Source organism: Arachis ipaensis, chromosome B9, assembly GCF_059453495.1.
Source record: "Arachis ipaensis isolate K30076 ecotype BB chromosome B9, ASM5945349v1, whole genome shotgun sequence".
NCBI classification, from domain to species: Eukaryota; Viridiplantae; Streptophyta; class Magnoliopsida; order Fabales; family Fabaceae; genus Arachis; species Arachis ipaensis.
The window spans coordinates 78,380,201-78,452,289 of record NC_142444.1 but is presented as its reverse complement, the minus strand read 5'-3'; the positions used below and the strand labels follow the sequence as shown (position 1 = coordinate 78,452,289).

Below are 72,089 nucleotides of genomic sequence, written 5' to 3'. Positions count from 1 at the left end.
CATATCTTGGGAAGAATCTCATCCAAGCTTGGTGGAATTGGTTGGAAATTCTGACAACCAATTGAGGAGCAAGCATTCTTGGAGGATCAAGGATGAGTACAAGCACAAGCCACCGTAACAAGGAGCTTCCCAAATGTCCAACTTAAGGACTTAAACTAAAAGTGCTAGGTGGGATACACCCCACCATGGTAAACTCTTTCCATTCTCTTTTAGATTTGATTAATAAGTGATTGGAGTTTCCATTATAGGTAGTTCTTCTTATTTTCTATACTCCTATGCATTTTGCTTTTATTGATAGGTTGTTTGTTGCATTCATGCTTTGATTAGTCTAGTTATTGTTGAATTGTATTTTACTTGTAGTTTAAGTTTTGTTTTTAGTATGTTTGAAAGTTTTTCAAAAACTTAAAGATTTTTGTTAAATTTGAATTTTGGTTGCTTTGGAATGTTTATAGGTTAGAAGAGTGTTAAATTCTGTTTTTATGCTTCTTAAAAAAGAAAAAAAAAAAAGGGCATCGGCGCCCAAGCGCGCAGTGCGCGCGCGCGCCGGTGTGGTTTCACAACTCCTAGTACTAAAACCCGAGAGTTGTGCCCACTTTATGCCTACTTTGTGCCAGGCGATCCGCGCGTAAGCACGCATGGCGCGCGCGCGCCGATTGTCCCTATCGCATCCGTGCCCTTGCACGCATGGCGCGCGCGTGCGGATTGTTTTTACTGCATCCGTGCCCAAGCACGCATGGCGCGCGCGCACGGATTGTACCTGCTGCATCCGTGCCTAAGCACGCATGGCGAATATGCACGGATTTGCACACTGTTTTTCCCCTTTCTCCTTCTTTCTTCCTTTCTTCTTCTTTCTTTCTACTTTTTTTTTCTTTTTCTTCTTCCTCTCTTGAAAAAAAAATTTTTTTCTCTCTTTTATAAAAAAAAAAAGAAATAAATTTTTTTTCTTCCATCCTCTTTTATTGCATTTGCTTCTTTTCATTCATTGCATTTTAATTTTGTTTTTATAGTTTGTTCTTATTTTCTTTTCTAAGTTTCTGATTTTAATAATGGTGTTTTATTCTCTTACTCAATTGTTGAGAAGTCCTTGGATTATTTTGGTGCTTCGTGACTTGTTTGGCATTAATTGTGATAATTTTTCCACACACAAGATTAGTGCTTTAGTCCTTCCTATCTCCTTATTCTTTGTTTTTGTACTTCATTACCATTGAGTTAGGATCAGACCAATTGCTCTCATGCCTATCACTAACCTTGTTTGTGTCCACTCTTTCTAGCTAAACTTGATGCTTTTGAGTGTTCTTCATGCTTTAACTTGTTCTTGCATCAAGTATTAGTTAATATTCCTTTGCTTGAATTGCTTTCTCACTCACATGTTGTAGCTACGATGTAGTAGAGAACCATGCTCTTATTTGGCATTAGCCCCCGTCTATGTTCTACTTGCTCTGATATCTTTGATGTAGGCTTAATTATCCTTCTTTCTCTTTCCTTTTAGGTTGAACACCAAGAAGGAAAGGGATGAAAAAGCGTCTAAATGGGGCAACAAACAAGTCCACCCGCACAACATTTTGAAGGAGCTCATCAATTGTAGCAACCCGTCCACCTTTACTCTTCTTTGCATGCACCGAGGACGGTGCAAATTTCTAAGTGTGGGGAGGTCGTCCGACTGATCTCCATGGGTAACAATTTCCTTTTTCAACACCAAATTCTTAATTTTTGTCATTGTTAGTTAGTTGTTGCATTGCATGATAGGTTGCATGTTAGTTAGAATTTGTACATATTTTTACCACTTCCTTTTTATGTTAGGACTACTTGGTTAGGGTGATGATTTCTTTTCCAAGAAATTTTTTTAGGGCACCCTACCAATTTGAAAAAAATTTTCTTGTCGAACTTGCTTGAAGAATTTATTTTGGAACATGGTTTTTGAGTTAAGAACACAAGCATGTGAGTTTTGAGCCTTATGGTGTGGTTACATCTTATAACCACTTATTTTCATTCTTGTGTGCATTATTCTCTTTCTATGATTGTAATCTTTGATTTTTTGTATTCTTTATGTCCATTATTCCATGTATATATGCATTTATATGATTGAGGCCATCATTTCATTTAGCTCACTTACCCAAATAGCCTACCTTTCATCAGCCATTGTTAGCCAAATTTGAGCCTATTTAATCCATTTTGTTCTTAATTATAGCACATTACTACCCCTAAGTGAAAAATAATAAATGTCCTTAATTTGGATCTTTGACTAGCTTAGGCTAGTGAGGGTGTGTATCATTTGAGTACGGAAAACTTGGGACATTGGTTGAGGTAAAAGTGTAATTTTTATTTTTGCTAAAAATATTCGGAATTGGGTACATATTCATGCACTATATGTAAAACCATATGCATTGACATCTTTGTATATATTTTAGTTTGAAAAAAAATATATGAAAAAAAAATGTATAAAAAGAAAATATATATATATATATATATATAAGAAAAAAAAGAGAAAAAAAGAAAAAAAGAGAAAAAGAAATAAAGAGGGGACAAAAATGACCCAAAGTAAAGTTCAATAAAAAAATTAATACATATGGAATGTTAATTAAACAGAATGCATGAGTATGTGGAAAAAGTGGAAATCATGGGTAGCTAGGTTGTGTATTAGAATTGTATAGGTTGTTACATGTGTTAGGTGAGAGCTTAGGCTAATCAAAGATTCAAATTTCAAGCTCACTTGACCATATGCATCCCACCTTGACCCTAGCCCCATTACAACCTATGAATAAGTCCTCATGATAAATGTATGCATGCATTGAATAATTGTTGATTGTTAGAAGAAAAACAAATCATGGAAAGCATGAGTATAAGAGAATTGAGTGAATCGACCCTATACACTTGAGAGACTAGAGTGGATACACTTCCGGTGAGGGTTCGATGCTCAATTCCTTGTTTCGGGCTTTCATGAGCGTTCTTCTTGCAAGTCTATTTGAACTTCATTTTGATATTTGAATTGGTAGAGTTTGTGAGTCGTCTTATGACCTTTGCCCTACTTGCTTATATATATATTCTTGGAGATTGATTTACTTTTAACCAAGTAGGTAGAATCATTTTGCATTTAGTTGCATGCATATATATATATAGGTTTATATAGTTTATTTGCATTGAATAAACTTTCATACCCTTTTCTTGTCCTTCTTTATTCTTAGCATGAGGACATGCTTGGTTTAAGTGTGGGGAGATTTGATAAACCCTGATTTTTCGGTTTATCTTGTGCTTATTTTGGGGGACTTTATCACCTTTTCTCACATTTATTCAATGAAATAGCATGGTTTTGCAATTCTCCCTTGATTTGTTCTTAAATGTGAAAACATGCTTTTTAGGCCTTAAACTAGCTAAATTTAACTCACGTTAATTCCATTCGATGCCTTGATATGTTTGTTGAGTGATTTCAGGTTGATAAGGCAAGTATTGGATGGAAGAAGTGATGAGAAAAGCATGCAAGTGGGAGAACTCATGAAGAAATGAAGGAATCGTAAAGCTGCCAAGCCCGACCTCATGGCACCAAAACGACCATAACTTGAGCTACAGAGGTCCAAATGAGGCAATTCTAGTTGCGCTGGAAAGCTAACATCCGGGGCTTCAAAATGATATAAAATTTGCCATATGTTGCTTCGCGTTCAGGGGCGCGCACGCGCACTTTGCACGAACACGCCGATGCTGTCCGTGGCCCACTTTAATGAAATCGCCCCCAGCGATTTTGCAGCTCCTTTTGGGCCCAATCCAACCAATTTCTGATACTATTGAACCCAAGGATTGAAGGGGGAATGAAGCAAGTAGTCATAGTTTAGTTTTCATCATGTTTTAGGAGTAGAATTCTAGAGAGATAAGCTCTCTCCTCTATCTAGATTTAGGATAGAAATTAGGATAGAGTTATGATAATCACTCTCAAATTTCTCTTTTAATTCTTGTTTTGATTTCAATTATCTTTATGTTTTAGTGTTCTATTGTCTTTGATCTTGTAGTTTCTCTTGTTAATTTCTTGTTTTGCTCTCTTTTATGTTTCAGAACAATTGTGGATCTTGATTTCTTTTAATGCAATTTTATATTTCCATGTTCTTTTATGTTGATCTTGCTTGCTATTGTTGATTTCTTGCTATTGATAGTTATGGGTTTCCTTTAATTCCTGCATTTGATGATGTTTACTTTTCTTGCACATTAAGTGTTTGTTAAAATGCCTCCTCTAGTTTTTGAGTAGTTCTCTTGACTCTTGGCCTAGGCTAAGGGAATTGAGTGACCTTGAGTCATTGGGTCTCATTGAATTGGTGATTTGAGAACCCTTGGTGATCAATTTGATACTCATTGATGCCAACCCACTACTAATCTAATTAGTAGGTAGGTTGGGACTTATGGGTTGATGTGATCAAAGTCATTTGACGTACTTCAAGTCTAGGAGTAGATATTACGTACTTAAGGCTTTTGGAAGTAGACTTAATGAGCTTGGCCTCTCATAATTATCAATATTTGGTATGTAGACAAGGATGGTGATCTCAATTACCTATGTCTAGCCAAGAGTTCTTTCATTTCTTTTATAAGTTCTTGTTATTTTACTTTCTTGTCATTTATATTTTCTTGTCAAATTCCAAATCAAACCCCCCTTGATCCCCATAGCCAATAATTGAGCATTTCATTGCAATTCCTTGTGAGACGACCCGGAGTCTTAATACTTCGGTTAATTCTTATTGGGGATTGTTATTTGTGACAACCACTATTTTTGATTGGGAGGATTGTTTGTTGGTGTAGAACTATACCTGCAACGAGAATTCATTCATTTGAGAAAATTCTATACCAACACGACAATTTTCTTAAATCACTTTTACATCCTTGAAATGCCCCCAACAGAAAATAGAAGCTCATCCTCCATTCTACTTGGTAGACCCTTCCTCAAGACCTCTAAATTCAAGTTAGATGCCTTCACCGGCACATATTCCTTTGAGGTTGGAGACAAGAAATATCAAGTTCAATTTAGAGGAAGCCATGAAGCATCCTCCCGAAGAACATTATGTGCTCTGATGTGGTGTAATTGATGAAATGGTAGCGGAAGTGCAAGAAGAAGACCACAACAAGTTGTACTACCCTATTGTTGAGGAGGACCAAGAGGATAAACATGAGAAAGTTGTCAAGAATGAACTCCATGAGCTTGATGAAAAGGAACCCCAGCTTGAGGTAAAAAGTGAACTAAAGCCCCTTCCATCTCATTTGAAGTATGCTTTCTTAGAGGACAACCAAGGGTTTCCGGTCATTATTGCTAGTGAGCTTTCAAGTGAAGAAGAAGAAAGACTCCTATATATCCTAAGAAAGTACAAGAAAGCAATAGGATGGAGCCTAGCGGATATTGTGGGAATTGACCCCCACAAGTGCATGCATAGGATATATCTCCAAGATGGAGCTAGGCTGGTTAGGCAACCCCAAAGGAGGCTCAACCCGACCATCCTCGATGTAGTGAAGAAAGAGGTCACCAGATTACTAGATGCGGGTATCATATACCCGATAGCCGACAGTGAGTGGGTGAGCCCAGTTCAAGTTGTCCCCAAGAATTCGGGCATCACAACGGTCAAGAAGTACGACGGTGAAATGGTCACTAAAAGAGTACAAAATATGTGGCGAGTATGTATTGATTACAGAAGACTGAACGCCGCTACACGGAAGGACCATTATCCCTTACCCTTCATCGATCAGATGCTAGACCGCTTGGCAGGTAAATCTCACTACTGCTTCCAGATACATATTGCTTCTGAAGATCAGGAGAAGACCATGTTTACTTGTTTGTTTGGCACCTTTGCCTACAAAAGGATGCCATTTGGACTATGTAACGCACCCGCTACTTTTCTGCGGTGCATGACGAGTTTCTTCTCTGATCTAATGGAGAATTGCCTGGAAGTCTTTATGGATGACTTCAGCGTTTACAGTACTTCATTTTATTGTTGTCTGGAGAGCTTGGCCAAGGTCTTAGCTAGATGTGTTGACACTAACCTTGTCTTAAATTTTGAAAAATGTCACTTCATGGTACGACAAGGCATAGTGTTAGGGCATGTAGTATCTCATGAAGGCATTTCTGTAGACCCGGCCAAGGTCGATGATACCACCACTTTACCTCACCTCTCATCTGTGAGGGAGGTCCGCTCATTTTGGAGACATGCAGGATTTTATAGGCGCTTTATCAAGGATTTTAGCAAGATTGCTTTGCCATTGTCACGCCTACTCCAAAAAGATGTAGATTTTGAGTTTGATAGTGAATGTGTGAAAGCTTTTGAAGAGCTAAGGAGAGTTCTTACCACGGCACCAATTGTGCGAGGCCCCAACTGGACGTTGCCATTTGAGATAATGTGCGATGCGTCAAACCATGCTGTAGGTGCCGCGCTTGCACAGCGCGATGGTAAACTCCCTTATGTCATTGCTTACTCTTCTAAGACACTAGATGCAGCACAATCCAACTATACCACTACTGAAAAAGAACTCTTAGCTATTGTTCATGATTTAGATAAATTCAGATCTTATTTGCTAGGGTCAAAGTTAGTGGTATACACAGATCTTATTGACAAAGAATGAGTCAAAGCCTAGACTCATACGTTGGATCTTGCTTTTGCAAGAATTCGACATTGAGATTAGGGACCGGAGTGGATCTCAAAACTTGGTTGCGGATCATTTAAGCCGCATTGAGAATTTAAAATTTGATCTATTTCCAATCAATGACTCATTCCCATTGGATAGTTTGCATGCTGTGTCAGATAGCTTTCCTTGGTTTGCCCCAATGGCAAACTACTTGGTTGCAAAAATCTTCCCTCCCAACTTTTTGAAAAACCAAAGGGACAAGTTGAGGAGTGATTCTAAATACTATATTTGGGATGAGCCTCACTTGTGGAAGAGAGGCGTGGACCATGTAATTCGAAGATGTATCCCGGAATCTGAAACCCAACCAATTCTTGAAGCTTGTCACTCGTCCGAATGTGGTGGCTACTTTGGCACACAAAGGACCTCTAAAAAAGTGTTGGATTGTGGATTCTGGTGGCCAACCTTATTCAAGGATGCTAACCGGTTATGTGTGTCTTGCCATCAGTGTCAGAGGTCGGGGAAACCTATGTTGTTCTGTGAGATATTTGATGTATGGGGCATTGACTTTATGGGACCGTTTCCCAACTCTAGTGGGTATTGTATATTCTGTTAGCGGTTGACTATGTGTCAAAGTGGGTAGAGGCCATACCTACCCACCTTGACGACGCCAATGCCATTGTTTCTTTTATTAGGAATCATATTGTGTGCCGTTATGGGTCGCCACGAGCAATCGTGAGCGACCAAGGAACCCACTTTTGTAACAGGAAGGTAGAAGCATTGCTCAAGCGTTATGGAATATCGCATAAGGTTGCTACTACTTATCATCCACAAACAAATAGACAAGCAGAAGTGTCCAACCGGGAAATTAAGAGGATTTTGGAGAAAGTTGTCAATCCACAAAGAAAGGATTGGAGCCTCCGGTTAGGAGATGCACTATGGGCGTATAGAACGGCCTACAAGACTCTGATAGGGATGAGTCCCTTCTGGATCGTCTATGGTAAGGCATGCCATCTTCCGGTGGAGATTGAGCATCGAGCCTATTTGGCGGTAAAGCAGTGCAACATGGATTTAGCCAAGGTGGGTGAAGCTAGGAAGCTACAACTAGAGGAGCTTGAGTGTATGAGGAACGAGTCATATGAGAATGCCCGAATCTATAAAGAGAAGACCAAAGCATTTCATGACCATCACATCCGGAAGAAGGACTTTTAAGAAGGTGATGAAGTCCTCCTCTACAACTAAAGGCTTCGATTTATGCTTGGCAAGCTCCGCTCTAGATGGGAAGGACCTTTCAAGGTGAAGGAGATAAAGCCATATGGAGTGGTGGAGTTGTTTGATCCCAAGAGTGAATCAACTTTCAAAGTGAATGGACATAGAGTGAAGAAGTATCATGGTTACAAGCCCCCAAAAGAGCTAGAGGTGTACCTATTGGAGGATGCACCAAGGAGAGAAGAAGCTTAAGAAAAGGACCGTCCAACTTAAGGACGTTAAAGAAAAGTGCTAGGTGGGAGGCACCCCACCGTGGTAAGATCTACCTTGCTTACACCATCTCGTTTGTAACTTTCAATTTCTTGTGAATTTTGTGATTTCTTGATGATTGATTGATTGCACAGGAATGTTAGTTTTATTCTTCTTGTTGAATAGTTAGAATGTTAATGTAGTTTTCCTCATTTTGGTATGGATGAAGTAGTGAAGTAGGGAGAATGCTATGTTTTGGATTGTGAATGATATTGTGAATAATTCTCTTTGGCTACTAGCTTAAGCTCCTACCAAGAATGTGTTAGAATAGGTCTTATTATACTAAAAAAAAAAAAGATAGAAAAATGAAAAATGGGCACCGACGCGCTAGCGCAACGTGCGCGCGCGCCGGTGGCATAATTCTACCTCTTGGGCCAAATACCCGAGAGTTATGCCCATTTCATGCCCAACTCGTGCCAGGCACTCACGTGTCCGCGTACTTGCCGCCTGCACACACCATTGCAATTTTACCATCGACGCGCAAGCGCACTGTCCACGCGCGCGCCGATGGTGACATTTGGACTCCATGGTACAAAAATCAGAGAGTTATGCCACATTTGGTCCAACCTTATGCCAAAACTGATCGCGTTCGCGTCTTGTGCGTGCCCGTGCCAGCCGCAAAATCTCGCAAGCACGCGTCCACGCAAGGTGTGCATCCGCGCGCCTGCGCCATTCACCAACTCTGGTACAAAATCCAGAAACTTATGCTAACTTTGTGCCACTTCTATGCCAGAGGCACAACTCCCCTCACACATGCACGCCACTGCCGCGCACGCGTCCCTTGCTAACACCCTCACCGACACGCCAGCGCACTGTGCGCGCGCGCGCCGGTTGCGCGAAGCAGTTTTATAACTTCGCGCCCTGTTCTGTTTCCCACTTCCCAACCCCTTTTCTTTCTTAATTCCCTTTTTCTTCTTCCTCCATCACACCCCTCTTCCTCTTATTCTTCCACAATCCACACCCTTTTCTCCGGCCACTCACCGGCGATAACCACCTCTTCTGGTGGCACTACACTTCTTCTATCTTCTTTCTCATCTTCACAAAAGAAGATTCAACCTTGCTCTCTTCTACTTCTGAAGGTTTCACTTCTTTCATTTCTTTTCTTTCATTTTCTTTGCATTATTTCTTCTAGTTAGATGCTTCTTGTTGCTTCACTTAGTTTCTCATTTACTTACATGATGATGTTTCTTACTTTTTTGTGTTTGCTTATTTTTCCTTTTTCCTTATTTTTCCATGGATGTTGAATTGTGTTTAACTTGCTTTAATAGATCTTTTGTCATTCCTTTTTCTTATCTTTGCCAATGTGTGATGTCTATGTGATGATTGATGTTCCATTTTGGGATTTGAATTGATTAAGTATCTCATAATTACTCTTTGCTTAGTAATTGCACACCAAGTGTTCGAGGAAATGCATGAATACCATTTTGGTTTCTTTTGACAATGTACTTTCAATTGGATGCTTCTCCTCATTCACTTGTTATCCTCTACAAGCATTGAGTCCACTCTGCTTGCTAATTAGATACTCATTGAATGTGACTCGCTCTTTGTTATGGATGCTTGAGATTACTCCTCTCATGCCACTGCATGCTTTACTTCCTCTTGCATCTCATGCCAAGTGTTGTGACCCATGTCTTTATGGTTACTATCCTTCACTTGCATGTTTTTATTAAAATGATACTTTGGGTTTAATGTTTTCTGGTTTCCCTTCCTTTCTCAGGATGGCCACCGCGAAAGGCAAGGCGAAAGCTCCAAGGAAACCAGCCGCAAGGAGGGCACCCCAAAGATCCACTTCGAAGGCGCACTCTTCATTGGGAGCCGGATCTTTACCTAAGAAGGTGAAGACACCCGCTCCTATTGATGAGAAGGAAAAGAGAAAGCCGGCAAAAGATTCTTCAAGGTTCCACAACCGCTTCTGTGAACTTATGTTCTGATGCGTATGGAAACTGTCTCTCAACAAATTTCCTTCGGCAAGTGTATCGAATTTGTCGTCAAGTAAAAACTCACAATAGAGTGAGGTCGAATCCCACAGGGATTGATTGATCAAGCAACTTTAATTAGAAGAATGTTCTAGTTGAGCGAATCCAGAATTTGGGTTGAGAGTTGCAGAAAATAAAAAGGCGGGAATGTAAATAACAGAAAAGTAAATGCTAGAATTAAAGGACTGGAAGTAAATGACTGAAAATAAATTGCAGAGTTGTAAATGGGAATGGGGGATTTGCTCATAAAAGTAAATGGCAGAAATTAAAGAGAATGGGTAAGATCAGAGATGGGGAGTTCATTGGGCTTAGGAGATGTTGCAATTCTCCGGATCAAGTTCATTTTCATCTCTTCCTCAATCAATGCACTCATTGATCTCCTTGGCAATCTTAATTGATTGAATTACAATTTCTTGCAATTCAATCTCTCAAATCTTGATCAATAGCCAATTCCTTGGTCAATTGCTCATCAGAAGAGATGAAGTATGGTCACTGATTATACCACATGCATTTCCCAAATCAAGTATTGAGAGGGTTATAGTCACATACCCATCCAAACCCAATTTAATCCAGCATGAGAAAGCATTTCTAGCTTGATCTCTTCATTCCTCTTTCAAGGTTCAGAAGAGATCCAAGTTTGAATAGCTTCTTTTCCAAGATAACTACTCAATTGGATGAAGATCGAAAGCTTTCAAGTAAAATCAAGAGAAAAGATAGAAGAAGAATAATGAGAATTAGTATTGATCCATCAAATTACAGCAGAGCTCCCTAACCCAATGAAAGGGGTTTAGTTGTTCATAGCTCTAGAAAATGAAAACAAAGATGGAGAATACATCATAAAACTAGAAATTGCAGAAAAGGTAAAATACAGAGAGTAGTTCTCTTTTTCAAGCTTCCAGAACTCCTTCAACAATTCAAAGCTACTCCTATATATACGACTTCTCTCAGCTTCTAGTTGGCTCTTCAAGTCTTGGGCCTTTGGATCTTGAGTTTGAAGTAGTTCTCTTCTTCATTTGGGCTTGGCTTTACTTACAGAGAGAAAGTGTGAAGTGGGCAGAGACTTTAGCTCAGGACGTTAGGGGTGTTAACGTTTAGTAAAGATATGAGCTCGAGAACGTTAGTGACAATCAACTTTCTTACTAACGTTCCCAAGTAAAAGCTACGTTAACTTCAACGTTAGTGGCACAAACATTGCCTCTAACGTTGCCTCTAAGTCCTTCGCACACCTTATTGAGACTTAACATTCCCAATAACTTTGAAAAGCCCCCTTTGTTCCCACGTTAGAGCTCACGTTAACTTAGTTAACGTGACTCTTTAACGTGGGCTTGCCATCCCTCGAGAACGTTAGTGACACTCAACATTGTCACTAACGTTCCAAGGTGCCCCTATGTCTCACGTTAGAGTCCACGTTAACTAGGTTAACGTGGCTTCTAACGTGGCCATGCTTAGCCATCCCCAACGTTAGTGACAATGTTGAGTGTCACTAACGTTGGCCATTCTTTCACTCATCAACGTTAGCTTCCACGTTAACTAAGTTAACGTGGAGGTTAACATGGCTCCTTGGGGGGTTGTGTGGTTGCTTCCAAAGTTAGTGACAATGTTGGGTGTCAGTAATGTTGTCGACTACTCTTGCTTCTTACGTTAGCTCCCACGTTAACCAAGTTAACGTGGGAGTTAACGTGGTATATTTCTCCTTAGGCCAACGTTAGTAACAATCTTGAATATCACTAACGTTGGCGTTTCTTCCCCTTTTTAACGTTAGAGGCCACGTTAACTAGGTTAACGTGGACTCTAACGTGGCCACTTATGAGCATTTGCCAACGTTAGTGACAATGTTAAGTGTCACTAACTTTGGCTCAACTTCCCTTCTCCACGTTAGAGTTCACGTTAACTTAGTTAACGTGACTCTTAACGTGGTCAATGATGGCTTCGAGAGCGTTATTGGCAATCACTTTTCTCATTAACTTTGCAAGTTACCTTCAATTCCTTGCTTCCTTTGTTCCTGAAATCAAGCAATAGAGTGCATCAAAGTTCTAGTCCAAGTCATGGGTAATACAACATACAATTTGTCACTAAACTCATGCAAAATTCTCATGAAATAATGTAAAATGCACAATGTATGCTTGAATCAAGGTGTAAGTGAAAATCTATCCAAAACTAGCTTATTTCCTAAGAAAATGCATGAAACTAACCTAAAAACAGTAAAGAAAAGGTCAGTGAAACTGGCCAAGATGCCCTGGCATCATGTTCCCCTCCATAGCTGTACGGAACTATCATCCCGAGCACCTACTTGCTCCACCGGACAAGGTTGCTCCTTGTATTTTACCCTGCATTAAACGACGAGGATGGGAGTTTCTTTTGAGAAAACCAAGGGAAATCAACCTTTCTTGGGTTGAAGAATTCTACACTAACTACCATCTTTCCTCCCTTCAATCGGTATACATGCGCTGCAAGCAAGTTTCAGTTTCAGAAGAGGCTATTCAGCAAGTTCTTAATGTCCTAACGGTACCAAGTGACATGGATGGCTACCAAGAAGTCTTACGCCAGCGAGAAAAGTTTGGATTTAATTGGGACTCGATCCTTTGAGTCATTGCTGAGCCAGAGGCATTTTGGATCCAAGATAGACTCCGGATGAGACCCAAGAGCATCGACGCTCGCTTCCTAACTGTGGAAGCTAGAGCTTGGGCTCAGATCCTATATCACTATGTGCTACCTAGCACCCACAAGTCGTCCTTCACGGCAGACCTCGCCTTGCTTGTTTGGTGTGTTCTCACAGAAAAGCCAGTGAACATTCTGCTTCTTGTGAAGCAAGCGATGAGTCAAGTTCACGACCGCGGTAATTTACCATTTCCAGCATTGGTACCTGATTTAGTTGCTGCTGCGGGTCTCCCTTGGGAAGCAAAGGACAGAAAGATTATAGTTCCGGCTAAGGGCGATGTGGTCCCAACCGAAAAATACCTACATCTTCCCATGAACATCCCAAGCCTTGACATAGCACTTCCATCTACTATTCCTTCCACTTTATCATCACCACCACAGCAAAGATCCACACATCAAAGGATAGAAGATCTTCACCGGAAGCTTGATAGATATGAGCGGCGCAATCAACGCCGATATACTTACATCAAGAAGCTTCTGCGTTGTGTTACCCCTAGCATGGAGGAACCCGAAATATTCACATCCACCTAAAACCCGAGTGATGGGAGCTCTGAAGGAGAGGATAGTGACAGTTCCGGTCCCGACGGCCCTTTGCGCATTGTTTGTAGCACGGAGGACTGTGCTAATTTTTAAGTGTGGGGAGATCGTTCGACCGATCTTCATGGGTAACAATCTCTTCCCTTCAATACCCATAGATTTATCTTTTGCTTAGTAGTTAGTACATTGCATGTGTAGTTAGTTTTGCTTGTAAATACTCCTTGCATGATAGTTAGTTTCTATAGAGTTACTTGGTCAAAACAATAACTTCTTTTTCAAGAAACTATGTTTTGGGGTACCCTACCCAACCAAATTTTTTAAAATTTTTGCAGTAAACTTGCTTTAAGAATATATTTTGGAACATAGTGATTGAGCTAAGAACACAAGCATGAAAGTCTTGAGCCTATTGCATGGTTACATCTTCTAACCATTAATTCCATTATTGTATGCATATCTCTCTCTCTATGATTGTGATCCTTGCTTTGTCTGATTCTATATGTCCATTAATTTGTGTATGAATGCATTTACATGATTGAGGCCATCATTTCAATAGTCACTTTTTCCCAAATGGCCTTAACCCTCTTATCTACCATTGCTAACCAATTTTGGGCCCATAATAAACCCTTCTTTGTTCTTAAACAGAGCACATCAACAACCCTAAGAGAAAAACCATGAATGTCCCTAAATTTGGATCCTTGATTGGCTTAGGTAAGTTAGGATGTGTATCATTCAATTAGGGTATACTTGGGAAATTTTGGTAGATATATAGGTGTGTATTGTAGTGTAATTGAAAATTCTAGGATTTGGGAACATATTCATGCATTGAACGATTGGACTATATGCATTGAAACTTTTGTTCACAAGGCCCCAAGAAAAGGGGATAATAATAAAATAATAAAAATAATAATAATAATAATAATATAAGCAACAAAGGGGACAAAGAAACCCCAAGACAAAGTAATGAAGAAAACAATGCATATGGGTATGAATTAAAAAGAATGCATGAGTATGCAAGAAAGTGAAACTCAAAGGTATCTAGGTAATGTATTATAGTTGTATAAGTTGTTCTATGTGTCTAGTGGGATCCTAGGTTAATCAAGGACTCAAATTTTAAGTTCACTTGGCCATATACATCTTTACCTTCACCCTAGCCCCTTTACAACTGGTGCACGAAATTGTGATCATCAATGGTGCCAACAACTTGGTACGCACAATTGTAATCTCAACTCTTTATCACAACTCCGCACAACTAATCAGCAAGTGCATTGGGTCGTCCAAGTAATAAACCTTATGCGAGTAAGGGTCGATCCCACGGAGACTGTCGGCTTGAAGGAAGCTATGGTCATTTTGTAAATCTCAGTCACGCGGATTCAAATGGTTAATAAGGATTGATAATTAAAACATGAATAAAATATAAAATAGGATAGAGATACTTATGTAATTCATTGGTGAGAATTTCAGATAAGCGTATGAAGATGCTTTGTTCCTCCTGAACTTCTGCTTTCCTATTGCCTTCTTCCAATCATTCATACTCCTCTCCATGGCAAGCTTTATGTTGGGCATCACCGTTGTCAATGGCTACTTCCCGTCCTCTCAGTGAAAATAGTCAAAATACACTGTCACCACACAGCTAATCATCTGTCGGTTCTCGATCATGTTGGAATAGGATCCAGTGATCCTTTTGCGTCTGTCACTACGCCCAACACTCGCGAGTTTGAAGCTCGTCACAGTCATCCCTTCCTAGATCCTACTCGGAATACCACAGACAAGGTTTAGACTTTTCGGATCTCAGGAATGGCCGCCAATAACTCTAGCCTATACCACGAAGGTTTTAATCTTAGATTAGAAACCCAAGAGATACACATTCAAGCTTGTTTGCATGTAGAACGGAAGTGGTTGTCAGGCACGCGTTCATAGGTGAGAATGATGATGAGTATCATGGATCATCACATTTAACAAGTTGAATAATGAGTGTATATCTTAGAGAAGAAGTAGGCGTGAATTGAATAGAAAAACAGTAGTACTTTGTATTAATTCATGAGGAACAGCAGAGCTCCACACCTTAATCTATGGTGTATAGAAACTCCACCGTTAAAAATACATAAGAACAAAAGGGTCTAGGCATGGCCGTGAGGCCAGCCTCAAACATGAACAGGTCTATCAAAGTATGATCAAGTGTGTAAAAAGTATATGAAAGTATGAAAAATACAATAGCAAAAGGTCCTATTTATAGAAAACTAGTAGCCTAGGGTTACAAAAATAGGTAAATGATGTAAAATCCTTCTTCTGGGCCCACTTGGTGTGTGCTTGGGCTGAGCATTGAAGCTTTCACGTGTAGAGGCTTTTCTTGGAGTTAAACGCCAGCTTTTGTGCCAGTTTGGGCGTTTAACTCCAGCTTTTATGCCAGTTCTGGCGTTTTGACGCCAGAATTTCTATGCTGACTTGGAACGCCAGTTTGGGCCATCAAATCTGGGGCAAAGTATGAACTATTATATATTGCTGGAAAGCCTAGGATGTCTACTTTCCAACGCAATTGAGAGCGCACCAATTGGGCTTCTGTATCTCCAGAAAATCAACTTCGAGTACAGGGAGGTCAGAATCCAATAGCATCTGCAGTCCTTTTTCATCCTCTGAATCAGATTTTTGCTCAGGTCCCTCAATTTCAGCCAGAAAATACCTGAAATCATAGAAAAACACACAAGCTCATAGTAAAGTCCAGAAATGTGATTTTTATTTAAAAACTAATAAGAATATAATAAAAACTAACTAAAAAATACTAAGAACATACTAAAAACAATGCCAAAAAGCCTATAAATTATCCGCTCATCACAACACCAAACTTAAATTGTTGCTTGTCCCCAAGCAACTGAAAATCAGATAGGATAAAAAAAAGAGATTATACAACGAATTCCAAAAATATCTATGAAGATCAGTCTTAATTAGATGAGCGGGGCTATTAGCTTTTTGCTTCTGAACAGTTTTGGCATCTCACTTTATCTTTTGAAGTTCAGAATGATTGGCTTCTATAGGAACTCAGAATTCAGATAGTGTTATTGATTCTCCTAGTTCAGTATGTTGATTCTTGAACACAGTTACTTTATGAGTCTTGGCCGTGACCCTAAATATTTTGTTTTCTCGTATTACCACTGGAAACATAAATGCCACAGACACATAACTGGGTGAACATTTTAGATTATGACTCAGCTTTGCTAGAGTCCCCAATTAGAGGTGTCCAGAGCTCTTAAGCACACTCTTTTTGCTTTGGACCACGACTTTAACCGCTCAGTCTCAAGTTTTCACTTGACACCTTCACGCCACAAGCACATGATTAGGGACATCTTGGTTTAGCCCCTTAGGCCAGGATTTTATTCCTGTGGGTCCTCCTATCCACTGATGCTCAAAGCCTTGGATCCTTTTTATTTTACCCTTGCCTTTTGGTTTAAAGGGCTATCGGCTTTTTCTACTTGCTTTTTCTTTTTCTCTTTTTTTTGCAAGCTTTTCACTGCTTTTTCTTGCTTCAAGAATCATTTTTATGATTTTTGAGATTATCAAATAACATTTCTCCTTTTCCATCATTCTTTCAAGAGCTAACAATTTTAGCATTCATAAACAACAATTTAAAAAATATGCACTGTTCAAGCATTCATTCAGAAAAACAAAAGTATTGCCACCACATCAAAATAATTAAACTATTTTAAAATTTGAAAATCATGCACTTTTTTTTTCTTTTTCAATTAAAAACATTTTTCATTTAATAAAGGTGATGGATTAATTTTCATAGCTTTAAGGCATAGACACTGATGCACGGAAACTTGTCTCCCAATAAATTTCCTTCGGCAAGTATACCGAATTGTCGTCAAGTAAAAACTCAAAGTAGAGTGAGGTCGAATCCCACAGGGATTGATTGGTCAAGAAACTTTAATTGGAAGAACGTTCTAGTTGAGCTAAGCAGAAAGTGAGTTGAGAATTGCAGGAAATTAAATGGCGGGAAAGTAAATAGTAGAAAATAAATGACGGGAAGTAAATTGCAGAATCGTAAATGGGGAAGGGAAGTTTAGCATGAAAGTAAATGGCAATAAGAAAAGAGAATTGGTAAGATCATAAATGGGGAATTCATTGGGCTTAGGAGATGTTGCATTCTCCGGATCATGTTCATTTTCATCTCTTCCTCAATCAATGCATTCATTGATCTCCTTGGCAATCTTAAGTGATTGAATTCCAATTCCTTGGTAATTCAATCTCTCAAATCAGATCAATAGCCAATTCCTTGGTCTAATTGCTCATGAGAAGAGATGAAGTGTGGTCACTAATTATACCATATGTATTTCCAAATCAAAGTATTGAGAGAATTATATGTCACCATATCCGCCCAAACCCTAATTTGGTCCAACATGAGAAAATATTTCTAGCATGATCTCTTCATCCCTTTTCCAAGGTTCAGAAGAGATCCAAGTATGAATAGCTTCTTTTCCAAGATAACTACTCAATTGGATGAAGATTGAAAGCTTTCTAGTAAAATCAAGAGAAAAGAAAGAAGAAGGATTATGAAAACTATTATTGATCCATCAAATTACAACAGAGGTCCCTAACCCAATGAAAGGGGTTTAGTTGTTCATATCTCTGGGAATGGAAAGCAAAGATGGAGAGTACATTCTGAAAGATAAACTAGAAGTGCAGAGAAAGTAAAATACAGAGGGTAATTCTAATAATGCCCAAAAGCTCCCTTTTCTAGTTCAAAGCTCTCCCTATTTATACTACTCTTCTGATCTTCTAGTTGGCTCTTCAAGTCTTGGATATGGGCCTTTGGATCTTGAGTTGAAGCAGTTATCTTATTCAGTAGGCTCAGCTTTACTTGCAGAGAAAGTGTGAAGTAGGCAGGGACTTTAGCTTACGGTGTTAGTGGTGTTAACGTTAAGTGAAAATATGGGGTTGAGAACGTTAGTGACAATCACCTTTTTCACTAACGTTCCTAACGCAAAGTGGTCCACGTTAACTTCAACGTTAGTGGCACTAACATGACCACTAACGTTGACCCTTGGCTCTTCGCAAACGTTACTGGGGTTTACCTTTTTCAATAACGTTGAGAGTACCCCTTTCTCCCTACGTTAGAGTTCACGTTAGAATAGTTAACGTGGCCTTTAACGTAGGCTTGCCAAATCTTCGAGAGCGTTAGTGACACTTACCTTTGTTATTAACGCTTCAGAACGCCCCTACTTCCCACATTAGAGTTCACGTTAACTAAGTTAACGTGACTTCTAACGTGGTATTGATAGCCATCTCCAATGTTGGTGACAAAGGTGAGTGTCACTAACATTGGCATCATCCTCTTCTTCCACGTTAGAGCTCACGTTAACTAAGTTAACGTGGCTCTTAACGTGGCCAATTGTCCCTTTTGGAACGTTAGTGGCACTTACTTTTACCACTAACGTTGGAGTTCTACTTCTCTTCCACGTTAGCTTCCACGTTAACATAGTTAACGTGGCAACTAACGTGGGCTATGATGGCTCACGAAGGCGTTATTGGCAATCACTTTTCTCATTAACGTTGCAAGCTAGCCTTCATTCCACGTTAGTGGTCACGTTAGCTAGACTAACGTGGCTGCTAACGTGGTTCTTCCTTGCTTCCTTTATCCTGAAATCAAGCAATAAAGTGTATCAAAGCTCTGATCCAAGTTATGAGACATGCATCATTCAATTTGTCCTTTAATTCATGCATAATTCTCATAAAATCATGTAAAATTCACAAAGTTTGCTTGAATCAAGATGTAAGTGATTATTTATCCAAAACTTGCTTATTTCCTAAGAAAATGCATGAAATTACCTTAAAACCATAAAGAAAAAGTCAGTGAAACTGGCTAAAATACCCTGGTAGCACAACACCAAACTTAAAGCTTGCTTGTCCCTAAGCAAGTACTAGAACAAGAGAATGATGAATGAAATGACAAGAGGAATGAATTATTATTGTGGAAGTCATGTTCTTGGTTTTATGGGGTTTCATGCATTGCAACTTAGGTTCATTCCTTTACTGGCTTTCAGACCTTTATCATGCCTTGGAATACTCACTTGATTGCACCCTTTGAGACTTTTATTTTTTGATCCCTTTTTCTTTCCAAGGTTTATTTCTTCCTTAGGCTAAGTGTTCTGTGAGGGGGCGACTCTTTAAGATAAGCTTTCAGCCAACACTCCCGAACCAGTTGGTTCAAGGTGCTAGGTGTTGAAACACCCCTAAGGACTTACTCCCTCAAGTCTCTCTCCCCCATACGTGCACACCACAGGCACATGGTTTGTTATTTTCTTTCCTTGAGGTCTTGGTGTCCAGCACCTCTTTGGGTTACTAAATGTTCTGTAGCAAGGTTGCTCTTGATAGTGGATTTTCAGTTGATAATCCCAGGTTAGTTAACCCAAGTTACCAAGTGATGAAGCACTCCTAAGAACTTATTCATCCAAGCAGATCCTTGGTACAAGAGCACCACAAACACATCCCTCAAGATTCAAGCCCTTGGTGCCTAGCCTTATTCTTTATTAACTTTTCTTTCTTTTTCAACTCTTATTGTTCTTTTCCTTTTTCTTATTAGGATCTTATTATTTAGCTAGTCTCATGGGGTGTTTTTCAAGCATATGATTCAAGACAGATAGTTGCCTTCCCACCTTGTTGGTGAACCAACTTAGCTAAGTGATTACTACAGCACAAATTTAAGGACCTACTCCACAACATGAACATCACTCTGGTCTTTCATAACATCTCTTTTTATTGTACTTAAAAGGACAAGCATAAAATAAGCAAGATGAAAATGAAGGCAGGCAATTTGACTAGCAAGCATAGACCTAGGCAAAAGTAAACTTAAAGACAGAATTGAAAATTCCTAAGCTACTATGGAAGCATGTTCTATTTCATACATGATTTTCCTTATTTAAAAGACTTGAAAAAGAAAGATGGAACAATGAGGGAACTCCACCACCTTTTACTCATGGGGTTGTTCGCGCTCTCCTTCTTGTTTGTCCTCTTTGTGTCCACTTGTGCTTCCTTGCATACGTGGCAGTCTAGCTTTTTTCCAATCTTCAAGTGCCTTCCTTACTGATTCATGACTCATTTCTACCCTCTCTCTTTCTTCTCATGCTAATTCATCCTTCACTTCTTCATAGCTTATGATTCCCGGATGTAGTATAGGCAGTTGTCCGACTAAGTGCTATTCACAAATGCAAACCAACTGACTAATTAAATTTCCATGTATGCAACCTTGGTGACACCAAACTTAGTTTGTGGCAATGTGGTGTAAGATGATTTGTTCAAGGTGCTAAGAGTGACATGCTATGAGCTGCATTCATGTCCTCTTAGTGTGCCTTGAACACCAAACTTGTTCTTCACTATATGTTGCATAAAAGAATTTATTCAAGGATATGTCAAAGTTGATTTGCGATCCATAAACCTTGCTTTATTAACTACTTTAAAAGCATGTAACACATGGGTTGCCTCCCATGAAGCGCTTCTTTAGCATCACTAGCTTGACGTTCTTCCTTTGTCAGGGTGGTTGGTAATGCTTCAAATCTTCCCCCTTTGCAGTAAACCTGTCTCCATTGGCTTCATCAATAATCTCTATATGTTCTAGGGAGAGAACTTTGTTGATGGTGAAAACCTTAGGTAACTGAGATGGGATAGTGGGGAGATGAGGTGGGATATCTAGGAAGTAATCTAAGATCACTTTATCCCCTGGAGAGAAATCTTCTGTAGGGATCTTTTTGTTCCTCCATCTCCTTGGTATCTTCTTCTTTATTTTTCTTGCTGTTATCCTGCTCTTTGTGGTCTCTTTTCCTAGGGTGATTTTGTTGCTGGTCTCATATGATTCTGGTGGTTTTGGCTCCACTTGAGTTTCTTTTAGCTGTGACAGTTGCTGATTATTTTGTTCATCACTCAAAGGAATTCCTTAGTGTACAGCTTGTTCCTCAATGCTTGTTTCTCCCACCATCGCTCTGTCATGCTCTGTCCTTAGTTCCTTGCCTTCCTGACTTGCTTCTTGTGAGGGTTTGAAAACATTGAAGGTGAGTTGTTTGTCATGTACCCTCAGTATTAGCTCTCCTCGCTCCACATCTATGAGCGCTCTAGCTGTAGCTAAGAATGGTCTTCCCAATATGAATGGGTAAAGATGACTTTCTTCCATTTCCAGTATGATAAAGTCTGTGGGCAGGAAGTAGGTCCCAGCCTTCACCAGCACGTTTTCAACCACTCCTATTGCTTGTTTTTGAGTTTTGTCCACCAGCCTGATGACTACGTCTGTGGGTATCAGCTCATTGATTTGCAGCCTCTTCATAAGGGATAAAGGCATTAAGTAGATGCTGGCTCCCAGATCACAGAGTCCTTTATCAAACATTATTTCTCCTATGGCACAGGGGATGTGAAAACTTCCTGGGTCCTTCCTTTTTGTAGGCAGCTCTGGTTGAATGAGAGCACTACACTCCTTATTCATCACTATGGTTTTTCCTCTCTTGAGTGAGCTTTTTCTGGTCAGCAGCTCCTTCATGTACTTAATGTATGAGGGCATTTGTTGGAGGGCCTTGATAAATGGTATGTTTATATGGAGAGATGCAAATATGTCAAGAAACCTTGAGTATATTCTCTTCTCTACACCACCATTGAGTAATCAGGGAAAGGGTGCATAGAGTCTCAGCAGCTCCTTCTGTGTAATTGTGGTTTCTTGATGATTCTCTTCTTACTTTCCTGCTGATGTATTTTTAGGTTGTTCTGATGGTTTGTTCGGCTCTTCCTCAGTCTCTTTATCACTTATAGTAACCATCTTACAATCTTCCCATCTGACCTTTTTTGCTTCACCTTTCGGATTTTTTTCTGTGTCACTTGGAAAGCTATTAGTAGGTTTGGGAATCTTCTCAGATAGGTATCCCACTTGAATTTCCTGCCTCTTGATGGTGTCTCCCTTATTCTTGATATTGGCTCGCACCTCCTCTTTGAACACCTTGTTATCTTGAATCTTCTTGCATATGCCTTCAAGTAGAGTCTCAATCCTTCATAGTCTTTCTTCCGATGATGGAGAGTTGAGATTGGAAGGATGAGAAGGGCCATTTTGACAATGGTACGGATGTTGAGAAGTGTTGTTGGGTGGGTTGGTATGACCTCTGTGTGGAGTGTTGGTGAGTTACATTATTGTTGGGGTTATGGCGTCTCTGATCTTGGCCTTGGTCTTGTTGATTTCCCCACCCAAAGTTTGGGTGGTTCCTCCAACCAGGATTATATGTTTTGGAGTATGGGTCATTGTTCTGCCTAGGTGAATTCCCAATGTAGTTGGCTTGTTCCTGATCACCCTCTACTTCTTCATTCACTCCTTCTTGGGTTGCTGCTGAAGTGGTGATTGCTGCTACTTAATTCCTCTCCATCTTCTTGGTGAGGTCAGCTAATTGCTTGGTAATCATCTTGTTTTGAGCTAGCAGTGCATCCACATTGTTCAGCTCTATCACTCCTCTAGTAGTGCCTCTTTCAAAAGCATAGAAGTAGTCATTCTCTGCTACAGTCTCAATGACATCTATGGCTTCTTCAATGGTCTTCTTCTTGTTCAGAGATCCCCCGGATGAGTGGTCTACTGCCTTCTTTGATTCATACGAAAGGCCTTCATAGAAGATGTGCAACTGCACCCATTCATTGAACATATCTGGCAGGCATCTTCTTGTCAAGTCTTTAAACCTCTCCCATGCTTCATATAGAGTCTCACCATCCTGCTGCCTGAATGTTTGTACCTCAGCTCTCAACCTGTTGATCCGTTGAGGAGGATAGAATCTTGCCAACAACTTGTTCACCACATCTTCCCAGGTTGCTAAACTCTCCTTTGGAAAGGATTCCAGCCATTTAGATGCTTTGTCCTTGAGTGAGAAGGGAAATAGAAGTAGTCTATAGGTGTCAGGATGAACACCATTAGACTTCACAGTATCGCATATCCTCAGGAAGGTGGTTAGATATTGATTGGGGTCTTCTTTGACACTTCCTCTGAATAAACAATTATTCTGAACAAGGGTGATGAGTTATGGCTTTAGTTCAAAATTTTTGGCATGTATGGTTGGCCTTTGGATGCTACTTCCACAGTTTCCTGGGTTTGGGTTGATGTAAGAACCCAGAACTCTTCTCTCTTGTCCAGCCTGATGCGCTGGACCTTTTCTGCCATGGTTGTGAGCCTCTTCTTCATGATGGTTCTCCATATTCTCCTCCATGTCTGGTTCAAAGTACTCTTCCTCTTCCTCAGCACCAACTACTCTCTTTCCTTTTGTTTCCCTCCTTAATCTAACGAAGGTCCTCTCAGGTTCAGAATCAAAGGAAGTTGAAGCCCCGCTTCTTCTACCTGTCATACAACCAACAAAGCAAAAGCAAGAGAGATAGATGCAGACAGTAATTTCTACAGAAATTCTGTTAGTGTGAGTGATGCAATATATCAAACAGTTAGTGGGTTAGTGACTGAATTGTAAACAACTAAGAAAATGGGTAGGGGAAAGGGAAAAAAAATAGTTAAATAGAAAGTAAATTACTCAAATGAACTTAAATCAAACAAAATAAAAACAAATACTCAATCTAGTTATCCACCAATTTAATCATTGTTGATACAAACTCAATCCCAGGCAACGGCGCCATAAACTTGATGCACGGAAACTTGTCTTTCAACAAATTTCCTTCGGGAAGTATACCGAATTTTCGTCAAGTAAAAACTCACAGTAGAGTGAGGTCGAATCCCACAAGGATTGATTGGTCAAGCAACTTTAATTGGAAGAACGTTCTAGTTGAGCTAAGCCGAAAGTGAGTTGAGAATTGCAAGAAATTAAATGGCGAAAAGGTAAATAGCAAAAAATAAATGTCGGGAAGTAAATTGCAGAATGTTAAATGGGGAAGGGAAGTTTAGCATGAAAGTAAATGGCAATAAGTAAAGAGAATGGGTAAGATCATAAATGGGGAATTCATTGGGCTTAGGAGATGTTGCATTCTCCGGATCAACTTCATTTTCATCTCTTCCTCAATCAATGCATTCATTGATCTCCTTGGCAATCTTAAATGATTGAATTCCAATTCCTTGGTAATTCAATCTCTCAAATCAGATCAATAGCCAATTCCTTGGTCTAATTGCTCATGAGAAGAGATGAAGTGTGGTCACTGATTATACCACAAGTATTTCCAAATCAAAGTATTAGGAGAATTATATGTCATCATATCTACCCAAACCCCAATTTGGTCCAACATGAGAAAACATTTCTAGCATGATCTCTTCATCCCTTTTCCAAGGTTCAGAAGAGATCCAAGTATGAATAGCTTCTTTTCCAAGATAACTACTCAATTGGATGAAGATTGAAAGCTTTCTAGTAAAATCAAGAGAAAAGAAAGAAGAAGGATTATGAAAACTATTATTGATCCATCAAATTACAACAGAGGTCCCTAACCCAATGAAAGTGGTTTAGTTGTTCATAGCTCTGGGAATGGAAAGCAAAGATGGAGAGTACATTCTGAAAGTTAAACTAGAAGTGCAGAGAAAGTAAAATACAGAGAGTAATTCTAATAATGCCCAAAAGCTCCCTTTTCTAGTTCAAAGCTCTCCCTATTTATACTACTCTTCTGATCTTCTAGTTGGCTCTTCAAGTCTTGGATATGGGCCTTTGGATCTTGAGTTGAAGCAGTTATCTTATTCAGTGGGCTCAGCTTTACTTACAGAGAAAGTGTGAAGTAGGCACGGACTTTAGCTTAGGGCGTTAGTGGTGTTAACATTAAGTGAAAATGTGGGGTTGAGAACGTTAGTGACAATCACCTTTTTCACTAACGTTCCTAAACCAAAGTGGTCCACGTTAACTTCAATGTTAGTGGCACTAACGTGACCACTAACGTTGACCCTTGGCTCTTTGCAAACGTTACTGGGGTTTACCTTTTTCAATAACGATGAGAGTACCCCTTTCTCCCTACGTTAGAGTTCACATTAGAATAGTTAACGTGGCCTTTAACGTAGGCTTGCCAAATCTTCGAGAGCGTTAGTGACACTTACCTTTGTCATTAACGCTTCAGAACGCCCCTACTTCCCACATTAGAATTCACATTAACTAAGTTAACGTGACTTCTAACGTGGTATTGATAGCCATCTCCAACGTTAGTGACAAAGGTGAGTGTCACTAACGTTGGCATCATCTTCTTCTTCCACGTCAGAGCTCACGTTAGCTAAGTTAACGTGGCACTTAACGTGGCCAATTGCCCCTTTTGGAATGTTAGTGGCACTTACTTTTACCACTAACGTTGGAGTTCTACTTCTCTTCCACGTTAGCTTCCACGTTAACATAGTTAACGTGGCAACTAACGTGGGCAATGATGGCTCACGAAGGCGTTATTGGCAATCACTTTTCTCATTAACGTTGCAAGCTAGCCTTCAATTCACGTTAGTGGTCACGTTAGCTAGACTAACGTGGCTGCTAACGTGGTTCTTCCTTGCTTCCTTTATCCTAAAATCAAGCAATAAAGTGCATCAAAGCTCTGATCCAAGTTATGAGACATGCATCATTCAATCTGTCCTTCAATTCATGCATAATTCTCATGAAATCATGTAAAATTCACAAAGTTTGCATGAATCAAGATGTAAGTGATTATTTACCCAAAACTTGCTTATTTCCTAAGAAAATGCATGAAACTACCTTAAAACCATAAAGAAAAGGTCAGTGAAACTGGCCAAAATGCCCTGGCAGCACAACACCAAACTTAAAGCTTGCTTGTCCTTAAGCAAGTACTAGAACAAGAGAATGATGAATGAAATGACAAGAGGAATGAATCATTATTGTGGAAGTCATGTTCTTGGTTTTATGGGATTTCATGCATAGCAACTTAGGTTCATTCCTTTACTGGCTTTCAGACCTTTATCATGCCTTGGAATACTCACTTGATTGCACCCTTTGAGACTTTTATTTATTGATCCCTTTTTCTTTCCAAGGTTTATTTCTTCCTTAGGCTAAGTGTTCTGTGAGGGGGCGACTCTTTAAGATAAGCTTTCAGCCAACACTCCGGAACCAGTTGGTTCAAGGTGCTAGATGTTGAAACACCCCTAAGGACTTACTCCCTCAAGTCTCTCTCCCCCATACATGCACACCACAGGCACATGGTTAGTTATTTTCTTTCCTTGAGGTCTTGGTGTCCAGCACCTCTTTGGGTTACTAAGTGTTCTGTAGCAAGGTTGCTCTTGATAGTGGATTTTCAGTTGATAATCCCGGGTTAGTTAACCCAAGTTACCAAGTGATGAAGCACTCCTAAGAATTTATTCATCCAAGCAGATCCTTGGTACAAGAGCACCACAGACACATCCCTCAAGATTCAAGCCCTTAGTGCCTAGCCTTATTCTTTATTAACTTTTCTTTCTTTTTCAACTCTTATTGTTCTTTTCCTTTTTCTTATTAGGATCTTATTATTTAGCTAGTCTCATGGGATGTTTTTCAAGCATATGATTCAAGACAGATAGTTGCCTTCCCACCTTGTTGGTGAACCAACTTAGCTAATTGATTACTACACCACAAATTTAAGGACCTACTCCACAACTTGAACATCACTCTGGTCTTTCATAACATCTCTTTTTATTGTACTTAAAAGGACAAGCATACAATAAGCAAGATGAAAATGAAGGCAGGCAATTTGACTAGCAAGCATAGACCTAGGCAAAAGTAAACTTAAAGACAGAATTGAAAATTCCTAAGCTACTATGGAAGCATGTTCTATTTCATACATGATTTTCCTTATTTAAAAGACTTGAAAAAGAAAGATGGAACAATGAGGGAACTCCACCACCTTTTACTCATGGGGTTGTTCGCGCTCTCCTTCTTGTTTGTCCTCTTTGTGTCCACTTGTGCTTCCTTGCATACGTGCCAGTCTAGCTTTTTTCCAATCTTCAAGTGCCTTCCTTACTCATTCATGACTCTTTTCTACCCTCTCTCTTCTTCTCATGCTAATTCATCCTTCACTTCTTCATAGCTTATGATTCCCGGATGTAGTATAGGCAGTTGTCCGACTAAGTGCTATTCACAAATGCAAACCAACTGACTAATTAAATTTCCATGTATGCAACCTTGGTGACACCAAACTTAGTTTGTGGCAATGTGGTGTAAGATGATTTGTTCAAGGTGCTAAGAGTGACATGCTATGAGCTGCATTCATGTCCTCTTAGTGTGCCTTGAACACCAAACTTGTTCTTCACTATATGTTGCATAAAAGAATTTATTCAAGGATATGTCAAAGTTGATTTGCGATCCATAAACCTTGCTTTATTAACTACTTTAAAAGCATGTAAAACATGGGTTGCCTCCCATGAAGCGCTTCTTTAGCGTCACTAGCTTGACGTTCTTCCTTTGTCAAGGTGGTTGGTAATGCTTCAAATCTTCCCCCCTTGCAGTAAACCTGTCTCCATTGGCTTCATCAATGATCTCTATATGTTATAGGGAGAGAACTTTGTTGATGGTGAAAACCTTAGGTAACTGAGATGGGATGGTGGGGAGATGAGGTGGGATATCTAGGAAGTAAGCTGAGATCACTTTATCCCCTGGAGAGAAATCTTCTGTAGGGATCTTTTTGTTCCTCCATCTCCTTGGTATCTTCTTCTTTGTTTTTCTTGCTGTTATCCTACTCTTTGTGGTCTCTTTTCCTAGGGGGATTTTGTTGCTGGTCCCATATGATTCTGGTGGTTTTGGCTCTACTTGAGTTTCTTTTAGCTGTGATAGCTGCTGATTATTTTGTTCATCATTCAGAGGAATTCCTTAGTGTACAGCTTGTGCCTCAATGCTTGTTTCTCCCACCATCGCTCTGTCATCCTCTGTCCTTAGTTCCTTGCCTTCCTGACTTGCTTCTTGTGAGGGTTTGAAGACATTGAAGGTGAGTTGTTCGTCATGTACCCTCAGTATTAGCTCTCTTCGCTCCACATCTATGAGCGCTCTGGCAGTAGCTAAGAATGGTCTTCCCAATATGATTGGGTAAAGATGACTTTCTTCCATTTCCAGTATGACAAAGTCTGTAGGAAGGAAGTAGGTCCCAACCTTCACCAGCACGTTTTCAACCACTCCTATTGCTTGTTTTTGAGTTTTGTCCACCAGCTTGATGACTACGTCTGTGGGTATCAGCTCATTGATTTGCAGCCTCCTCATAAGGGATAAAGGCATTAAGTAGATGCTGGCTCCGAGATCACAGAGTCCTTTATCAAACATTGTTTCTCCTATGGCACAGGGGATGTGAAAACTTCTTGGGTCCTTCCTTTTTGTAGGCAGCTCTGGTTGAATGAGAGCACTACACTCCTTATTCATCACTATGGTTTGTCCTCTCTTGAGTGAGCTTTTTCTGGTCAGCAGCTCCTTCATGTACTTAATGTATGAGGGCATTTGTTGGAGGGCCTTGATAAATGGTATGTTTATATGGAGAGATGCAAATATGTCAAGAAACCTTGAGTATATTCTCTTCTCTACACCACCATTGAGTAATTGGGAAAAAGGTGCATAGAGTCTCAGCAGCTCCTTCTGTGTAATTATGGTTTCTTGATGATTCTCTTCTTGCTTTCCTGCTGATGTATTTTCAAGTTGTTCTGATGGTTTGTTCGGCTCTTCCTCAGTCTCCTTATCACTTATAGTAACCATCTTACAATCTTCCCATCTGACTTTTTTTGCTTCACCTTTCGGATTTTTCTCTGTGTCACTTGGGAAGCTATCAGTAGGTTTGGGAATCTTCTCAGATAGGTATCCCACTTGAATTTCCTGCCTCTTGATGGTGTCTCTCTTATTCTTGATATTGGCTTGCACCTCCTCTTTGAACACCTTGTTTTCTTGAATCTCCTTGCATATGCCTTCAAGTAGAGTCTCAATCCTTCATAGTCTTTCTTCCGATGATGGAGAGTTGAGATTGGAAGGATGAGAAGGGCCATTTTGACATTGTTATGGATGTTGAGAAGTGTTGTTGGGTGGGTTGGTATGACCTCTGTGTGGAGTGTTGGTGAGTTGCATTAATGTTGGGGTTGTGGCGTCTCTGATCTTGGCCTTGGTCTTGTTGATTTCTCCACCCAAAGTTTGGGTGGTTCCTCCAACCAGGATAATACGTTTTGGAGTATGGGTCATGGTTCTGCCTAGGTGAATTCCCAATGTAGTTGGCTTGTTCTTGATCACCCTCTACTTCTTCATTCACTCCTTCTTGGGTTGCTGCTGAAGTGGTGATTGCTGCTACTTGATTCCTCTCCATCTTCTTGGTGAGGTCAGTTAATTGCTTGGTAATCATCTTGTTTTGAGCTAGCAGTGCATCCACATTGTTCAGCTCTATCACTCCTCTAGTATTGCCTCTTTCAAAAGCATAGAAGTAGTCATTCTCTGCTACAGTCTCAATGACATCTATGGCTTCTTCAATGGTCTTCTTCTTGTTCAGAGATCCCCCGGATGAGTGGTCTACTGCCTTCTTTGATTCATGCGAAAGGCCTTCATAGAAGATGTGCAACTGCACCCATTCATTGAACATATCTGGCGGGCATCTTCTTGTCAAGTCTTTAAACCTCTCCCATGCTTCATATAGAGTCTCACCATCCTGCTGCCTGAATGTTTGTACCTCAGCTCTCAACCTGTTGATCCGTTGAGGAGGATAGAATCTTGCCAAGAACTTGTTCACCACATCTTCCCAGGTTGCTAAACTCTCCTTTGGAAAGGATTCCAGCCATTTAGATGCTTTGTCCTTGAGTGAGAAGGGAAACAGAAGTAGTCTATAGGTGTGAGGATGAACACCATTAGACTTCACAGTATCGCATATCCTCAGGAAGGTGGTTAGATATTGATTGGGGTCTTCATGGACACTTCCTCTGAATGAACAATTGTTCTGAACAAGGGTGATCAGTTGTGGCTTTAGTTCAAAGTTGTTGGCATGTATGGTTGGCCTTTGGATGCTACTTCCACAGTTTCCTGGGTTTGGATTAATGTAAGAACCCAAAACTCTTCTCTCTTGTCCAGCCTGATGCGCTGGACCTTTTCTGCCATGGTTGTGAGCATTTTCTTCATGATGGTTCTCCATATTCTCCTCCATGTCTGGTTCAAAGTACTCTTCCTCTTTCTCAGCACCAACTACTCTCTTTTCTTTTGCTTCCCTCCTTAATCTAACGAAGGTCCTCTCAGGTTCAGAATCAAAGGAAGTTGAAGCCCCGCTTCTTCTACCTGTCATACAACCAACAAAGCAAAAGCAAGAGAGATAGATGCAGACTGTAATTTCTACAGAAATGCTGTTAGTGTGAGTGATGCAATATATCAAACAGTTAGTGGGTTAGTGACTGAATTGTAAAAAACTAAGAAAATGGGTAGGGGAAAGGGAAGAAAATAGCTAAATAGAAAGTAAATTACTCAAATGAACTTAAATCAAACAAAATAAAAACAAATGCTCAATCTAGTTATCCACCAATTTAATCATTGTTGATACAAAATCAATCCCGGCAATGGCGCCATAAACTTGATGCACGAAAACTTGTCTCTCAACAAATTTCCTTCGGCAAGTATACCGAATTGTCGTCAAGTAAAAACTCACAGTAGAGTGAGGTCGAATCCCACAAGGATTGATTGGTCAAGCAACTTTAATTGGAAGAATGTTCTAGTTGAGCTAAGCCGAAAGTGAGTTGAGAATTGCAGGAAATTAAATGGCGGGAAAGTAAATAGCAAAAAATAAATGACGGGAAGTAAATTGCAGAATCTTAAATAGGGAAGGGAAGTTTAGCATGAAAGTAAATGGCAATAAGTAAAGAGAATGGGTAAGATCATAAATGGGGAATTCATTGGGCTTAGGAGATGTTGCATTCTCTGGATCAAGTTCATTTTCATCTCTTCCTCAATCAATGCATTCATTGATCTCCTTGGCAATCTTAAGTGATTGAATTCCAATTCCTTGGTAATTCAATCTCTCAAATCAGATCAATAGCCAATTCCTTGGTCTAATTGCTCATGAGAAGAGATGAAGTGTGGTCACTGATTATACCACATGTATTTCCAAATCAAAGTATTGGGAGAATTATATGTCACCATATCCGCCCAAACCCCAATTTGGTCCAACATGAGAAAACATTTCTAGCATGATCTCTTCATCCCTTTTCCAAGGTTCAGAAGAGATCCAAGTATGAATAGCTTCTTTTCCAAGATAACTACTCAATTGGATAAAGATTGAAAGCTTTCTAGTAAAATCAAGAGAAAAGAAAGAAGAAGGATTATGAAAACTATTATTGATCCATCAAATTACAACAGAGGTCCCTAACCCAATGAAAGGGGTTTAGTTGTTCATAGCTCTGGGAATGGAAAGCAAAGATGGAGAGTACATTCTGAAAGTCAAACTAGAAGTGCAGAGAAACTAAAATACAGAGAGTAATTCTAATAATGCCCAAAAGCTCCCTTTTCTAGTTCAAAGCTCTCCCTATTTATACTACTCTTCTGATCTTCTAGTTGGCTCTTCATGTCTTGGATATGGGCCTTTGGATCTTGAGTTGAAGCAGTTATCTTATTCAGTGGGCTCAGCTTTACTTGCAGAGAAAGTGTGAAGTAGGCAGGGACTTTAGCTTAGGGCATTAGTAGTGTTAATGTTAAGTGAAAATGTGGGGTTGAGAATGTTAGTGACAATCACCTTTTTCACTAACGTTCCTAACCCAAAGTGGTCCATGTTAACTTCAACGTTAGTGGCACTAACGTGACTACTAACGTTGACCCTTGGCTCTTCGCAAACGTTACTGGGGTTTACCTTTTTCAATAACGATGAAAGTACCCCTTTCTCCCTACGTTAGAGTTCACGTTAGAATAGTTAACGTGGCCTTTAACGTAGGCTTGCCAAATCTTCGAGAGCGTTAGTGACACTTACCTTTGTCATTAATGCTTCAGAACGCCCCTACTTCCCACGTTAGAGTTTACGTTAACTAAGTTAACGTGACTTCTAACGTGGTATTGATAGCCATCTCCAACGTTAGTGACAAAGGTGAGTGATGAGCGGATAATTTATACGCTTTTTGGCATTGTTTTTAGTATGTTTTTAGTATATTTTAGTTAGTTTTTATTATGTTTTTATTAGTTTTTAAAAAAAAATCACTCTTCTGGACTTTACTATGAGTTTGTGTATTTTTCTGTGATTTCAGGTATTTTCTGGCTGAAATTGAGGGACCTGAGCAAAAATCTGATTCAGAGGCTAAAAAAGGACTGCAGATGCTGTTGGATTCTGACCTCCCTGCACTCAAAGTGGATTTTCTGGAGCTACAGAATCCCAATTGGTGCGCTCTCAATTGCGTTGGAAGGTAGACATTCTGGGCTTTCCAGCAATATATAATAGTCCATACTTTGTTCGAGATTTGATGGCCCAAACAGGCGTTCCTATTCAGCTCAAGAATTCTGGCGTTTAACTCCAAAACTGGCACAAAAGCTGGAGTTAAACACCCAAAATGGCACAAAAGCTGGCGTTTAACTCCAAGAAAAGTCTCTACACGAAAATGCTTCAATGCTCAGCCTAAGCACACACCAAGTGGGCTCGGAAGAAGATTTCTGTATTAATTACTGATTTCTGTAAACCCTGGGCTACTAGTTCTCTATAAAAAGGACCTTTTACTCATACTTTTCATACTTTGAATCTTTGATAAGTCTTATGCTATCTTAGACACGTTTGGGGCTGGCCTCACGGCCATGCCTAGACCTTGTTCTTATGTATTCTCAACGGTGGAGTTTCTACACACCATAGATTAAGGTGTGGAGCTCTGCTGTTCTTCATGAATTAATATAATTACTATGGTTTTTCTATTCAACTCAAGTCTATTTCTTCACCAAGATATTCATTCACACCCAAGAACATGATGAATGTGATGATTACGTGACACTCATCACCATTCTCACCTATGAACGGGTGACTGACAACCACTTCCGTTCTAGATGCAAACAAGCTTGAATGTATATCTCTTGGGTTTCTAATCCAAGGTTGGAACCTTTGTGGTATAGGCTAGAATTATTGGTGGCCATTCTTGAGATCCGGAACGTCTAAACCTTGTCTGTTGTATTCTGAGTAGGATCTGGGAAGGGATGACTGTGACGAGCTTCAAACTCGCGATTATGGGGCGTGTGACAGACGCAAAAGGATCAATGGATCCTATTCCGACATGATCGAGAACCGACAGCTGATTAGCCGATGCTGTGACAGAGCATCAGGACCATTTTCACTGAGAGGACGGGATGTAGCCATTGACAACGGTGATGCCCAACATAAAGCTTGCAATGGAAAGGAGTATGAATGATTGGAAGAAGGCAATAGGAAAGTAGAGGTTCAAGGGAAACAAAGCATCTTCATACGCTTATCTGAAATCCACCAATGAATTACATAAATAAGATTTACAAGATGACCATAGCTTGCTTCAAGCCGACAATCTCCGTGGGATCGACCCTTACTCACGTAAGGTTTATTACTTGGACGACCCAGTGCACTTGCTGGTTAGTTGTGCGGAATTGTGACAAAGTGTGATTCACGTTTGAGAGCTCCAAGTCCTTTGGCGCCATTGTTGATGATCACAATTTCGTGCACAAAGTTTTTGGCGCCGTTGCCGGTGATTGTTCGAGTTTGGACAACTGACGGTTCATCTTGTTGCTTAGATTAGGTATCTTTTCTTTAGAATTTTTAAGAATGAATTCTAGAGTTTCAAGGTGATGTTCCCACCATCACAAAAGCTAATTGATTCTCATCAATTTAGCTATTGAATGTAATGTCCTGCTGAAGCTTGGCCAAACATGTCTAATCCTTTTTAGACTGAAGCTTTAGACTAACATTGCATGATTCCTGGAATTCTTATTAAAAGTTTTGATTCTCTTTATTTTCTTTTTCATATAAGTTTTGAAAATCACAAGAAAATTTATAAAACCATAAAAATAAAAAAATTATTTTATGTTTCTTGTTTGAGTCTAGTATCAATTTTTAAGTTTGGTGTCAATTGCATTCTTCTTGCATTTTTCGAAAACATGCAATATGTTCTTCATTAATCTTCAAGTTGTTCTTGATAATTTCATTGCTCTGATCTTTAAATTCTTTTGTTTTGTGTGTTTTATTGTTTTTCATATGAATTCTCAATTTCTTAGTGTCTCTTATATGAAAATTTTTAAGTTTGGTGTCTTACATGCATTGTTTATTTGATCTTAGTTGCATTTTTATTGTTTCTTATCATTAAAAATTCAAAAAAATATTTTCAAAATTATGTCTTTTCAAGTCAATAATACAGAGAATTGAAGATTCAGAACATTTAGCAGAGGAGTCAAACAGAAAAAGCTGGGCGTTCAAAACGCCTAGTGAAAAATGAAAACTGGCATTTAAACGCCAGCCAGGGCACCTGACTGGGCGTTTAACGGCCAAAAAGGTAGAGTTTTGGGCGTTAAATGCCAGAATGGGCACCATTTTGGGCGTTTAACGCCAGGATGACACTAGAGGGAAGATTTTGTTTTTAATTCACATTTTTTTCATGTTTTCATAATTTTTCAAAATCAAATCTTTTTCAAATCATATCTTTTCAATCATATCTCTTTCAAAATCAATTTCTTTCCATTTTTTATTTATTTTTACTAATTTTCAAAAATCCTTGCTATAATTAAAGATTTAGTTCAAAATTTTCAAGTTGTTACTTGCCTATTAAGAAAGGATCAAACTTTAAATTTAGAATCATATCTTTTAATTTCTTGTTAGTCAAGTAATCAACTTTATTTTTTTAAAAAAAACTTTCTTTTTCTAAATTTATTTTCAATCATATCTTTTCAAACATATCTTTTCAATCACATCTTTTTCAAAATTAATTTTTTCAATCATATCTTTTTCTAATTTCAAAATCTTTTTCAAAAATCACTTTATTTCTTTCCCAATCTTAGTTTTCGAAAATCTCAATCAAATTTTTAAATTTCTTTTTAATTATTTCAAAATCTTTTTAAATTATTTTCAAAAATTCTTCCCCTCTTCTCACATCCTTGTATTTAAAGGACTAAGACTCCTCATCAAGGTGCAATTCGAACTCTGTCCCTCTTGATAAGTTCGAATTCCCTCTTCTCCACCTCCTCCTTCTATTCTTCTTTTCCTCTGACACCTCAAAGAATCTCTATACTGTGACATAGAGGATTCCCTATTTTCTTGTTCTCTTCACTTTCATATGAGCAGGAACAAAGATAAAGGCACACTTGTTCAAGCTGATCCTGAACCTGAAAGGACCTTGAAGAGAAAGCTAAGAGAAGCTAAAGAACAATTCTCTTTAGAGGGCCTAACAGAACTCTTCAAAGAAGAAGAAACCATGGCAGCCGAAAACAACAACAATGCCAAAAATGCAAGGAAGGTGCTTGGTGACTTTACTGCACCTACTCCTGATTTCTATGGGAGAAGCATCTATATCCCTACCATTGGAGCAAACAACTTTGAGCTTAAGCCTCAATTAGTTTCTCTATTGCAACAGAATTGCAAGTTTTATGGACTTCCATTGGAAGATCCTCATCAGTTCTTAGCTGAGTTCTTGCAAATCTGTGACATTGTCAAGACCAATGGGGTTGACCCTGAAATCTACAGACTTATGCTCTTTCTTTTTGCTGTAAGAGACAGAGCTAGAACATGGTTGGATTCACAACCTAAGGAAAGCCTGAACTCTTGGGAAAAGCTAGTTAATGCCTTCTTGGCAAAGTTCTTTCCACCTCAAAAATTGAGTAAGCTTAGAGTGGAAGTCCAAACCTTTAGACAGAAGGATGGTGAGTCCCTCTATGAAGCGTAGGAGAGATACAAGCAATTGATCAGAAGGTGCCCTTCTGACATGCTTTCATAATGGAGCATCATAGGAATCTTCTATGATGGTCTGTCTGAACTATCCAAGATGTCATTGGATAGCTCTGCTGGATGATCTCTTCATCTGAAGAAGACGCCTTCAGAAGCTCAAGAACTCATTGAAATGGTTGCAAATAACCAATTCATGTACACTTCTGAAAGGAATCCTGTGAATAATGGAACAACTCAGAAGAAAGGAGTCCTTGAGATTGATACTCTGAATGCCATATTGGCTAAGAATAAAATGTTGACATAACAAGTCAATATGATTTCTCAGAGTCTGTCTGAAATGTAAGCAGCAACAGGCAGTACTAAGGAAGCTTCCTCTGAAGAAGAAGCTTATGATCCTGAGAACCCAGCAATGGAAGAGGTGAATTACATGGGAGAATCCTATGGAAACACCTATAATCCTTCATGGAGAAATCATTCAAATCTCTCATGGAAGGATCAACAGAGACCTCAACAAGGTTTCAACAACAACAATGGTGGAAGAAACAGGTTTAGCAATGGCAAGCCTTTTCCATCATCTTCTCAGCAACAGACACAGAATTCTAAGTAGATCCTCTCTGACTTAACAACCATTGTCTCTGGTCTAATCAAAACCCGTCAAAGTTTCATGACTGAAACAAGGTCTTCCATTAGAAATTTGGAGGCACAATTGGGTCAGCTGAGTAAGAAAATTACTGAACTCCCTTCTAGCACTCTTCCAAGTAATACAGAAGAGAATCCAAAAAGAGAGTGTAAGGCTATAACCACATCTCACATGGCCAAACTTGGAGAGGAGGAAGAGGCAGTGATCTCCACTGAGGAAGACCTCAACGGACATCCACTGACCTCCAAGGAGTTCCTTAATGAGGAACCATGGGAATCTGAGGCTCATTTTGAGACCATTGAGATTCCATTGAATTTACTTCTGCCTTTCATAAGCTCTGATAAGTATTCTTCCTCTGAAAAGAATGAAGATGTCACTGAAGAGCAAGATGCTAAGTACCTTGGAGCAATCATGAAGCTAAATGCCAAGTTGTTTGGTAATGAGACTTGGGAGGATGAACCTCCATTGCTCATCAAAGAACTGGATGACTTGACTAGGCAGAGATTACTTCTGAAGAGACAAGATCCTGGAAAGTTCTCAATCCCTTGTACCATAGGCACCATGACCTTTGAGAAGGCTCTGTGTGACCTAGGGTCAAGCATAAACCTTATGCCTCTCTTTGTAATGGAGAAGCTAGGGATCATTGAGGTACAAGCTGCTAGAATCTCACTGGAAATGGCAGACAATTCAAAGAAACAAGCTTATGGACTTGTAGAGGATGTCTTGGTAAAGGTTGAAGGCCATTACATCCCTCCTGATTTCATAATCCTAGAGACTGGGAAGTGTATAGATGAATCCATCATCCTTGGCAGACCCTTCCTAGCCACAGCAAAGGCTGTGATTGATGTTAACAGAGGAAAATTGATCATTCAAGTGAATGAAGAGTCCCTTGTGTTTAAAGCTCAAGGATATCCCTCCGTAACCATGGAGAGGAAGCATGAGGAGCTTCTCTCAATACAGAGACAAACAGAGCCCCCACAGTCAAACTATAAGTTTGGTGTTGGGAGGCCACAACCAAACTTTATGTTTGGTGTTGAACCCCCACATTCAAACTCTAAGTTTGGTGTTGGGAGGTTCCAACATTGCTCTGAACATCTGTGAGGCTCCATGAAAGCCACTGTCAAGCTATTGACATTAAAGAAGCGCTTGTTGGGAGGCAACCCAATCTTTAATTATCTATGTTAAATTTCTATTTTCTTTTGTCATTTTATGTTTTCTATAGATTGATGATCATGTGAAGTCACAAAAACAATTAAAAAAGAAAAAACAGAAGGAAAAACAGAATGAAAAACAGAACAACCTGGAGGAGAAACTTACTGGCGTTTAAACGCCAGTAAAGGTAGCAGAATGGGCGTTAAACGCCCAGTCTGGCACCATTCTGGGCGTTTAACGCCAGAAATGGGCACCAAACTGGCGTTTAACGCCAAGAATGGGCAAGAAGCTGGCGTTAAACGCCAGAAATGGGCAGCAGCCTGGCGTTTAACGCTAGGATTGGCAGAAAGGGGCGTTTTGCACGCCACTTAGTGCAGGGATGAGATATCCTTGACACCTCATGATCTGTGGATCCCACAGGATCCACACCTACCCCACCACTCTCTTTCTTCTTCACCCATTCACCAATCACCTCAATACCTCTTCCCCAAAAACCCCTCACCTATCAAATCCCACCATTCTCTTCACCACTCACATCCATCCTTCATAAAACCATACACACCCCTCTCACCCCTATATAAACCCATCTTCACTCCTTCATTTTCACACAACCTAAACACCACTTCTCCCCCTTGGCCGAAACACAAAGCCCACTCCATCTCCTCTATTTCTTCTTCTTCTACTCTCTTCTTTCTTCTTTTGCTCGAGGACGAGCAACCTTCTAAGTTTGGTGTGGTAAAAGCTAAAGCTTTTTGTTTTTCCATAACCATTTATGGCACCAAAGGCCGGAGAAACCTCTAGAAAGAGGAAAGGGAAGGCAAAAGCTTCCACCTCCAAGTCATGAGAGATGGAGAGATTCCTCTCAAGGGTGCATCAAGACCACTTCTATGAAGTTATGGCCAAGAAGAAAGTGATCCCCGAGGTCCCTTTCAAACTAAAAAAAGAACGAGTATCCGGAGATCCGACATGAGATCCGAAGAAGAGGTTGGAAAGTTCTCACTAACCCCATTCAATAAGTCGGGATCTTAATGGTTCAAGAGTTCTATGCCAATGCATGGATCACCAAGAACCATGATCAAAGTGTGAACTCAGACCCCAGAAATTGGCTTACAATGGTCCGAGGGAAATACTTGGATTTTAGTCCAGAAACTGTAAGGTTGGCATTCAACTTGCCCATGATGCAAGGAGATGCATACCCCTACACTAGAAGGGTCAACTTTGATCAAAGGTTGGACCAAGTCCTCATGGACATATGTGAAGAGGGTGCTCAATGGAAGAGAGACTCAAGAGGGAAGCCGGTTCAACTAAGAAGGCATGACCTCAAGCCCGTGGCTAGGTGATGGTTGGAGTTCATCCAACGCTCAATCATTCCCACTAGCAACCGGTCCGAAGCTACTATAGACCGGGCTATCATGATACATAGCATCATCATTGGAGAGGAAATGGAAGTTCATGAGGTTATATCCCAAGAACTCTACAAGGTGGCGGATAAGTCCTCTACTATGGCAAGGTTTGGCTTCCCTTATCTCATTTGTCACCTTTGCAATTCGGTTGGAATTGACATAGAGGGAGACATTCTCATTGATGAGGACAAACCCATCACTAAGAAAAGGATGGAGAAAACAAGAGAACCTCGTCAAGAGCATGAGGAAATTCCTCATCATGAAATCCCTGAGATGCCTCAAGGGATGCATCTTCCTCCACAAAACTATTGGGAGCAAATCAACATCTCCCTAGGAGAATTGAGTTCCAACATGGGACAACTAAGGGTGGAGTACCAAGAGCATTCCATCCTCCTCCATGAAATTAGAGAAGATCAAAGAACCATGAGAGAGGAGCAACAAAGGCAAGGAAGAGACATTAAGGAGCTCAAGCACTCCATAAGATCTTCAAGAGGAAGAACAAGCCACCATCACTAAGGTGGACCCGTTCTTTAATTTCCTTGTTCTTTATTTTCTGTTTTTCAAAAATTGTGCTTTATGTTTATTTATGTTTGTGTCTTTATTACATGATCATTAGTGTCTAAGTTTCTATGCCTTAAAGCTATGAAAATGAATCCATCACCTTTCTTAAATGAAAAATGTTTTCAATTGAAAAAGAAAAAGAAGTGCATGAATTTCAAATTTTAAAATAGTTTAATTATCTTGATGTGGTGGCAATACTATTGTTTTTCTGAATGAATGCTTGAACAGTGCATATTTTTTTAATTTGATTGTTTATGAATGTTAAAATTGTTGGCTCTTGAAAGAATGAAAGGAAAAGGAGAAATGTTATCTGATGATCTGAAAAATCATAAAATTGATTCTTGAAGCAAGAAACAGCAGTGAAAAGCTTGCAGAAAAAAATAGAAAAAAAAAAGAGAAAGAGAGAAAAAAAAAAAAAGAAAAGCAAGCAGAAAAAGCCAATACCCCTTTAAACCAAAAGGCAAGGGTGATAAAAAGGATCCAAGACTTTGAGCATCAGTGGATAGGAGGGCCCACAGGAATAAAATCCTGGCCTAAGCGGCTAAACCAAGCTGTCCCTAACCATGTGCTTGTGGCGTGAAGGTATCAAGTGAAAACTTGAGACTGAGCGGTTAAAGTTGAGGTCCAAAGCAAAAAGAAGAGTATGTTTAAGAACCCTGGACACCTCTAATTGGGGACTCTAGCAAAGCTAAGTCACAATCTGAAAAGGTTCACCCAGTTATGTGTCTGTGGCATTTATGTATCCGGTGGTAATACTGGAAAACAAAGTGCTTAGGGCCACGGCCAAGACTCTAATTGGGCATTTATGATTATGTTATGGATCATGATAGCCCGGTCTATAGTAACTTCAGACTGGTTGCTAGTGGGAATGATTGAGCGTTGGATGAACTCCAACCATCACCTAGCCACAGGCTTGAGGTCATGCCTTCTTAGTTGAACCGGCTTCCCTCTTGAATCTTTCTTCCGTTGAGCGCCCTCTTCACAAATGTCTATGAGGACTTGGTCCAACCTTTAATCAAAGTTGACCCTTCTAGGGTAAGGGCGTGCATCTCCTTGCATCATGGGCAAGTTGAATGCCAACCTTACATTTTCTGGACTGAAATCTAAGTATTTTCCCGAACCATTGTAATCCAATTCTTTGGGTCCGAGTTCACACTTTGATCATGGTTCTTGGTGATCCATGCAATGGCATAGAACTCTTGAACCATTAAGATTCTGACTTGTTGAATGGGGTTGGTGAGAACTTCCCAACCTCTTCTTCGGATCTCATGTCGGATCTCCGGATATTCACCCTTTTTGAGCTTGAAAGGGACCTCGGGGATCACTTTCTTCTCGGCCACAACTTCATAGAAGTGGTCTTGATGGACCTTTGAGATGAATCTCTCCATCTCCCATGACTCAGAGGTGGAAGCTTTTGCCTTCCCTTTCCTCTTTCTTGAGGTTTCTCCGGCCTTTGGTGCCATAAATAGTTATGGAAAAACAAAAAGCAACGCTTTTACCACACCAAACTTAGAAGGTTGCTTACCCTCGAGCAAAAGAAGAAAGAAGAGAGTAGAAGAAGAAGAAAATAGAGGAGATGGAGGGGGTTAGTATTTCGGCCAAGGGGGAGAAGTAGTGTTTAAGATGTGTGAAGATGAAGGGGTGAAGATGGGTTTACATAGGAGTGGAGGGGGGGCTTTGGTTCGGCCATGTATGGGTGAGTTTGGGAGGGAAAGTGGTTTGAATTTGAATGGTGAGGTAGGTGGGGTTTATGATGGATGGATGTGGATTGAGGAAGGGTTTATGGAGAAGAGGGTAGGATGTGATAGGTGAGGGTTTTTATAGGGAAGAGGTATTGAGGTGATTGGTGAAGGGTATTTGGGGAAGAGTATTAGGAAAAGGTGTGAAGAAGAGAGAGAGTGAGTTGAGGTTGGTGAGGATCCTGTGGGATCCGCAGATCCTGAGGTGTCAAGGATTTCTCATCCCTGCACCAATTAGGCATGCAAAATGCCCTTTGCTGCCAATCCTGGCATTGAATGCCAGGTTACTGCCCATTTCTAGCATTTAACGCCAGCTTCTTGCCCTTTTTCTAGCGTTAAACGCCAGTCTGGTGCCCATTTCTGGCGTTAAACGCCCATAATGGTGCCAGACTGGGCGTTTAACGCCCATTTTGCTGCCCTTACTGGCGTTTAAATGCCAGTAGGCTTCTCCTCCAGGGTGTGCTATTTTTCATTCTGTTTTTCAGTTTATTTTTGCTTTTTCAATTGTTTTTGTGACTTCACATGATCATCAACCTACAGAAAACATAAAATAACAATGGAAAATAGAAATTTAACATAGATAAGTAAAATTGGGTTGCCTCCCAACAAGCGCTTCTTTAATGTCAATAGCTTGACAGTGGGCTCTCATGGAGCCTCACAGATACTCAGAGCATGATGATGGCCTCTTAACACCAAACTTAGAGTTTGGTTGTGGCCTCCCAACACCAAACTTAGAGTTTGAGTGTGGGGATTTTGTTTGACTCTACATTGAGAGAAGCATTTTATGCTTCCTCTCCATGGTTACAGAGGGGGATCCTTGAGCTTTAAACACAAGGGAGTCCTCATTCACTTGAAGGACCAATTCTCCTCTGTCAACATCAATCACAGCCTTTGCTGTGGCTAGGAACGGTCTGCTAAGGATGATGGATTCATCCATACACTTCCCAGTATCTAGGATTATGAAATCAGCAGGGATGTAGTGGTTTTCAACCTTTACCAAGACATCCTCTACAAGTCCATAAGCCTATTTTCTTGAATTGTCTGCCATCTCTAGTGAGATTCTTACAGCTTGTACCTCAAGGATTCCTAGCTTCTCCATTACAGAGAGAGGCATGAGGTTTATGCTTGACCTTAGGTCAAACAGAGCCTTCTGAAAGGTCATGGTGCCTATGGTACTAGGTATTGAGAACTTTCCAGGATCTTGTCTCTTCAGAGGTAATTTCTGCCTAGTCAAGTCATCCAGTTCTTTGGGGAGCAAGGGGGGTTCATCCTCCCAAGTCTCATTACCAAATAGCTTGGCATTTAGCTTCATGATTACTCCAAGGTACTTAGCAACTTGTTCTTCAGTAATATCTTCATCCTCTTCAGAGGAAGAATACTCATCAGAGCTCATGAATGGCAAAAATAAATTCAATGGAATCTCTATGGTCTCAGTGTGAGCCTCAGATTCCCATGGTTCCTCATTAGGGAACTCCTTGGAGGCAAGTGGACGTCCATTGAGGTCTTCCTCAGTGGAGATCACTGCCTCTTCCTCCTCTCCAGGTTCGGCCGTGTGGGTCATGTTGATGGCCTTGCACTCTCCTTTTGGATTCTCTTCTGTCTTGCTTGGAAGAGTGCTAGGAGGGAGTTCAATAACTTTCTTACTCAGCTGACCCACCTGTGCCTCCAATTTTCTAATGGAGGACCTTGTTTCAGTCATGAAACTTTGAGTAGTTTTAATTAAATCAGAGACTATAGTTGTTAAGTCAGAGTGGCTCTGCTTAGAATTCTCTGTTTGTTGCTGAGAAGATGATGGAAAAGGTTTGCCATTGCTAAACCTATTTCTTCCACCATTATTGTTGTTGAAGCCTTGTTGAGGCCTCTGTTGATCCTTCCATGAGAGGTTTGGATGATTTCTCCATGCAGGGTTATAGGTGTTTCCATAGGGTTCTCCTATGTAATTCACCTCTTCCATTGCTGGATTCTCAGGATCATAAGCTTCTTCTTCAGATGAAGCTTCTTTGGTACTGCCTGTTGCTGCTTGCATTCTAGACAGACTTTGAGAAATCATATTGACTTGCTGAGCCAATATTTTGTTCTGAGCCAATATGGCATTCAGAGTATCAATCTCAAGAAATCCTTTCTTCTGATTTGTCCCATTATTCACAGGTTTCCTTTCAGAAGTGTACATGAATTGGTTATTTGCAACCATTTCAATGAGTTCCTGAGCTTCTGCAGGCGTCTTCTTCAGATGAAGAGATCCTCCAGCAGAGCTGTCCAATGACATCTTGGACAGTTCAGACAGACCATCATAGAAGATACCTATAATGCTCCATTCTGAAAGCATGTCAGAAGGACACCTTCTGATCAATTGCTTGTATCTTTACCAAGCTTCATAGAGGGATTCACCTTCTTTCTGTCTGAAGGTTTAGACTTCCACTCTAAGTTTGCTCAATTTTTGAGGTGGAAAGAACTTTGCCAAGAAGGCAGTGACTAGCTTTTCCAAAGAGTTCAGGCTTTCTTTAGGTTGTGAATCCAACCATGTCCTAGCTCTGTCTCTTACAGCAAAGGGAAAGAGCATAAGCTTGTAGACCTCGGGATCAACCCCATTGGTCTTGACAGTGTCATAGATTTGCAAGAATTCAGCTAAGAACTGATGAGGATCTTCCAATGGAAGTCCATGAAACTTGCAATTATGTTGCATTAGAGAAACTAATTGAGGCTTAAGCTCAAAGTTGTTTGCTCCAATGGAAGGGATTGAGATGCTTCTCCCATAGAAGTCAGGAGTAGGTACAGTAAAGTCACCAAGCACCTTCCTTACATTGTTGGCATTGTTGTTGTTTTCGACTGCCATGGCTTCTTCTTGTTTGAAAATTTCTGTTAGGTCTTCTATAGAGAGTTGTACTTTAGCTTCTTTTAGCTTTCTCTTCAAGGTCCTTTCAGGTTCAGGATCAGCTTCAACAAGAATGTCTTTGTCCTTGCTGCTGCTCATATGAAAAGAGAGGAGAAGAAAATATGGAATCCTCTATGTCACAGTATAGAGATTCCTTGAGGTGTCAGAGGAAAATAAAAATAAAAGGATGAGGTAGAGAAGAGAGAATTCGAACTTATCAAGAGGGATAGAGTTCGAGTTGTACATTGAGGAGGAGTGTTAGTCCATAAATAGAAGGATGTGAGAAGAGGAAAAGAATAATCGAAATTAAAGTAAAAATATTTTTAAAAAATTAAAAGAAATTTTGAAAATTTGGTAAATGATTTTCGAAAACTAAGATTGGGAAAGAAATTAAGTGATTTTTTAAAAAGATTTTGAAATTAGAAATCAAAAAGATATGATTGAAAATTAGTTTTGAAAAAGATGTGATTGAAAAGATATGATTAAGAAAATATGATTGAGAATCAAATTAAAAGGAGAAATTTTTAAAATTAAAGTTGATTACTTGACTAACAGGAAATTAAAAGATGTGATTCTAGAATTAAAACTTTTGATCATTTCTTAATAGGCAAGTAACAACTTGAAAATTTTGAATTAAATCACTAATTATAGCAAGGATTTTCGAAAATAGTAATAAATAAAAAAATTGAAAAGAAATTGATTTTGAAAAGATATGATTGAAGAGATATGATTTGAAAAAGATTTGATTTTGAAAAATTATGAATATTTGAAAAAGATTTGAATTAAAAATAAAATCTTCCCTCTAGTGTTCTCCTGGCGTTAAACGCCCAGAATGGCATCCATTCTGGCGTTTAACGCCCAAAATGCTACCTTTTTGGGTGTTTAACGCCCAGCCAAGTACCCTGGCTGGCGTTTAAACGCCAGTTTTCCTTCTTCACTGGGTGTTTTGAACGCCCAGCCTTTTCTGTGTAATTCCTCTGCTGAATGTTCTGAATCTTCAATTCTCTGTGTTATTGACTTGAAAATACACAATTTTAAAAGTTTTTTGAATTTTTAATGATGAGAAACAATAAAAAAAAATGCAATAAAGATCAAATAAACCATGCATGCAAGACACAAAACTTAGAAGTTTGTATACTAAGGACTATAACAATTTAAAAATGCATGTAAGAAACAACAAAAGACACAAAATAAGAGAAATCAAAGATCAGAGTACTGAAATCATCAAGAACAACTTGAAGATCAATGAAGAACATAATGCATATATTCGAAAAAAACACAAGAAGAATAAAGACATGCAATTGACACCAAACTTAAAAATTAGACCCTAGACTCAAACAAGAAACATAAAATATTTTTGATTTTAAGATTTTATAAATTTTTTTGTGATTTTTCGAAAATTATATGGAAAAGAAAAAAAAGAGATTCAAAATTTTTAATAAGAATTCCAGGAATCATGCAATGTTAGTTTAAAACTCCGGTCCAGGAATTAGACATGGCTTACTAGCCAGCCAAGCTTTCAGTGAAAGCTTCGGTCCAAAACACTAGACATGGCCAATGGCCAACCAAGCTTTAGCAGATCATTACTCTCAACAACAAAATTGATAGAAATCAATAAGCTCTCGTGATGATAAGTTGAAACCTCGGTCCAAAAGTTTAGACATTCACAACCAGCCAGACTTCAGCAAATCATCATGAAACTTTAGAATTCAAAACTCTGAAGAACAGAATAGAAAATTTTTTTGTATTTTTGAAAATTTTTTTTTGAAAATAAAAAGTAAAAAGCTTGAACATAAAATAAAATTACCTAATCTAAGCAACAAGATAAACCGTCAGTTGTCCAAACTCGAACAATCCCCGGCAACGACACTAAAACTTGGTGCACAAAATTGTGATCATCAATGGCGCCAAAAACTTGGTACGCACAATTGTAATCTCAACTCTTTATCACAACTCTGCACAACTAACCAGCAAGTGCACTGGGTCGTCCAAGTAATAAACCTTACGCGAGTAAAGGTCGATCCCACGGAGACTGTCGGCTTGAAGCAAGCTATGGTCATCTTGTAAATCTCAGTCAGGCAGATTCAAATGGTTAATGAGGATTGATAAATAAAAGATGAATAAAATATAAAATAGGATAGAGATACTTATGTAATTCATTGGTGAGAATTTCAGATAAGCATATAAAGATGCTTTGTTCCTCCTGAACTTCTGCTTTCCTATTGCCTTCTTCCAATCATTCATACTCCTCTCCATGGCAAGCTTTATGTTGGGCATCACTGTTGTCAATGGCTACTTCCCGTCCTCACAGTGAAAATGGTCCAAATGCGCTGTCACTGCACGGCTAATCATCTGTCAGTTCTCGATCATGTTGGAATAGGATCTATTGATCCTTTTGCGTCTGTCACTACGCCCAACAATCGCGAGTTTGAAGCTCGTCACAGTCATCCCTTCCCAGATCCTACTCGGAATACCACAGACAAGGTTTAGACTTTCCAGATCTCAGGAATGGCCGCCAATAATTCTAGCCTACACCACGAAGGTTTTAATCTTAGATTAGAAACCCAACAAATACACATTCAAGCTTGTTTGCATGTAGAACGGAAGTGGTTGTCAGGCACGCGTTCGTAGGTGAGAATGATGATGAGTGTCACAGATCATCACATTCATCAAGTTGAAGAACGAGTGTATATCTTAGAGAAGAAGTAGGCGTGAATTGAATAGAAAAACAATAGTACTTTGTATTAATTCATGAGGAACAGCAGAGCTCCACACCTTAATCTATGGTGTGTAGAAACTCCACCGTTGAAAATACATAAGAACAAAAGGGTCTAGGCATGGCCGTGAGGCCAACCTCAAACGTGAACAGGTCTATCAAAGTATGATCAAGTGCGTAAAAAGTATATGAAAGTATGAAAATACAATAGCAAAAGGTCCTATTTATAGAAAACTAGTAGCCTAGGGTTACAGAAATAGGTAAATAATGCATAATCCTTCTTTCGGGCCCACTTGGTGTGTGCTTGGGCTGAGCATTGAAGCTTTTCTTGGAGTTAAATGCCAGCTTTTGTGCCAGATTGGGCGTTTAACTCCAGCTTTTATGCCAGTTTTGGCGCTTTGACACTAGAATTTCTATGCTGACTTGGAACGCCAGTTTGGGCCATCAAATCTCGGGCAAAGTATGGACTATTATATATTGCTGGAAAGCCCAGGATGTCTACTTCCTAACGCAATTAAAAGCGTGCCATTTGGGTTTCTGTAGCTCTAGAAAATCTACTTCGAGTACAGGGAGGTCAGAATCCAACAGCATCTGCAGTCCTTTTTCAGCCTCTAAATCAGATTTTTCCTCACGTGTCTTAATTACAGCCAGAAAATACCTAAAATCATAGAAAAACACACAAGCTCATAGTAAAGTCCAGAAATATGATTTTTATTTAAAAACTAATAAAAATATAATAAAAACTAACTAAAATATACTAAAAACATACTAAAACAATGCCAAAAAGCGTATAAATTATCCGCTCATCAACAACCCATGAATAAGACCTCATGATACTTGTAAGCATGCATTAAGTAATTGTTGATTGATTAGAGGAAAGACAAATCTTGGAAAGCATGATTAGGAGAAGATTGAGTGACGAACCCTATACACTTTAGCGAATAGAGCGGATACACTTCCGGTGAGGGTTCGATGCTCAATTCTTTGTTCCCGGCTTTCGCAAGCGTTCATTTAGCAAGTCATATGCACCCCTTACTGATGTTCAATTTGGTAGGATTCATGAATTATGTACTATTTTCACCCTATATGCTCACATGTATTCTTGGAGGATAGATTTACTCTTGACCAAGTAGATAGATGATTCTACATTAGTTGCATGCATCCACTTAGGTAGTTTGCATTTCATAAACCATTTCCCACCATGATCTTTGGTCTTTTTATTTTAAGCATGAGGACATGCTTGGTTTAAGTGTGGGGAAATTTGATAAACCCCAATCTTGTGGTTTATATTGTGTAGAATTTGGGGGTTTTGTCAATATTTCTCACACTTATTCACAAGAAATGCATGGTTTTGTGTTCACTTCCTAATATTGCCCCATTATGAAAAACATGCTTATTTTACCCCAAAATTGCCATATTTTAATCCTGTTCTATTCCCATTCGATGCCGTGATGTATTTGTTGAGTGATTTCAGGAATTATAGAGTAGGAATGGCCTAGAAGAGAGAAAGAAAGCATGTACAAAAGGGAGGAACATGAAGACTTGAAATTTTGAAAAAAGCAGCATTGGCGCACCCGTGTACTCCACGCGCACGCGTGGATGAGGTTGGCTAGAAGTGGCGCGCAAGGATGGACGCATCCGTGCAGATCAGAAGATTCCTATCGACGCGCACGCGTGGGAAGCTGCACGTGACCTCATTAAAGGAAATCGTGCCTGGCGATTTCTGAGGCTCATCAGGCCCAATTTCAAGCTGTTTCTGCATGGAAAAGACCCAAGGATGCTAGGGGAAAGGGGGGATCAACCATTATTACTAAGACACAATTTTTAGCTAGTTTTTATTTTTTTGTTCTTCTAGAGAGAGAAACCCTTGTTCCTCTCTAGATCTAGTTTTAATTTGATCTTCCCTTGTTGAATTGTGAATTGGATCTTGTTAATTACTAATTTTAATTTTTCAATTTGAATTTCCTAGTGTAATTTTGCTTATATCTTGTGATAGATTTATGAATTCTTGTCAATTGTCATTTTATACTCATTTCTTGAATGTTGTGAATCTTGGCTTGTTGATGTTATATTGATGATTTCTATGTTTAATTGTGTTGTTTGGATGATTGTATGTTGACCATTGTTAGTGAGTACTTCTTGATTTCAATTTATTTGCTATTTTGAACATGTCTTTTGTTAATGCTTACCATGTGTTTGATGAAATGTTTACTTTGATTATGGAGTAGTTCTCTTTACTCTTGGCCTAGGCCAAGGGAATTAGGTAAAATTGAGTCATTGGATCTAATAGATTTGATGATTTGGGAGCCCTTAGTGGTCAATTTGATAACCATTGACGCTAACCTTCTACTAAGTTAATTTGTAGTGAGGTTAGAACTTATGGATTGATGTTGACCAAACCATTTGACGTACTTCAAGTATAGAAGTAGACTTATTGAGTTTGGTTCCTCATAATTGTCATGATATGGTTATTAGACAAGGATGGTGACCCCAATTTCCATGCCTAGCCAAGAGTTGCTTTTATTATTCATACTTGAAAACCACAATTCCCAATCACTTGCCTTAGTTTTAGTTACTTATTTAGCTTAGAATAGAATCATATTGAATGTTACTTTGTTAGTTTGAAATCACTCATATCTTGCTTAGTTGATTGAATTAGTTTCTTGCAATTTAAGATTACTTGCTTGTTAAGATTCCCATTTATTTTTATGCTCATAACTTACAACCCCGGATTTCTAACCAATGTTGAAGAACATGTTTGCCCATTCCTTGTGAGACGACCTAAGGTTTGAATACTTCGGTTATTTCTATTGGGGTTGAACTTGTGACAACCAAATCCCTCTTCTAAATTTGATGCCCGAGGATTGTTGTTGGTGGAGCTATACTTGCAACGCAGTTTTATTGAGGAAAATCTTTACCAATACACCCTTGTGTCTCCATCAATTACCCTATACACTAGAGTGACTAGAGTGCATATACACCATCAGTGAGGGTTCAATGCTTAATTCTATGTTCCCTACTTTCATGAGTTGTCTTCCTACAAGTTTACTTGTTTTTACTGTATAATTTGAATTTGTGGAATTTGAGTTATTTTTATCTTGAAGAACTTTTTTATTTTTAACCAAGTAGGCAAAATCAATTTAGCATATAGTTACATTCATATACATAGGTTGTATTGTATTGCATGAGTCTTGCTTTTCCCTACTTATTTATTTTATCTACTTAAGCTAAGCATGAGGACATGCTAATGTTTAAGTGTGGGGAGGTTGATAAACCACTATTTTATGGTTTATCTTGTGTTTTATTGAGTGCTTTCATCAAGTCTTTACCCACTTATTCATACTAATTGCATAATTTTACAATTCCTTCCTAGTTTTGTTCTATGGTTGAAAACTTACTTCCTAGAGATCTTTAATTTGTGTATTTTAATTCTCCTTTATACCATTCGATGTCGTGATCCGTGTTTTAAGTATTTCAGGCTTTATAGGGTAGGAATGGCTTAGAAAATGGAGAGGAAGCTTGCAAAAATGGAAGGAACACAAGAAACTAAGGAGATGACCAGCGAGCATCGACGCACATGCATGGCTCACGCGTGCGCACGACATGGAGAAAATTGCAGGGACGCGTGCACGTGCCTGACGCGTACGCGCGGATTGGAGTTTGCACGAATAACGCGCACGTGTGGACGACGCGTACGCGTGACAAGGAAAATCGCTGAATGACGTGCACGCGTGACGGACGCGTACGCGTGACCTGCGTGATCTGCAGAATTAATAGAAAATGCTGGAGGCGATTTTGGGCCGCGTTTTAACCCAGTTTTCAGCCCAGAAACACAGAATAAAGCCAGGGAACATACAGAAACTCGATATACGGAGATACACATTGACACATTCTCATTAGGATAGTTTTAGGTTTTTTTATCTGAATTTAGAGAGGATTACTCTCCCTCTAGGTTTTCTTTACATTCATAGTTTATTAATTCATTGCTTTTGCTTTTGGATATTGAAGAGTCATTACCTCCGTTGAAGACACTATTCTAGTTTCTTTCCTTACTTGCTCTTTTATTTATTCCATATTCTTAATTCTTGTTTAGAGTGGTAATTGGATTATTTTCATGGATTGTTGATGCAAAGGATTACTTTTATTTTTAATTAATTTTGCATTCCTATTTTATCATGTCTTCTTATATTTTTATGAGCGCTATATTCATGTCAATGGAGTAGATTCCATACTTGACATGGGTGTTGATTAAAAGGAGACACTTGAGTTGGAAGGCTTAAGTGCTGATTAAACTGGAAGTTGTTGGCTAGTTCTGTATTTACTAACGCTAGACCTTCCCAAGGGAGAGGACTAGGATTTGCGAATAAGAGTTAGCTCAATCACTTGACTTTCCTTTATTTAGTAAGGGTTAACTAAGTGAAAACAACAACCATTTTGATACTACACTTAAGAGATCCGATCAAGGATAGAACTTCCAATTAATCATTCCCCCAGTCAAAACTTTTTATCTAGAATATTAATAATCATTCTTAGTTTTTATTGCTTTAATTTACAATTATTTAATTGCTCATTATTCAACTCTCAAACTCTCTTGGAAACTCCTAATTAATAAATTAGCATCCTTCCTTGCAACTCGTTGGGAGACGACCTGGGACTCTGGTGCACGAATTGTGAATCACACTTTTCACAACGCGTACCACTAACCAACAAGTGCACTGGGTCGTCCAAGTAATACCTTACGTGAGTAAGGGTCAAATCCCACGGAGATTGTTGGTTTGAAGCAATCTATGGTTATCTTGTAATTCTTATTCAGGAAGTCAATTATATTTATCAGTTGAATTGCGAATAAACAAGAGAGCATGGATTAAAGGTTACTTGTTGTGCAGTAATGGAGAATATGTTGGAGTTTTGGAGATGCTTTGTGTTCTGAATCTCTGCTTTCCTTTATCTTCTGATTCGTGCATGCACGTCCTCCTATGGCAAGCTGTGTGTTGGTGGATCACCGTTGTCAATGGCTACCGTCCATCCTTCCAGTGAAAATGGTCCAGGTGCGCTGTCACCGCACGGCTAATCATCTGCAGGTTCTCAATCGTACAGGAATAGGATTTACTATCTTTTTGCGTCTGTCACTATGCCCAGCACTCACGAGTTTGAAGCACGTCACAGTCATTCAATCCCAGAGTCCTACTCGGAATACCACAGACAAGGTTTAGACTTTCCGGACTCTCATGAATGCCGCCATCAATCTAGCTTATACCACGAAGATTCTGGTTGAGATATCTAAGAGATACTCATTCAATCTAAAGTAGAACGGAAGTGGTTATCAGGCAGGCATTCATAGGGAATGATGATGATTGTCACGTTCATCACATTCAGGTTGAGGTGCGAATGAGTATCTTAGATAGGAACACGCATGTTGAATAGAAAACAGAAATACTTGCATTAATTCATCGAGGCACAGCAGAGCTCCTCACCCCCAACAATGGAGTTTAGAGACTCATGCCATTAAAGAGTACAAAGTTCAGATCTAAAATGTCATGAGATACAAAATAAGTCTCTAAAAGTTGTTTAAATACTAAACTAGTAGCCTAGGTTTACAGAAAATGAGTAAACTATAGCAGATGGTATAGAGATCCACTTCTGGGGCTCACTTGGTGTGTGCTGGGGCTGAGATTTAAGCAATTCACGTGCATAAGGCCATTTTGGGCGTTCAACACCAGGGTTGGATCCATTTCTGGCGTTGAACTCCAACTTTTAATCCTTTTTTGGCGCTGGACGCCAGAATTGGGCAGAGAACTGGCGTTTACGTCATCTATACTTGAGCAAAGTATAAACTATTATATATTGCTGGAAAGCCCTGGATGTCTACTTTCCAACGCAATTGGAAGCACGCTATTTCGAGTTCTGTAGCTCCAGAAAATCCACTTTGAGTGCAGGGAGGTCAGAATCCAACAGCATCAGCAGTCCTTTTTCAGCCTGAATCAGATTTTTGCTCAGCTCCCTCAATTTTAGCCAGAAAATACCCGAAATTACAGAAAAACACACAACTCATAGTAAAGTCCAGAAATATGAATTTTTCCTAAAAACTAATGAAAATAAACTAAAAACTAACTAAAACATACTAAAAGCAATATGAAATTAACCCCAAAAAGCGTATAAAATATCCGTTCATCACAACACCAAACTTAAACTGTTGCTTGTCCTCAAGCAACTAGACAAATAAAATAGAAGACTAATAGGTTGAGAAGCAACAATATCTCAGAGTTTTTGAGTGAAGCTCAGATTCTAATTAGATGAGCGGGACTAGTAGCTTTTTGCTTCCGAACAGTTTTGGCATCTCACTTTATCCATTGAAGCTCAGAGTGATTGGCATCTATAAGAACTTAGAATTCAGATAGTGTTATTGATTCTCCTATTTCAGTATGATGATTCTTGAAAACAGCTATTTCATGAGTCTTGGTCGTGGCCCTAAGCACTTTGTTTTCCAGTATTACCACCGGATACATAAATGCCACAGACACATAATTGGGTGAACCCTTTGGATTGTGACTCAGCTTTGCTAAAGTCCCCAATTAGAGGTGTCCAGAGTTCTTAAGCACACTCTTCTTTCTGCTTTGGGCCTTGACTTTAACCGCTTAGTCTCAAGTTTTCACTTGACACCTTCACGCCACAAGCACATGGTTAAGGACAGCTTGATTTAGCCGCTTAGGCCAGGATTTTATTCCCTTAGGCCCTCCTATCCACTGATGCTCAAAGCCTTGGGATCCTTTTTATTACCCTTGCCTTTTAATTTTAAGGGCTATTGGCTTTTTCTGCTTTTTTTTCTTTTTTGCTGCTTTTTCTTGCTTCAAGAATCATTTTTATGATTTTTCAGATTATCAATAACATGTCTCATGTTCTCCATTCTTTCAAGAGCCAACATATTTAACAGTCTTAAACAACAAATTCAAAAGACATATGGACTGTTCAAGCATTCATTCAGAAGACAGAAAGTATTGCCACCACATGTAACTAATGAGAATTTCTCTTATTAAAACTCGAAATTTTATTGCCTCTTATTCAAAAGATCTACTATTTTATTCATGTTTGCTGATGATGAGAGAAATAAACTATAGCTTAATTGGAGATAAAATCAAAATAGATATTAATTACTACTATCTGACTCCTAAGGTAAAACTAAAATAAGAACAGTTATCACAGAGTTAAGGCTAAGATTAGAACTCAACAACCTTGAGGTTTGGGAAGTGGATGTTCCTCTAGTTTGTGAGGTGCTTGGTCCTTCAAGAGAGAATTTCTGGTGCTTCAGTTCCTTTAAGTCACGCCCTTGCTCCTCTTGTTCCCTGAGCAGTTTGTAGAGCATGTTGTTTTGATTTTGCTCTTGGATCTCCGGATATTCATCTTCTTTCAGATCGAATTTAACTTCCGGGATCACTGATCTTAGACCCATTATTTTGTAGTAATGGTCTGAATGTTCCTTGGTTAAGAACTTCCCTTGATTCCAAAGTGGTTTTGGAATACTCTCTTTCTTGCCTCTTGGAGTGGGTTGTTTTCCTTTAGGGGCCATGATCTTAGTGATCACGGATAAGCACACCAAACTTAGAGGTTTCCTTGTCCTCAAGCAAAAGAAAAGAAAGGAGATGGGTAGAAGGAGAGCTTGTGTCCAGTGGTGGATGAGAGGAGGGAGGGTGGGATTTTCGAAAAAATTAAAAAGATAAGATAGAAGATATGATTTTTAAAAAGATATGATATGAAAGATGTGAATTAAGATTGAAAAGATAAGAAAGATTTTTGAAAAAGATAGATCTAGATTTTGAAAAAGATAATGTGGAGATTTGAAAAAGATTTTGATTAGTTGAAAAGATTTTAGAGTGAAAAAGATAGATTTGTTTTTAGAAAAGGTTTGAAAAGAGTTGGATTGAATTTTCAAAAGAGGATTTGTGCTTATGGATTAAGATACATTTGATATTTTTAAAGAGGGATTTTAGAAATCAAGGTTCTTAACATGTTTATGCAAGAAATCATGAATTGAAAACATGGAATTTTTAAAATTAGAATGAAAAAAATATGAAAAAAAATGATTTTACCTCCTCCCCACCATCCTAGCGTTTGAACGCCCAAACACTGCCTGTTTTGGGCGTTCAACGCCCAAATGCTGCACTCCTGGGCGTTCAACGCCCTTTTGTTGCCCTTTTCTGGCGTTGAACGCCAGATTGCTATCCTTACTGGCGTTCAGCGCCCACTGGATGCCCCTTTTGGGCGCTGAACGCCCAAAATGGGCTCTTACTAGCATTTTCTTGCCAGTGAGCTCTTTTTCTCTGTTTTGTGTGCCGAGTCCTTCTGTAACTCTGTGGACTTATACAAATGATTCCTCACCTTAGTGTCAGTGAACTTTATATAAACAAATAAAAATAAAAATAGGGCAAAATGCTTAGAGGATTGTTGCCCCATGGCTGGGTTGCCTCCCAGCAAGCGCTTCTTTATTGTCTTTAGCTGGACCTTGCTGAGCTTTTAATCTAGCTTCAGCCTTGAGCATTCTTGCTCAATGTTGCCTTCAAGATAGTGCTTGATTCTCTGTCCATTGACAATGAACTTCTTATCAGAATCAATATCTTAAAGCTCCACATAACCATATGGTGATACGCTTGTAATCACGTATGGTCCCCTCCACCGGGATTTCAGTTTCCCGGGGAATAGCCTGAGTCTAGAGTTAAACAACAGAACCTTCTGTCCTGGTTCAAAGATTCTAGATGACAGCTTTCTGTCATGCCACTTTTTTTATTTCTCTTTATAAAGCTTGGCATTTTCGAAAGCTGTGAATCTGAATTCCTCTAGCTCATTTAGCTGTTGCAATCGTTTTTCTCCTGCTAATTTGGCATCAAAGTTTAGGAATCTGGTTGCCCAGTAGGCCTTATGTTCCAGTTCCACGGGCAGCTGACATGCCTTACCATACACGAGTTGGTATGGAGAGGTCCCTATAGGGGTCTTGAATGCTGTTCTGTAAGCCCACAGAGCATCATCCAAGCTCCGTGCCCAATCCTTTCTACGGGTATTTACTGTCCGTTCCAGGATTCTCTTTAATTCTCTGTTAGAGACTTCAGCTTGCCCATTAGTTTGTGGATGATATGGAGTGGCCACCTTGTGGCGAATCCCATACCGAACCATGGCAGAGTAAAGCTGTTTATTGTAGAAGTGGGTGCCCCCATCACTGATTAGTACTCTAGGGACACCGAACCTGCTAAAGATATGTTTCTGGAGGAACTTCAGCACCGTTTTAGTATCATTGTTGGGTGTGGCAATGGCCTCAACCCATTTTGATACATAATCAACTGCCACCAGAATATAAGTGTTCGAGTATGATGGTGGGAAAGGTCCCATGAAGTCAATTCCCCATACGTCAAACAACTCAATCTCAAAGATTCCTTGTTGAGGCATGGCGTAACCATGAGGCAGATTGCCAGCTCTTTGGCAACTGTCACAGTTACGTACAAACTCTCGGGAATCTTTATAGAGTGTGGGCCAATAGAAGCCACATTGGAGGACCTTGGTGGCTGTTCGCTCACCTCCGAAATGGCCTCCATATTATGATCCACGGCAATGCCATAGGATCCTCTGTGCTTCTTCTCTAGGTACACACCTACGGATTATTCCGTCTGCACATCTCTTAAAGAGATAGGGTTCATCCCACAAGTAGTACTTTGCATCAGTAATTAATTTCTTCTTTTGTATCCTGTTGTACTCCTTGGGTATGAACCTTGCAGCTTTATAGTTTGCAATATCGGCAAACCATGGTGTTTCCTGAATGGCAAATAAATGCTCATCTGGAAAAATCTCAGAGATCTCAAGAGAGGGGAGGGGCATCCCTTCTGCTGGCTCTATCCGGGACAGATGATCAGCTACTCGGTTCTCTATCCCTTTTCTGTCTCTTATTTCTATATCAAACTCTTGCAGAAGCAACACCCATCTGATGAGCCTGGGTTTTGAATCCTGCTTTGTGAGTAGATATTTAAGAGCAGCATGATCAGTATACACAATCACTTTTGATCCTACTAAGTATGATCTGAACTTGTCAATGGCGTAAACCACTGCAAGTAATTCTTTTTCTGTAGTTGTGTAGTTTTCCTGGGCATCATTTAAAACGCGACTAGCATAATAAATGACATGCAGAAGCTTGTAATGCCTCTGTCCCAATACTGCACCAATGGCGTGATCACCGGCATCACACATTAGCTCAAATGGTAACGTCCAGTCTGGTGCAGAAATGACTGGTGCTGTGACCAGCTTAGCTTTCAGTGTTTCAAACGCCTGCAGGCACTCTGTGTCAAACACAAATGGCGTGTCAGCAGCTAGCAGATTGCTTAGAGGTTTTGCGATTTTTGAAAAATCCTTTATAAACCTCCTATAGAATCCTGCATGCCCCAGAAAGCTTCTGATTGCCTTAACATTGGCAGGTGGTGGTAATTTTTCAATTACCTCTATTTTTGCTTGATGTACCTCTATTTCCTTGTTTGAGATTTTATGCCCAAGGAAAATCCCCTCAGTCACCATGAAGTGACATTTTTCCCAGTTTAAAACTAGGTTGGTCTCTTGGCATCTTTTTAGAACAAGTTTCAGGTGATCAAGACAGGAGCTGAATGAGTCTCCATATACTGAGAAGTCATCCATGAAGACTTCCAGAAATTTTTCCACCATATCAGAGAAAATAGAGAGCATGCATCTCTGGAAGGTTGCAGGCGCATTACATAGCCCAAATGGCATCCTTCTATAAGCAAACACTCCAGATGGACATGTGAATATTATTTTCTCTTGATCCTGGGGATCTACTGCAATCTGGTTATAGCCTGAGTAGCCATCCAAAAAGCAGTAAAAATCATGACCTGCTAGTCTTTCTAGCATCTGGTCTATGAATGGTAAAGGAAAATGATCCTTTCTGGTGGCTGTATTGAGCCTTCTGTAATCAATACACATGCGCCACCCTGTAACAGTTCTTGTAGGAACCAGTTCATTTTTTTCATTATGAATCACTGTCATGCCTCCCTTTTTTGGGACGACTTGGACAGGGCTCACCCAGGGGCTATCAGAAATAGGATAAATAATCCCAGCCTCTAGTAATTTGGTGACCTCTTTCTGCACCACTTCTTTCATGGCTGGATTTAGCCGCCTCTGTGGTTGAACCACTGGTTTGGCATTATCCTCCAATAAGATTTTGTGCATGCATCTAGCTGGGCTTATGCCCTTAAGGTCACCTATGGACCACCCAAGAGCTGTTTTGTGTGTCCTTAGCACTTAAATAAGTGCCTCCTCTTCCTGTGAATTTAAAGTAGAGCTTATAATCACTGGAAAAGTGTCACCTTCTCCCAGAAACGCATATTTCAAGGATGGTGGTAATGGCTTGAGCTTGGGTTTAGGAGGTTTTTCCTCTTCCAGAAGAAATTTCAGAGGCTCTTTCATGTCCTCTGAATCCTCTAAATCAGGCTGAACATCTTTAAAGATGTTTTCTAACTCTGATTCAAGACTCTCAGCCATATTGATCTCTTCTACCAAAGAGTCAATAAGATCAACTTTCATGCAGTCTTTTGATGTGTCTGGATGCTGCATGGTTTTGACGGTGTTCAACTTGAATTCATCATCATTGACTCTCAGGGTTATTTCCCCCTGTTGGACGTTAATGAGGGATCGTCCAGTTTCAAGGAAGGGTCTTCCTAGAATGAAAGTAGCACTCTTGTGCTCCTCCATTTCTAGCACAACAAAGTCATTGGGAAAGGCGAATGGCCCAACTCTGACAATCATGTCTTCAATCACGCCTGATGGGTATTTAGTGGAACCATCAGCAAGTTGGAGACATATCCGGGTTGGTTTAACTTCTTCAGTTAAGCCAAGCTTTCTGATAGTGGATGCATGTATTAGGTTGATGCTTGCCCCAAGATCGTATAAAGCTGTCTTGGTGCAATTACCTTCTAATATGCATGGTATCAGAAAACTCCCAGGGTCTTTAAGCTTTTCAGGAAAGCTCTTCAGAATGACTGCACTGCATTCTTCAGTGAGGAGAACTCTTTCTGTTTCTCTCCAATCCTTTTTATGACTAAAGATCTCTTTCATGAACTTGGCATAAGAAGGTATTTGCTCAAGTGCTTCTACAAATGGAATCTTTATTTCAAGAGTCCTGAGATAATCTGCAAAGCGAGCAAATTGCTTATCCTGCTCCTCTTTCCGGAGTTTTTGAGGATAAGGTATCTTGGCTTTATATTCATCAACCTTAGTTGCTGTAGATTTACTGCCTACAGAAGTGGTTGAAGAAGCCTTTTTAGAGGGGTTGTTTTCAGCATTTGTGTGTGTTTGATCCCACACTGGCAATTGAGTGCCAGAGTTAGAAACTGGAGTGACGTTAGATGCCAACTCCTTCTCTGTTCCTGGCGTTTGAACGCCAAAATTGTGCCCATTTTGGGCGTTCAGCGCCAGATCCTGCCCATTTTGGGCGTTCAACGCCAGATCCTTGCCCATTTCTGGCGTTGAACGCCAATCCTACTTTGTTTCTGGCGTTGAACGCCAGTTTTGGCCATGGTCTGGGCGTTCAGCGCCAGCCTTCCACCAATTTTCTGGCGTTTTAGCGCCAGAATTATTTTTCCCTGGGGTCTTACTGTCCTCAGGTGAATCTTGGGAGGTTTGCTCATTTCTTGGCTTTTTGATGCCTTGAGGTGGGGTATTTAATGTTTTCCCACTTCTTAGTTGAACTGCTTGGCATTCTTCTGTTATTTGCCTTGACAACTACTGCTTTGTTTGCTTATACTGTTCGTCCATATTTATATTAGCCATCCTTGTCTCTTGTAGTCTATATTTGAATTCGGCTAACTGCTTTGTTAGAAGGTCCAATTGTTGATTGAATTCAGCAGCTTGTTTTACAGGACTGAGTTCAGCAATTGCTGTTTTAACCTCTTCTTTCATGGAAGGGTCACTGCTTAGGTACAGATGCTGATTCTTGGCAACTGTATCAATGAGCTCTTGAGCCTCTTCAATTGTCTTTCTCATGTGGATAGATCCACCAGCTGAGTAATCTAGAGACATCTGAGCTCCTTCAGCAAGCCCATAATAGAAGATGTCTAACTGAACCCACTCTGAAAACATTTCAGAGGGGCATTTTCATAGCATCTCTCTGTATCTCTCCCAGGCATCATAAAGAGATTCATTATCTCCTTGTTTAAAGCCTTGGATGTCCAGCCTTAGCTGTGTCATCCATTTTGGGGGAAAGTATTGATTCAGGAATTTGTCTGTCAATTGTTTCCAAGTCCTTATGCTGGCCTTAGGTTGCTTATTCAACCACCTCTTAGCTTGATCTTTTACAGCAAATGGAAACAGTAATAGTCTGTAGACATCCTGATCTATTTCTTTATCATGTACTGTGTCAGCAATCTGTAGAAACTGTGCCAGAAACTCTGTAGGTTCTTCCTGTGGAAGACCAGAATACTGGCAACTTTGCTGCACCATGATAATGAGCTGAGGATTCAACTCAAAGCTACTGACTCCAATGGAGGGTATACAGATACTACTCCCATATGAAGCAGTAGAGGGGTTAGAATATGACCCCAGAGTCCTCCTGGATTGTTCATTTCCGCTTAGGTCCATGATGGAGAAAGGGAGATGATATAAAAATTATTTTTATTTATTTATTTATTTATTTATTTCGAAATCAAAATAAATCAAAGTAAAATAAATAAAAATGAGTGAAAGATTTTCGAAAAAGTGAGGAGAGAGAAAGTGGTTAGGAGATTTTGAAAAGGATATGATGATTTTTTGAAAAAGGTTTTAAATTTTGAAATAAAAATCTGAATTTTAGAAATAGATTTCGAAAATTTGCTTTTAAAACAGAGAGAAAAGATATTTTTGAATTTAGAGAGGAGAGAGAAAACAATAAGATAGCACAAGATTTAAAATTTTTAGATCTGATGCTCCTTGTTTTCGAAAATTTTTAAGGGAAAAACACTAAGGAACACCAAACTTAAAAATTTTAAGATCAAGACACAAGGAAAACTCAAGAACACTTTGAAGATTCACGAGAACACAAGAACACGAAGGAAGAACACCAAACTTAAAATTTTTAGAAAACCAAACTAAAATTTTCGAAAAAACACAGAGAAATCAACAAGAAAACACCAAACTTAAAATTTGGCACAGGATTTAATAGAAAAATTATTTTTGAAAAATATTTTAAAAAGAAAATAAGGATTCTAAAATTTTAACATGACAATAATAAGAGACTCTAAACAAAAAAAGAAATTTTTTCCTAATCTAAGCAACAAAATAAACCGTTAGTTGTCCAAACACGAACAATCCCCGGCAACGGCGCCAAAAACTTGGTGCACGAATTGTGAATCACACTTTTCACAACGCGTACCACTAACCAGCAAGTGCACTGGGTCATCCAAGTAATACCTTACGTGAGTAAGGGTCGAATCCCACGGAGATTGTTGGTTTGAAGCAATCTATGGTTATCTTGTAATTCTTAGTCAGGAAGTCAATTATATTTATCAGTTGAATTGCGAATAAACAACAGAGCATGGATTAAGGGTTACTTGTTGTGCAGTAATGGAGAATATGTTGGAGTTTTGGAGATGCTTTGTGTTCTGAATCTCTGCTTTCCTCTGTCTTCTGATTCATGCATGCACGTCCTCCTATGGCAAGCTGTGTGTTGGTGGATCACCGTTGTCAATGGCTACCGTCCATCCTTCCAGTGAAAATGGTCCAGGTGCACTGTCACCGCACGGCTAATCATCTGCAGGTTCTCAATCGTACAGGAATAGGATTTACTATCCTTTTGCGTCTGTCACTATGCCCAGCACTCATGAGTTTGAAGCACGTCACAGTCATTCAATCCCAGAGTCCTACTCGGAATACCACAGACAAGGTTTAGACTTTCCGGACTCTCATGAATACCGCCATCAATCTAGCTTATACCACGAAGATTTTGGTTGGGAGATCTAAGAGATACTCATTCAATCTAAAGTAGAACGGAAGTGGTTGTCAGGCACGCGTTCATAGGGAATGATGATGATTGTCATGTTCATCACATTCAGGTTGAGGTGCGAATGAGTATCTTAGATAGGAACACGCATGTTGAATAGAAAACAGAAATACTTGCATTAATTCATCGAGGCACAGCAGAGCTCCTCACCCCCAACAATGGAATTTAGAGACTCATGCCGTCAAAGAGTACAAAGTTCAGATCTAAAATGTCATGAGATACAAAATAAGTCTCTAAAAGTTGTTTAAATACTAAACTAGTAGCCTAGGTTTACAGAAAATGAGTAAACTATAGCAGATGGTATAGAGATCCACTTTTGGGGCCCACTTGGTGTGTGCTGGGGCTGAGATTTAAGCAATTCACGTGCATAAGGCCATTTTGGGCGTTCAATGCCAGGGTTGGATCCATTTCTGGCGTTGAACTCCAACTTTTAATCCTTTTCTGGCGCTGGACGCCAGAATTGGGCAGAGAACTGGCGTTGAACGCCAGTTTACGTCATCTATCCTTGAGCAAAGTATGGACTATTATATATTGCTAGAAAGTCCTGGATGTCTACTTTCCAACGCAATTGGAAGCACGCCATTTCGAGTTCTGTAGCTCCAGAAAATCCACTTTGAGTGCAGGGAGGTCAGAATCCAACAGCATCAGCAGTCCTTTTTCAGCCTGAATCAGATTTTTGCTCAACTCCCTCAATTTCAGCCAGAAAAATACCTGAAATTACAGAAAAACACACAACTCATAGTAAAGTCCATAAATATGAATTTTTCCTAAAAACAAATGAAAATAAACTAAAAACTAACTAAAACATACTAAAAGCTATATGAAATTAACCCTAAAAAGCGTATAAAATATCCGCTCATCAGACTCATACTCCAGTATTTTTATTCTAAATTTTTGTGACAACTTTCTAAATTAGTGAGGTGGATTTTAGCTGGTTAAGGGCTATACTCGCAACGCTGTTCTTACATTACACCCTCTTAATGGGCCTAACTTCCGCCATGCACCAGATAGCTCATGAAAGCAGGAAACATAGAATCAAGCGTTGAACCCTCACTGGTTGTGTATATGCACTCTAATCACTCAAGTGTCTAGGGTTAATTCACTCTACTCTTCTCTAGTCATGCTTTCTAGATTTTGTTCTTCATCTAACCAATCAACAAAAATTTAGTTTACCAATGCAAACATCATGAGGTTCTTTCAAGGTTGTAATGGGGCTAAGGTAAGGGTGAGGATATATGTATGGCCAAGTGAGCTATAATATGAATCTTTGACTAACCTAAGGTTTCACCTAACACACACACACACTCAATATAACTCTAAATTCATGCCTAGCTACCCAAAATTCCCACTTTAGCATCACATACTCATGTACCAAATCTTTCTTTAATTTCATGACCTATGCATTAATCTTTTATTTAACTTAGCATTGGGGTAATTTTTTTCCCTTATTTATTTATTTATTTATATTGTAATAACTATATAATTTTTTTTAAAGTAAAGATAAACATAACATATCAATGCACATGGGTTTTTACATTTTCTGGTCTCACATAAGTAGGTACCCAAATTTCCAATATTTTGTCAATGAAACACTGTACACTTTCATCAACCCAAGTTCCTACAGTTCTCCACACTTAATTGATACACTATCTCTATCTTAAGCTAACCAAAGATTCAAATTAGGTAATTAATTTTTTTTTCCGCTTAAGGCTAGTGATGTGGTAAAATATAGAACAAATGGGGATTAAAAGGCTCAAGGTGTCTAACAAAGGTGATTGAAAGGGTAGGCTATTTAGGATGAGTGAGGTAATAATGAATGATGGCCTCAATCATATGTATGCATGTAAATACACTAAACAATGGACATATAGAATAGAACAAAATATAGATTACAATCATAGAGAAGGAAACACACAAGAATAAAATATTATGGTTAAATAATGTAACCATGTAATTAAGCTCAAATCTCATAGGTTGTGTGTTCTTAGCTATAACCTATGTTCCAAATTACAATCCTCAAACAAGTTTATCAAAAAAAAATTTAAATTTAAATTAGTGGAATGCTATAAAAAGGGTCTTGAAAAGAAACTCGTTACTTCAACCAAGCAAAACATACATGCAAACAATTATTATCATGCAATATATCCTATCTAACAAAAGAAAAAGTCAAATATTGGTGTTAAGAGAGAGAAGTTACCTCCGAAAGTCAAGGACTGACCTCCCCACACTTAAGGCTTGGCACAGTCCTCCGTGCCATCAGTAAGGAGCAAGGTAGGGCTGAAAGCATCGCCTCCACCGCCTGGTTCGCCATGTCTCTCTGTACTACTGGATGAAGGGGAGTCCAGTGTGTCCATTGGTTCTAGAGGTGGGTTGGTACCAACTATGAGGTCCTTCAAATAGTTGTATCTGCGCTTGTTATGGCACTCCATTTGCTCCATTCACCAGTCCTGCCGGTCAAACCTCTCAAGGATCTGAAGGAACATCTGATGGATGGATGGTGCTTGTGGTGTGGATGACGGTGGAGTAGAAGAAGGAGGAGTATCCAAAGAAGGACCCGCAGGCTTAGTGTACTTCCCATTCGGAACATACTGGTTGGCCCTAGGGATCATGACCTTTGTATCTCCTGCCCGATAGGACAGACCTACTACATAGACTAAATCTGAAACCAAGGTGGGAAAAGTTAGGTTACCCGCAATCTGTACATGTCCCATTGCTTGCCGGATGTGTCGGGATAGGTTGAGGGGTTGCTTTGTCAGGATGCACCAGATGAGAACAGCCACGTCGGCTGTGAAGGTCGACTCATGAGTGCTCGGAAAGATATAGTGGGACGTAATCTGTGCCCACACGCGAGCCTCCAGGGTGAGTGACTGGGCTGAGATGCTCTTGGGTTTTGAACGATGCTGCCCGTAGATCCAAGTGCTGCCAGGTTGGGCTATAACTCTAAGGAAGCTATCCTAGTCGAACTGATACATCTGGTGCTTACGAGATGCTTCTTGATATGCATCCCATCCCTCAGGACTAGGTGGAAGGTCCAGTGCTCTCTTTATGGAACTCTCAGAGACAGGGACCTACTACTAACGGATGAAGACAGTCTGCATAGTAGGCGAGTAGAAGTTTGAGTAGAATTTGACTACCCATGATAAGTTGGCCTCTCGCGACTGTCTCTTCAAAAATCACCACTGTCTCCTCTCTACACGGGGCTCCACAAAATCAACAAAGTGTGTTGGGACAATGAGTAGATGCTCATTGTTGTAGTTCCTTTCAGCTAGGATGGGGAACATCTATTCGCAATAACGGTTAGCAAACCGTGTGGAGTCCCGTGCGGGAAAGGCTTTCTCGGATTCATCAACTTTAATGATCCTCTTCACCCGCTTTATTGGTGGCTTGACACTGGTAGATGGAAGTGCCTTAGCCAGTGTTCTCTTCGTTCCTCTCCTTGCTGGTGTCTTGTCAGTGGCCTTCTCTTTTCGTTTCTTGGTACCCATGCCTAAGGAAGAAGAAAAAAGGAAGAGTGTGAAATATAGATGACTAAAACTGGAAGGGAAAAAATTCCAAGTGATAATGAATGCCAAAGGAAAGATGATAGCTCAAATACATGGTAGCTACAACATGTAGGTAAGACCTCAATTAAGATCGAGAAGGCAATTCATAATAATTGGATGCAAGAGAGTAAAAGCATGCAAGTACTAGGCATGAGAAGCATAACTCAAGCATCAATAATTAAATGTGCTAATATAGAGAATATTTGTATGATGACAATTGTGAATGATAACCCCAAATACATGTGGAGTACAAGTGTTGTGAAAAAGGGGCATTCAAGTAAAAGAGTAAAGGAAAATAGGATTCAAAGTGCCATAAGGACTTTTTCACAAACACTTGGTGAGCAAGTTAAAGTAGGAATGAAAATAATATAATCCAAATGTATATGAGAGCCAATTTAATATGTCAATTGTCAAATCACTCCTTATAATATCCAAAAGCTTCATTATAGTAAGGTAATATCCAAATAAAATTCCAACACCAACATAAGAATGCAAGAAAAAGAAAAGAAAAAGAAACCATAAATAATTAAGCTAAAAGAAAAATAGAGAAGAAAGAAACATAAATTAATGCAATAATAAAAGAGTAGATGGGCGGAAGAAAAGAAACCTGATGAAGGAGATGAAGAAAGAAAGTAATAGAAAGTAGGAAAGAATAAGGAAGAATAAAGAATGAAGGAAGAAGAAATAATTAGGATTTAAAAGAATTAAGATTGGAGGGAGGGAGAATAAAAATCAGGCGCTGAGGTGGTTTAATTGTGCGTCGCAGGCGACGCGTACGCGTGCATCACGCGTATGCGTGGGTCACGCAGATTGAAAAGTGATGCGTAGGTGTCGGGCACGCATACGCGTGCCTTTGATTGTGCGAATCGCGCAAAGGCATCGACGCGTACGCACAACTCTCTGTTCGCACTGGGCTTGGGGCAAAAATCACATACGACACGTGCGCGTCAGGGATGCGCATGCGTGGATAGTCATTTTGCGAAAACGACGCGCACGCGTTAGGGATGCGTACGCATGATGGGGCTTGTGCTACTAGCATAGTTCCAGCCCCACACCATCATAACTCTCTGGCCATACACCCATTGACGCCGATTTTTCATGGTCACGCGTGCGCGTCAGGGACGCGTATGCGTGATGTGTTGAAATCGCAAGCGACGCGTACGTGTGGACTTGCTTGTGCGTAAAGCACGTGTCCAGCACCACTCCTGTCCAACTTTCTGTTTAATTTCTTTATTTCTCGCACACACATGTGACGTGTACGCATCAACGACGCTTGCACGTCATATGCCATTTTTTTATATAGAATGCAAAATGCAACATGCAGATGAACATGCAGAAATTATGAATGACTACTGCAAAATTTAAAATAAAATAGACTAGGAATGAGAAGAAACGATCATACCATGGTGGGTTGTCTTCCACCTAGCATTTTGCTTTTACGTCCTTAAGTTGGACTGTCCACAATCTCAATCTGCTTCTGGTGGTGGGTCCTCCAAGAGGAAGACCTCTAGCTCTTTATTGTCCTTCATTTTCTCACCATGATACAGCTTTAAGCGATGTCCGTTGACCTTGATGAATTTGGAACTTGAAAGATGACTCAGATGAAAGACTCCGTATGGCTCTGCCTTTTCGACCTTGTAGGGGCCTTCCCATCTTGAACGCAGCTTGCCTGGCATGAGTTTCATCCTTGAGTTGTAAAGGAGAACTAGCTCCCCAGGTCTGAAATGTCTTCTTTTGATATGCTTCTCATGCACAGCCTTCACCTTCTCTTTGTATAGTCTGGAGTTGTCATATGCTTCGAGTCGAAGGGTCTCCAGTTCTGCTAGTTGCAGCTTCCTTTCAGCACCAGCTTTCTCAAATCTCATGTTGCATTCCCTTACAGCCCAGGAAGCTTTGTGTTCCACCTCCACTGGGAGGTGGCAAGCTTTGCCAAAGACCAGGTGGGAGGGACTCATTCCTATGGGTGTCTTGTACGCTATTCGATAAGCCCAAAGAGCATCCACAAGCCTGGTGCTCCAGTCCTTCCTATGAGGCTTGACTATCTTCTCCAGCATGCGCTTTATCTCTCTGTTAGACACCTCAGCTTACCCATTGGTTTGAGGATGGTAGACTTGATAAACCACTATTTTATGGTTTATCTTGTGCTAATTTGAGTGGTTTTAATCAATTCTTTGCTAACTTATTCATATAAATTGCATGGTTTTACAATTCCTTCCTTATTTTGTGATATAATTGAAAACATGTTTCATAGGCCTTTAAACTGTCAATTTTAATTATCTTTTATTACCATTCGATGCCGTGATCTGTGTGTTAAGTGTTTTCAGGCTTTATAGGGCAGGAATGGCTTAGAGGATGGAAAGGAAACATGCAAAAGTGGAAGGAACGTGAAAAATGAAAGTTTTGAGAAGCTGGCAGCGACGCGCACGCATGGGTGACCTGTACGCGTGCCTAGCGCAAAGGACGAGCAATGCGTATGCGTGCCTAACGCAAACGCATGACAAGGAAAATCGCCAAATGACGCGTACGCGTGACTGACGCATACGCGTGACATGCGCTACCTGCAGAATTCGCAGAAAATGCTGGGGGCAATTTTAGGTTGAGTTTGGACCCAGTTTTCGGCCCAGAAACACAGACTAAAGCCAGGGGACAAACAGAGACTCAAGGAAGACATCTCAATTCTCATCCATTCATCAATTGACAAAACTTTTAGGTTTATATGTAGTTTCTAGAGAGAGAGGCTCTCCCCTCTCTCTAGGTTTTAGGATTTCACTTAGTTTTAGGTTTATTTCTTCTCAATTCTAGGTTCAATGTTCCTTTAATTTAGTTTCTCTTCTACTTTTATTTATTCTAGTATTCTGGTTTATTTATTTTCCCAATTTGGTTTATGAACTCCATGTTAGATTTGATTTCTTTATTTAATGCAATTTGAACTCCACGCCCCTATGCTCAAGTGGCACGCCCATAGTAATTGATGGGCCAGGCGTGCCACGCCCAGCTTGGCGTGGCACGCCCCTTTTATGTCCTCCATTTGGCTCTCTGGAATTTTGTATTAGCGTGCCACGCCCAGTCTCTAGCGCGCCACGCCCACATGCTTGCTTGGACTTCTTCTCTGGACTTTAGTACTGGCGTGCCACGCCCAGCTCCTGGCGTGCCATGCCAGTGCATTTTTGTGGCGTTTGCTTCAAGTGGCACGCCAGTTTCACACGCCCAGCTTCTTGTTTGTCTTCTATCCAATTTTTGATGCTTTTCTCTCCTGAAATTCAGCACAACTCATCTCAAAGTAGTGTACCATAATATTCATCAAATAATGCATGAATTGTACTAAGAAAATGAGATTTATGCTCTTTTATGGTCTTCTTTATGCAAGAAAGAAGGGTAGATGATGCAAGTCATGAACCACCCAAGTGGAAAAATGATGATCAACAAGAAGACGGGTGCAACAGCAATGTTTGGGACCCCGGAATTCATTCTAGCAATCAACACTCTTGGGGCCTTGTCTCTTGCTTTAACTTGCTTGAAGGCTTTATGCAACTAGTATGGGATCCCATAGGCTATTGGAATTATAAACATTAGTGGGGATTTCTGGATGAGTTCAAACATAAGCCACCATGACAGGGAACTCACCAAATGTCCAACTTAAGGATTCTAACTAAAAGTACTAGGTTGGAGACAACCCACCATGGTATGATCGTCCTTTTTCAGTCTTAGCTTTATTTTATTTTGTTTTATTCCTAGTTTTATTTTATTCTATCTTTCTTAGTGTTCATTCATAATGTCTGCATCAGCATCAGCATTTCGCATTTTGCATACTCCATAAAAAAGGGGGGGTAACCCACGCGTGAGCGTAGGCCACGCGTGAGCATCGGTTCCCAATTTTGCTATCCCATCCAACAAACAGAAAGTTGTGATGGAATCGGGTAGCTGGTGTGCTCTGCACACACTTCGACCCACGCGCACGCGTCAAAGACGCGTGTGCATCCTTTGGAACTTGGGAAATCCACGCGTCCACGTCAAGCACACTCACGCGTGAATAGGACAATCGGCGTAAATTGGTGTTTGACCCGAGAGTTGTACTGCCCTTGTGATGGAACTGTGTTAGAGGCACAAAATCATTCCACGCGTACGCGTCCCTGATGCGTTCGCGCTATTTCGCTTTCAGACCACCCATGCGTATGCGTGGGCACCGCTTACGCGTCGAACGGCCAACTTAGATGGAGACCACCCATGCGTATGCATGGGCACTGCTTACGCGTCGAACGGCCAACTCAGATGTCATGCGTATGCGTGATGCACGCGTGCGCGTGACGCCCCATTTTTTAATTCTTTCTTTTTTTTCTTCTATCTTCTCTCCTTCTTTCCTCCTCCTTTCTTACTTTCTTCTTCTTCATCTCTTTAACTTCTCATCATTCTCTCCCTTCATTCTATTTTACTTAATTTAATTGTATACTATCATTCATTGCATTTTAATTTTGTGCATATTTTTATTTTCTCTTCTAAATTTATTATTTTTTTCCATTGGTGTTAAATTTTCTTATTCTACTGTTACATCTTTTCTTGCATTACTCTCGTGCTTCATGACTAGTTCTGTTCTGATTAGGTAATACTATTTAGGTCAATGCTAATCTTTTATGATAGTTGTACTCTTTTTGCATTGACATGAATTTAATTGATATTCCATTTGCTTCTACTATTTTCTCCCTTGCATGTTGTAGCTACCATGTAATTGAAACCCTCACTATTTGGCATTCACCCAACTATATTTTATTTGTTTTCTATCTTTGTTTTTGGGTTACTTTTCTCCCTTTTCTTCCTCTTTCAGGATGGCCACAAAAGAAGGGAAAAGAAAAGCTTCTCAATGGGGCAACAAACAAGTCTATCTACACAATCTTTGAAGAAAAGCATCAGATGGAGCAACCCGTCCACTTGCATATCTTAGCATGCACCGAGGACGGTGCAATCTTTAAGTGTGGGTAGGTCAATACCGACTTCCATGGGTTAGTTATTTCCTATTTCAACACCAATATTTAATTTTTCTTGTTAAATTAGTTGTTGCATTTCCATGTTTGATTGCATGTTTGTTTAATTTTGTGCATAATTTACCACTGCTTGATAAAGTAATGAGTTTCCTTCCAAGACCCTATTTTATAGCTTTTCACTAATTTAAATTAAATTTTTTGTTAAACTTGTTTGAAGACTGTAAATTGGAACATGAATTATAGCTAAGAGCGCACAACCTGTGGGATTTGAGCTTAATTACATGGTTACATTATTTAACCATAATATTTTATTCTTGTGTGTTTCCTTCTCTATGATTGTAATCTATATTTTGTTCCATTCTATATATCCATTGTTTAGTATATTTACATGATTGCATATGATTGAGGCCATTATTTGTTATTAGCTTACTCATCCCAAATAGCCTACCCTTTCAATCACCTTTGTTAGCCACCTTGAGCCTTTTATTTCCCATTTGTTCTATATTTTACCACATCACTAGCCTTAAGCGAAAAAATAATTAATCACCCCAAGTGAATCTTTGGTTAGCTTAAGTTAGAGATTGTGTATCAATTAAGTGTGGGAAACTATGGGAACTTTGGCTGATGAAAGTGTACAGTATTCTATTGACAAAATATTGGGAGTTTGGGTGCATACTCATAGGAGACCAGAAAAAAATTAGAAACTCATGTGCATTGATATGTTATGTTTGCTTTTATGATTGGAAAAAAAAACCAAAAATATTCAATTAATTATGTAAATAAATAAATAAGGGGACAAAATTACCCTAATGCTAAGTTTAATAAAAGATCAATGCATATGTGAAAAATTAAAGAAATATTTGGTACATGAGTATGTGATACAAAAGTGGAAATTATGGGTAGCTATGCATGATTTTAGAGTTACATAGAGTGTGTGTGTGTTAGGCAAGAGCTTAGGTTAGTCAAAGATTCATACTGTAGCTCACTTGGCCATACATATATCCTCACACTTACCTTAGCCCCATTACAACCTTGAAAAGACCTCATGATGTTTGCATTGGTATACTAAATTTCTGTTAATTGGTTAGGTGAAGAACAAAGTTTAGAAAGCATGACCAGAGAAGAGTAGAGTGATTAACCTAAGACACTTGTGAGATTGGAGTGATATACACTACTAGTAAGGGTTCAATGCTTGATTCCGTGTTCCCTGCTTTCATGAGCTATCTTCTCACAAGTTTACTTGTCTTTTATTTGTGTGATTTAAATTAGTGGAATCTAATTTGTTTTTATCTTGAAGAACTTATTTACTTTTAACCAAGTAGACAGAACCATCATAGCATATAGTTGCATTCGCAGGATGTATCTCATGAGTCTTACTTTCGCCCATTCATTCTTTATATCTCCTTAAGCTTAGCATGAGGACATGCTAATGTTTAAGTGTGGGGAGATTGATAAACCACT

At 39.6% G+C, this 72,089-nt stretch overlaps 4 non-coding genes across 4 annotated transcripts; 3 read left to right on the top strand and 1 right to left on the bottom strand.

The window, feature by feature from the left end:
• Positions 1-22,919: 22,919 nt before the first annotated feature.
• Positions 22,920-23,026, top strand: LOC148545117 (small nucleolar RNA R71). Its single transcript, XR_015901411.1, has one exon. It is a non-coding gene; the product is annotated as a small nucleolar RNA R71 (small nucleolar RNA).
• A 6,722-nt stretch (positions 23,027-29,748) lies between these two features.
• LOC148545116 (small nucleolar RNA R71) lies at positions 29,749-29,855 on the top strand. Its single transcript, XR_015900459.1, has one exon. It is a non-coding gene; the product is annotated as a small nucleolar RNA R71 (small nucleolar RNA).
• Positions 29,856-35,949: 6,094 nt separating this feature from the next.
• On the bottom strand, positions 35,950-36,057 carry LOC148545115 (small nucleolar RNA R71). The gene has a single exon (XR_015900345.1). It is a non-coding gene; the product is annotated as a small nucleolar RNA R71 (small nucleolar RNA).
• A 7,772-nt stretch (positions 36,058-43,829) lies between these two features.
• Positions 43,830-43,937, top strand: LOC148545114 (small nucleolar RNA R71). Its single transcript, XR_015901477.1, has one exon. It is a non-coding gene; the product is annotated as a small nucleolar RNA R71 (small nucleolar RNA).
• The last annotated feature ends 28,152 nt before the right edge of the window (positions 43,938-72,089 follow it).